Raw genomic sequence first — 72,089 nt, 5'->3', positions numbered from 1 at the left:
AACATAAAAGGTCCTTTTTCGATTGGATATATACCTGAACCGTTCAAAGTTTATCCATGTTCGTTTTGCATGATTAAGCGTCCAGACTTTATTAAAAGGACTTTTTATCAAGTTTTAGAAGTCTAGGGATAAAAATTAAAGTCCAGGGACATAAGTGCAAAATCAGTAAACGTTTACGGGGTTTTGTTGACGATTGTCAAAACTATAAGGTATACATTAGGGGTGGCAATTTCCGAAATGATACAAAACATAACATGAACTTGTCATGTAATTAAAGGGTTAGGTTGGGTTTAATGGAATGTTTGACTAAGTTTTTTGAAACAACTTATTGACTTATTGGCTTTTTGGAAAAGTCAGTATGGAGTGACTTATTGACTTACTGGCTTATAATTTTCGAGCCAGTAAGTCAATAAGTTGTTTCAAAAAGATTAGCCAAACACGCCCTAAATGGGCCGGGGTCGTGAACAATCGATCTACCTAATGCTTTTAATAAATGAGCTATGTTCGAGTTAGGTTGTAAATAAACGAGTGAACCCGCCAATCTGTTAAAAATATAAGTTTTAAAAATCATAAAAGTTTATGTTTCACCAACTGACCCGTTTAACCTGTTGACAAACCCGTGTACAAAACAACAACCTTGTTTAGCATGCTTAGATAGACGGATTACGAGGGTCGTGTCCAGGTTACGTGGGTTAAGCGTGTTTGAATTAGGGTTGAGTTTTTTTCATGATTCATGATTAGGTGTATCAACCTATCAACCCGAACCCAAACTATATTGTACTACATTTCTAGTGGAGAACACATCAAAACTAAATAAAAAAAGTCCATTTAAAAAGATAACATTACGGCTAAAACATAAAGCAGGATATCAAAGCAAGAGGTGGCAACTTTGACCCGTTAACCTAAGGTTGTGTTAAATCTTTAGTGCGTCAAAACATTAAAAAAATAGCTAAAAAGAATTATACCATAATGATAATGAAGTGAATACTAACGTATAACTCAACTATCTAAAAAGTATTGAGTGTAATTACCGTACTAATGCCGTACCGTGGTGAAGCGAACGGATACTGTCCAAACAACACTACAAGTTGTAAGCGCTAGGTTGTCGCGGTAACGCGCGACACGGGTAAACACTAATTTAAAAAAGTCATCAAATTCGCTAAAAGATATAGGTAACATGTGTCGAACCCTTGACCTATACATCATCAAAAGGAGAATTTACAACATCAAATAGTTCATTTCTCCTCTCAAAATCACTCTTATTAGATTTTAAACACATGTGTGAATTTTCTTTATTTACGAATTCACGTAAATTTAAATATGTAAATTTAATTTCTAACATTGTATTCGAATTATCATGATAAGTGCAAAAACAATTTTGAATTTAAATTGTTTTTTTACAAAGTTCTCGTGGTTTTTTCATTCGTTCTTACGGTTATCGTGATATTTAGCGTTTTCACCTAACATTTTTAGACATATCTCTTGGTCAAATGAGCTATTTTAAAAGAGATACGTCTAAAAACCATCGATTTCTCGAGAGATATACTCGTAAATATTTAGGTGATATTTTTAAAATAGATATGTCTAAAAACCATCGATTCTCGTGGTTTCGAAGTTAATGTTTCGTTTTTCAAAGCTTCCTTCAACAAGCAGGTTTGCGGAGACATTTTAACGTTTCTTCATGAGAAAGCAAATATACGCACACGGTATTTCATATTTTTTTTTATCTCGTCACTTCAAAAAAAAAAAAAAAGAAAAAAGAAAAAAGAAAAAAAAAACAAAACAAAATTTTCAAAAACAAATCTCGCCACTTTTATAAACATAATTTGAAATCAAATATTTACGAGTATATCTCTTGGTCAAATGAACTATTTTAAAAGAAATCGATCTTGGTTTATAACATAAAATCACATTGGAAAGAAAATTGGAGAAAGGAATCTATCTTTACTATAACTGAAGAGTCTTGCCCAGGCACATTGGACCATACCACAACTTCATCACGATAAACCTCTTTAAGGGAACCCTGCGCGGCTACGCACCAGTTCTAAAGAAGAAAACAATGGAGGCCAGTAATCATAACTGGTATTTTCGGACACTATCGTATTGATTACATGTTCATAGATCCGAGTAGTTCCATGGATATAATTTACGAGCACAATTCAAATACGCCGTGCGTTGTGACGATATGATTAAGGTTTTATCAGGAACAGAGGGTCTACCCAGAAGTTGGGAAAAATTGATGGCCGCTGCCAAGGTTTATGCTCAAACAGAGCGTAATCTAGAGAAAGTTAACGAAAGAGTAGTGTTTACTTACAGTAGTGTTGCCAATCATTCAACTTGAATTCCATGTTGAAATATTGGATCCGTGTATATCATTCATATGGGATTCTGGGTGTCTTGTTGTGTTGGGCTCATATTGTCATGTGTTATAATATATGGGCTTCTGGATTGTTAATGTTGGGCCCAGTCTTTTTGTTAAGTTGTTATAACTGTTGTTGCAAGTTGTTGTCAGGATGAAGGTACAAAGGGGCTATGTAGAAGTTTCCAGGGACTGCGATCATCTCTTGCAATACTTTTGGACCTAGATGTAACTTTTATTTGTGGAGGATATAAAAGGGTGTTGTCTGTTGTGCGAGTTCATTCTCACATACACATTCACCTCACTTGTTCTCTGTATTCGTTAGGGTTTGTTAGTTCTTATTGATTAGTCTGTTGAAGATCCTGTTGTATAATCTCATCTGTATTTTGTAGAGAGACTGATCTTCTATTGCATCTGGATTTCTTCTGTATTCTGTATTGTTGTTGATCTTACAATTTCTAAGATCTGATTGATATTTGGGGGAAAAATCTTTGGGTTGGTTTAATAAGATTTTGTCACCTTTTTTTGTCGTTATTTCTATGTTTTGTTTGGTGTTCGATCTTTATATCATGTTTGTTAACAACCCTCAAGTGGAGGGTGCCGCCACATAAATAATCTCTCTCTTCTGCAATGAAAGAACTCCAAAACATATCGAACAAATTTCGGGCCCCATGTTTCTGGCCTTTCCATAGCCTGCAGCTCCTCGCGCTATGTAACACTTTAAACATCCCCGAGGGCTTTGCCCTCGCATCAAACTCAAAATCCACACTTATCTCGTTGTTTGTTATTAGATCCAAAAAAAGCCCGAAAGACGGCTCCTTTTGTGGCGGGTCATGTTGACATGCCGCAAACACGTGAATTCCATGTTGACCCAGTTCAATCTTTTGTGAGTATACATCGCCTAATGGTAGCATGCTTCTACAACCCGTGTGTGGTATGTCAAGGTAAACAATACATCCATGCTGTGGCAGGTTGAACTTAAACACCTTGACAGGTCTATACTTATAGAACTGTTCAACGAACTTCGGATTAGCAGTGGAGGCGCATGAGCTATCACTTTTAAAGAACAGCGCATCCATAACTAGCGGCATGGTGACGTGTGGATCAAAGTCACTATTTAAAGAGAGCTTATTTAACGTCTCATCATGTAACGGAACCGAAGACGCGATGCAAGTTGGCTGACAACAGCACGCCGAACATGTCTTTGACTTTTGACTATACTTAGCCTTTGTCCATTTACACAGAAAGATGTAGACAACATCTTTTGTTCTAACCTCTAGAACATCACTGCTAATAATTGCCTCAATGATATTAAGGGGAAATCCAACAAGACTGCACTCAAATCTGCCATATTCAAAAAAAGAAATGGTACACATATTCACAATTCAAAAGAAAATCGTATAGTAGTTATGGGGAGTCTTACCTTTCCAAGTCTCTATTCTTGGAAATAAAGTAACCTTTCGTCTCAACTTGCAATGGTCGTGTTTGAATAGTTCCTATATACTCAATGACATAGTTCGTTAACGACTGAACATATTCTTCAGTTTGTAGATATGATTCGAGTTGCAGGATCCGTAATGCACGATCCTCTCTCATACCTCTCCTCAATTGGTCACAACTAAACTTCATACAATCTTTAACATCGTACTTATATGTCAGAGTTAGAAGACTAAACAATTGTTCAACTGTAAGAGCCATCAACATCATTTTACCGATCATGTGGTCCACCAGTAGCAAAAATGACCCGGCCTCTGTTGAAACCAAAATTAAAATACAAAAACAAGGGTTAATAAAAGGTAAATTTTTTTTTTGAAGAGTCGTCTATGTGGATGTGGAAAAGTTGATTGTGAGAACGGTGTTTTTGTTTTGTGGTGGGGAGGGAGAACATTTATTTACTCAAAAATAAGAATAGAAAAGCTTTTTTGGAAACCACTGAAAATAAAAGCTATGTTGGAAGTTAGAAGGACGAAAATCTGCAACATTTAAATATTTTTTAAACGGCCAATTAAAAGTATTCTATACAATCCAATAAGAGAAGCTAGCAGACTACTAGCATGCAACCAGTATGTGCAGCATCGGTGTAGGCAAGTAATGATAACTGTGGCGTTGGTCCTACAAGTAAACCAAGATCAGAGGTGCCCTGAATGTACCGTAAAATACTTTTTAGGGCGTTCCAATGATCAACCCGAGGGGAGTGCATGTGCATACAAATCTGTTGAACTGCATATGTAATGTCGGGACGCGTGAAAGTAAGATACTGTAGCGCACCCGCAAGACTCCTGTAGGAAGTCGGGTCGTCAAACATAGGACCTGAGGAGTCACTCAGCTATAGATTGGGTGTCAACGGGAGTGGGAACATGCTTGCAAGAATCCATGGTGGCGCGATGCATAATATCTTTAGCATAAGCTTCTTGAGATAAGAACATCTGATCACCTGTGCGAGTGACAGAAATACAGAGAAAGTAAGTCAAGGGACCCAAATCTTTCATTGCAAATTCACCAGCAAGAGAAGACATCAGGCGTTTGTGAAGATCATCAGACGAGGTGGTGAGGATAATGTCATCCACATGGATCAATAAATATGCTGTGTGTGATCCCTGGTGGTATATGAAAAGAGAGTTGTCAGACTTGCTCTGCACGAAAAAGAGTTGTCAATAAATTTCTTATTCATACCCTAATCATTCAACAATTTCATGGTAAACTTGCAACAACTCACCACCAATTTGAATTTCTGGACCAGGTTGAACTTCAGAATAATCACTATACGTAGAACGCGATCACACTCCTCAGCATCCATGATTAAACTCAATTCGTGCTTGAAACAACCAATTCGTATTTGAAACCCTTTTTCTTTCTTTCTTTAGCGTGTTTTGATTTGAGTGGAGTGTTTGATTTTGATGAACCATTGCCCTGGTTTTGTTTATTTACCAAACACCCCCTCAATAATTAAAAACCATTTGCATATTTTACAAACACCCCCCTCAATGACAAAAACAATTTCATTCGAAGGTCTATCTATTTGGACACAAGATCTAATTCAAAATCTCGTCTCCTATAGTATGAGGCGTATAGGGTTAACATTAAACACTAGAATTAACATTGTTTGTTCTAGGATGATGGTTGGTATTAACACATCATATAGGTGTTTTAATTTTTTATTTTTTTGTTCAATATTTACTTATTTTCAAAAGTAGATTTTATTTGTAAAGAAACAGGTTACAACATTTTGTACAAAACATATATGTTTTCATGAGTAAAATGCACGGATAGTCCCTGTGGTTTTGCAAAATAACATCTATAGTCCCCAACTTTTGAAAATTACAACGGTGCTCCCTGTGGTTTGGCAGTTTGTTACTCGGATAGTCCCTAGAGTGGATGACGGTTAGTTTTCTCCGTTAAATGGATGTGAAATGACAAATTTACCCTTCATCTCCTCCACTTTATAAAAACAAAACAACCCAAATCCGACCAACTTCCAGAGCCACCCAACTCCGGCGATCACAACGGTACGACGTCGTTTCCATATCTCAATCCCATCTTTCTCCCCTATTACAATCTTTAACAACACCCTTTTCAAATCATAAAACACCCACATCAGATCTCAAAAAATCTGATCATATTAAAGGCAAATGCACATTAGTCAACATTAGCAAACATAGAGAATCTAGATCCACAATTCCCTACACAATAATTCTAGTTTGAAATTTACAATCACGATCAGAAATTAAACAACAATGAAATGAAATAATGATTTACCAACGCCGTTTGAAGAACAAAACCCAAATTCTAGTTTCAAAACCCCATTTTGACTCTCTCAAGTTCTTCAAACAAAACCCAAATTCAACCTTCAAAACCCCATTTTGACTCTCTCAAATTCTTCAAACAAAACCCAAATTCAACCTTCAAACAGATTTACCATCTGCATCTCTAACTCAACTCACATGCTTATGTGCCTGATAAGAGTCAAAGAGAATGAGAACACCACCAAGTGTAGTTCCACTGAGCAATTGTAGTACCAGCTGCAGTACGAGTTGTTCTCTTGGTGTTGGTAGTGACGACGAACACCGGAGGAATTTCGATAACTCAGTCAGTGCGGTGTCGTTTGGACTCGCTGCTACTGCCATTCTCATTTGTATGTTTCTTGTCATGGCTCTTTTCGAAAGGTTTCTCCCTTATTAATACTCTATATTAGTTTTTTTATTTTTATAGGGAGGGATAAACTTGTCATTTCACATCCACTTAACAGAGAAAACTAACCGTCATCCACTTCAGGGACTATTCGAGAAATAAACTGTCAAACCACAGGGAGCACCGCTGTAATTTTCAAAAGTTGGGGACTATAAGTGTTATTTTGCAAAACCACAGGGACTATCCGTGCATTCTACTCATGTTTTCATATACAAAAAAAAAAAAGTGGCACTCAGATCACAACAAAGCTATATCATGGTCTATAATACTTGGAGGCAACTTTTTGAAATGTTGTTAAAATGATATAGACTCGGTGGCGGAACTAGAACATTAATTCAGGGGTATCCCAATTTTTTTTTTACCATACAATCAATGGCGGACCCAGGAATTTTTCCACGGGTGTGCGGAACATTTTTAAAAATTTTAGGCCCTAGGTATATAAGTAAAAAAATCGGTTCGTATCAGGTCAGGTCGGGTCATGTAAAACAAACGAACATCAAACTAAATTTATATAATCATCAAAAACATGTCAAACCTTGTTACAAACATAAATTAAACGCCGACGCCTACGGGTTTTCATTTTTTGAAATCTATCCAAAACATTATCTAAAACTAATTTCTTAAGCAATTCTTTCTCTATATAACATAAGTTCATCGCTCCATAACACAATGTTTCAATTTTAATTTTAATTTTCAACTATTCAAGCCCTAAAAATCATAACGTAAGTTGTAATCACCCTAAAAATCATCTAAACAATCGTAAACAACGTCAAAACACACAAAATTTCAAACCTATTTAACAACTTTATTATCCTTTTTTCTCCTATAATATCAACCAAAATCATCAAAATAACAAACAATCAAAGAATTTAACAGCTAAGTAACAACAACAATTTATTAAACCAACTAATAAAACTGAAACGATGAAAAAAAACTAATCAAACTAGAACATTAACTAATATTAATAAAACTAATCATTAATCAAAGTATAAAACTAATGAAAGTATTAATAAAACCTCGTGTTGGCCGATGAGAGGAGGCTGCCGATTGCCGAATGCGGAAGCCGGAATCTGTGATTTCTGTTAATCCAATAATCCTCCTGCGAATCTGCGATGTGCGATCATGTAATCCTCCTGGACCTCCTGCGATGTGCGATGCATCGAATCAACGATGTAATCCTCCTGTGATTTCTTCTGTTCGTGAGTTCGTGACTTCGATTGTAATCCTCCTAGACCTCTGCGAATTCTGTTCTGTTCGTGACCTTTGATTATCCTTGCCACTGTGTTCCCGAGTTAAATTAAGAAGAGAAAAGAAAGGATTCTCTCCTTTTCTTTTCTCTGTCTCTGTTTCTTTCCAAATTGGAAAGATTAATTTTAAGCAAAAAATCTCTCATTTTCTCTTCTTTTCTCTCTTTTAATGAAACTCTGGAACACAACTAAAAATTATTTCTTTTCAAATCTTTTCTTTTCTCTCATTTAATGAAACTCAGGAACACAGCCTGCATTCAATAATCTGCCGCCCAATGCACTGTTGGATTATTATTTTGTTATTTGGGCTAACTAGTATTGGGCTATCATTTGGTTATTTGGGCCAATATAATCAGTATTTTTTGGGCTTAATTTCAGTTTGTAAAATTTTTTTCAGGGGTGTCCTAGTTGTTGTTGAGGGGTGTCCTTAGTATAAAAATCGAAAAAAAAAAAATTTTTTACACTACCGGATAAAAGTTGAGCCGTAGCCCGGGCTACGCCTCGGACTACACTAGGTCCGCCCCTGTATAGACCTATTTTGAAATGTTGTTAAAACGATATACACCTAATATAGGTCTATGGAGGCATATAATACTTGGTCTCGTATATACTATACGCTTGTTTTAGTTGTATTCTATATAGTAAGAGATGATCTTTTTTTTTTTTACAGAAGTGCACACAGATCACAACAAATCTATATCATGGTATACTAGAAGTAGCTATTTTACAAGGCATTATAGTACTTAGCCATTCAAGAGCAACTCATGTAAACTTTACACCAATAATGTATAGGAAGGGATTATTTTTCGGTTTTATTTTAGCCTAATATTGTTTTCTTTTTACTTGATTAAGTTTCCTTATTTGAGGGCTTAATCTTAGGCTAGTATTTTGGCTTATACCTGTATATATGGTCGTATCCTTTGGTGAATGAAACATAAGATTGGAGATACCAAAATTCTATATGGTATCAGAGCGTGGTTTCCAATCCGCTCGACCAAAAACTCACGAACCCTAATTCTGCCGCCTCACTACCATGGCCGGCGACGACCAGAACAAAACCAACCCAAGTAACCCTGCTGCCGACCACACTTCTCCATACTATCTCCACCCGTCAGACTACCCGAGGCAGATGCACGTGAACGAAGCCTTGAACGACAACAACTATCTTGATTGGATACAAGAGATGGAGAATTTTCTGTTCGCCAAAAACAAAATAGGTTTCGTTGATGGAACCTTGAAGAAACCAGAAGAAAAAGACACTAATCATATGTCATGGTTACGCTGCGACGCCATGATTAAAGGATGGCTAACCACAGCCATGGAGAAAGAAATCAGGGTTAGCGTGAAGTATGCTAATTCTGCAAGAGAAATATGGACTGATTTACAAGAACGTTTCGGGAAAGAGAGTGCCCCTAGGGCGTATGAACTGAAGCAATTGCTGGTGACAACAAAACAAGAAGGGTCTTCTGTATCAGCATACTACACAAGACTGAGAACCTTATGGGATGAAATAGGTTCAGTTTTTTCTGTGCCAAAATGTTCCTGTACAGGTTGCACGTGTGGTATTAGCAAAAGGATGGTTGAATCAAAAGATAAAGAGAGGTTGTACGAGTTTCTGCTTGGACTCGACAGTGAATTCTTAACCATCAGAACCCAAATCCTCGCCATGAAACCCGTTCCTGTCTTAAGCGAAGCATACCATCTCGTTGCAGAAGATGAGCAACAAAGAGCGGTATCCACGGGAAAAAGGACAAACACCGATTCCGCTGCGTTTCAAGCTTCCATGAAGCGTGATGGTTCTGTTGCCACGCAAAACAGAAGCGGGCCAAAGACCAACAAGAAGCCCAACAACGACAAGTTGGAACATTGTGATTTTTGCGGAAAAGACGGGCACAATCGTGACGGATGTTTCAAACGCATTGGATATCCAGAATGGTGGCCTGGGAAGACGAAACTGGATAAAGGACGCGCAAAGGCCGCTTGTGTTGAAGCTAGTGACAACAAGGATGAATCGAGCCCGATTCCGGGATTAAATGGCGAACAATATAAGCAGTTTATCAACATGCTCACTGTGAAGGATTCTTCTAGTGTCGAAATAACCCAACCGCTGGCGAATATGGCAGGTAGATTGGACGATGGTAGTAAATGGATTGTAGACTCGGGTTGTACCGAGCATATAACCCCCATTCTTGATTCATTTCATGGCAACATCGAAACAACACGTGAACTACCCGTGACAATTCCTAACGGTGACTCTATACCCGTTAAAGGGAAAGGGTCGTGCACCTTGTCAAATGGGATTAAAATCAGTGATGTCTTATACATTCCTGAATTTACTTGCAATTTATTATCGGTCAGTCGTTTAACCCAAGACCTTCATTGCACAGTAACATTTTTTCCGGATTTTTTTATCATGCAGGACTTGAGTTCGAGGAAATTGATTGGAACGGGTAAATGTCAACAAGGTCTATACCGAATGAGGATGGTGGGACGAGAAAGGATGGCTATGGCGGTTGGAAATGACGTGTGGCATCGACATTTGGGGCATGCTTCACATAGTAAACTTTCGTTTCTTGATTTTGTTTCTTTTAAGACCAATGGTGATGTTTGTGATTCATGTGCGAAAGCAAAATTTACTAGATTGCCTTTTATTTCAAGTTCTATTAAGACAGGGGAATGTTTTGAACTTCTGCATTGTGATATATGGGGAAAATATCTCACACCCACTTTAACAGGGGCAAACTATTTTATTACTATAGTCGACGATTTTAGTCGATCTGTTTGGGTATACCTTTTAAAATGAAAGTCGGATGCAAGTGATTTCTTAATCGCCTTTCATAAAATGATCAAAACACAGTTTGCCAAAAGTGTGAAAAGGATATGGTGTGATAATGGAGGGGAATTCACATCAAACCGAATGGCAAATATTTACAGTGAGGAAGGTATCTTACTTGAAACCACATGTCCCCATACCCCGCAACAAAACGGTGTTGTCGAACGGAAACACCGACGCTTGCTCGAAACCGCAAGAGCCTTAAAATTTGAAGCAAGATTACCATCCACCTTTTGGGGCGAGTGTATTCTAACCGCAACCTACATAATAAATAGGCTCCCATCCAAAACAATAAATAATGTGACCCCTTATGAGCTCGTTTACAACCGAAAACCGAACTATGACCACATGAGAATATTTGGCTGTCTCGCCTACTACCGAAGTGTCGAGACGAGGGGCGACAAGTTCGTAGAAAGAGGGAGACCGGGAATATTCCTAGGTTACCCACATGGGACAAAGGGGTACAAGGTGTTCGACATTAAAAATAAAAAGTTGATGATATCAAGGGATGTGAAATTTGTTGAAACTTTGTTTCCACACGACAAAATGGAGGCACAACTAAATGAAGAACCTGAAATTTTTCAACTACCACCTTGGCTTCACTATACCCACCATGATCCAATTGCAAGAAATCATGAAGAAACTGTTGATGGTTCTAAAAATGATGGTTTGCATGTGCATGAACAAAATAATGCTACTGACCACGACTCAAATGAGCATGAATATGGGCCATTCAATGAAGATAGCCTACATGATCATGACAATGAGATTGGGCCAGAACAAGACAACGGCCCAAACGAAACCAGCCCACTTCAAGAAGAAACCGAAACAGTGCATGATCACTCACATGCACAACAACCGATCAGAGAAAGAAGGCAAAGATCTCGACCAGCCCATCTTAACGACTACATCGTCAACCTCCCGCCATCCATAGACCAAGGTTTACCCGTCTCCGATCAAGAATCCTCCACGGTACACTCAATTGCTAATTTTATTTCCTGTAAAAATTTTACCAATTCTCACAAAGCATTATTAGTGGCCATCAGATCCAACGATGAGCCCAAAACGTTTAATCAAGCTGTACAGGACTCTAATTGGAGAGATGCCATGAAGAAGGAGATTCATGCCCTCCAACAAAACGGCACATGGAGCCTTGAAGAATTGCCGAATGGTAAACATGCCATAGGGTCAAAATGGATATACAAAATAAAGTATAAGCCGAACGGAGAAATCGAGAGATACAAGGCAAGGTTGGTAGCAAAGGGGTTCACACAAATGGAAGGGATTGATTTTCATGACACGTTTGCTCCCGTTGCTAAACTCGTCACTATTAGAACTCTACTTGCTGTGGCGGTCAAAAGAAATTGGATAATCAACCAACTTGACGTCAACAACGCTTTCCTACACGGTGAGCTAGACGAAGAAGTTTATATGAAAATCCCACAAGGTTTTTGTAGGTCCCTCTTCGGAGGATGACGAACCTAAACCTTGTTATACAAACCCACTAGCGAGTGCGGAATCCAAGCTAGCAAGCAAACCGGGTTGAGACAAGCATAAACACAAACACACAAGGATTCACCGATTAACACCACTGTATTAATACGAATGAAGGTTCCGGTTACAAGCACAATGTTTACAAATCTAACTTGCAAACTCTCTAGTGTGTGTGTGTGTGTTTGGATAGAATGCTCTCAAGCTCTCTCTATGTGTGCATCTATCTTACAAGTCTCTCAAGTCTCTTTCTTCTCTCACTTAACACAACACACTACATGGGTATTTATACCCACACACAGCAGGTCTGGTCAAAGGATTAGACAGACTGTCCGAAGGACTATCTGTCGACCACAATTTCCATCGAAGGATCCATATATACTTCGAAGGATAGCATATCCTTCGAAGTCCATCAGTATCCTTCGTGGTTTATCTTTCGAGCCAATCGAAGGATAGACATAATCCTTCGATTGCTCATCCTTCGACTCAGACACTTCACATAATATATTTCTAACTGTTGAGCCAAGTCAAACCAGGAGGACGGTTGACTTGGTCAACTTACAGGACTGACAAAGACATCGTTTACATATAGACCGAATACAGACAAAGTACAGACACAAGTGCATCAACAAACTCCCCCTTGGCTGTAGCTTTGTCTTTATCTTCTATAGTTGTGAACTCATTTCGAACTTCGATGGTCTTTGGTCTTCGAGTTCTCGTTCCGTGAGTCGTGTCCACAAATATGTATCAACAAACTCCCCCTTGGACACTACTCACAAGATTAGCCTTTGATGTCTTCAATGTCGGAGGATCTTGAAAGTCTTCACATCTTGAGAGCAGAGAGTGTATCAACAAACTACCCGTATCATATAGGAAGTGTGTTGACAAATTCCCCCTTAACATAAGCTCCCCCTTGAGTTATGCTCGTGAAATACTTTATCTTTATGAAGTGAGATCCTTGTGGTGTTGATGATGGCCAGCGGCAACTCGATCATCTTCATCAGTTGAGTGCCTTCACGTCGTGTCTTCATTCCGAAGCTTGTCATCGACCATGTTCTCCTAGCCTTTAGAATCTGCACATGCAAGAAATCTAAACGCGTAATGAGAACAACTGCTTGGAATATAGTTAATCATAAACAAGTGACACACGGATGACCATGTCACAATCAAACACCGTCCGACAGTTTGAAAGTTTTTCAAATTTATCAATTTCAGATTTCAACTTTCAAAACATGCAAATTTCGACCGTTTATGAAGATTTAGTCATTTCGGTTTTCGTTCAGGTTTCAGGCAACGAAGACTCGAGTTCCAACATCGTACGATCGAAAATAAATTGAAATAAAATCTTTTTGGCTTTTATAAAGTTTATATTAAAACACACCTAAAATCTTTTTGGTATTTTTTTTTTTTTTTTTTTTTTTTTTTTTTTTTTTTTTTTTTTTTTTTTTGAAAGTAAAAGACAACAATTTAAAATCCTTTGAGTGTTATCAAACGACATCACCGCTAATGTCGTGCTGATATGCACCAAACGACGAAACTGTTTAAAAGAAAAACAATAAAAGTTAAGCAGTAAATAAATATATACAAACATTCTTTTTGCGAGTTTCGAGGGTAAGAGAATCATATCAGTGTACGGTCATGCCAAAACACTCTTGTTGTTCAGTTAGTTAACATTAAGATAAGCATCCTATAACAATTATCGGTATTGTTGTCCACTTAAGCTCAACTTATCAGATGTAATCATGTTTAGAGGATACGTTAATGTATGATTTATACTTACCGACCGGTGTTCATCCACATCACGACACATTCCCGTATCAAGGTATGCACGAGAGTTCATCTTACCGGTGAGTATACCGATTATCATCTGTTTGACCGTATAAATTGTGAGATACTCACTTATTTGAGTTTGAAAATAAGCCCTTTGTGATATAATCACTTATTTATGAGGAACTTGATTTTCATATGCATGAGGGCACAGGAGCAAGTCCGTGAACAGGTCAGTACTTTCGTACAGCAAAGAGACGAACTTGACTCCCGGATAAATGTGATATTTTATCACTTATTTGATTTGGACATGTGATTGTTTATCACTTATTGAGGTCGAATGCAGTATGTATTATGTACACGTATGTATAGTATCATGGAAGATCTTAGACTTAGTCTATTTATAGAAGCAACCATGATACCCAGATGATAAGCAGCATAAAGACCGAATATCTCAAAACCTCGGCAATCTGTCAAACGAAATTTCGGTACCAAGACCATATGCCAATGAATGGTTCCCACCCGGTCTTCAGTCGGTTTAAGATTTATATCACCCTGCACACTTTAAAATGATTGTGAGCCTACCGATACATCTTATATAGAGCTGCTTATCGTTTTTCATTTAAGGTTTAAAGAGGTTTGGATAGACCACTGATGTACTATCATTTTCTCTTTTGCTCGCCAGGAAACTCATTTTTGTTTTTCTATTGTTTTTGTGTTTTTGAAATTTTTCGATGTTTTTGGATTTTCTGATTTTTGGATTTACTCCCCCTAAAATCAATAAACTAAGACAAATTTAAAAACACAAAGTATTTACAAAAATGATTTTCCGATGTTGGTTTTACTCTTGCTTGACCTTAATGCCGGTTACCCAAATTAAGTTTTTATCAGAAAAAAATTTATCGAATTTTGGGAAAATCAGTTGGCACGTCGGTAAGCGGTGCGGACCATAACAACATTGACGAGTTTCATAGAGAAACAATCACGTGTGAGGTGATATGCGAGATCAACGTGTCAGGCCAAAGAGTGCTGTACGAGACGATATAATTCATAAAGCAGCTTAAATATCGACAAGCATAGGAGAGATTAGAAATTTAAAACCGTATCCTGCAACTGTTTCATGCATTGCAAGGAATCTGAGCGCTCTCCCAACTGGATATCCACCCGGTGTGGATTTCAAAGTCGAATCTGCAGCTACTGAGAAATCTCTTCACAGCAACATGATCAAAAACCTTTTGTTCCGGCTGGTCTTCCACATTGTACCAGCGAAGGTCTTTGTCTTTCTCTTTCAGAAGCGGTGTGCGAATGTTCAATCTACACCACGGCATCTGCACATCGTTCATTGTATTCTTTCCTGAGAACCCGATTAAAAACCATAGCAACCAAATTTTGGCGCGTTCTTCATTTGGTCGAATTTTGCAACTTCATTCAGCCACATTCTTTCATCAGACATTTTTGTCTTCTTTTCTTTTTCCTTTCCTCTCTCTCCATCAATGGCAACAACATTCTCCTAGACATGCCAATATTTCGGAGCCTTATGTCGCCAATCTTGTGCATGGACACTCCACTATCAACAATCCTGAAACTATTAATAGTTCCTCCTGGAACATCCTGCACACTCATTCAGAGATTAGTTGGAGAGGGGGACCCAAGCCTTCACAGACTTGGGTCGTCCGTCATCATCGAGAATTGTAACATCTATTTCCCGATGATTCGGAATTGATGTAGCTCCCCCTGAAACAGTCACCGGTTTTGGTATCCAAATTTGTTTCTGTTTTTCATGTTTAACATCCGATTTAACAGATTTTGTTTGGATGACCTCCGGTTTTAAAACTTTTTCAACTTCTTTTCTTTGTTTCTTTTTCTGTTTCTTTTCTCGTTGTTTAACAAAACGAGGGTCCTGTTTTGGTGAAACAGATCTTTTATGGTAACTGTTACCATGGGGGGCATCAACTTTTGACTTTCTCTTGGTGAGATATGGACAATTCTTAATGATGTGTCCATACTCGCAGCATTCAAAGCATGATCTCCGCTCAACAAACCTCGGAGTATCATAACTGTAATAGGTGGATGATGAACTTCGTGATCTTGAGGTACTTGGTCCTACATCACAACCGTTTGTGTGTTGTGTATAGTTGTTTTGACTGTTTCTTTTCAAAATTTTACTTTGTTTAACAAAATCCTTATTGGATTTGCCTTTGAAAGTATCAATTTTATCAGTCCCTCTTGATTTCACGAAGTTTATCTTCCGATCCTTTTTCTTGCTTTCGCCCTGTTTGCCTTTTCTATTCTCTTGGGCGACATGATTTTGTTCACGGGGATCATCAACCTTTGCTTTCAACTTATGAAGATATGGACAATTTCGAATTATATGTCCAATTGTACCACATTCAAAACACATTCTCCGCTCTACAAGCCTCGGAGAAACATGTTGATGACCAGACGGAGAACCAGACACTGAACTTTGTGATCTAGGTGTGCTTGGACCTAAGTCACATCCATTTGTGTGTTGGGTATAATTGTTCTGATCATTTCGTTTTAAAATTCTAACTTGTTTTACAAAATCAATGTTAGATTTATTTTGAAATGTTTCCAGTTTGTCCGTACCCTTTGATGCAACAAAGTTCACCTTCTGTTCTCCTTTCTTGACAGGAGCTCTTTTGTTTTGCACCCTTTGAACCTTAGGTTGCTCAACCTTAGATTGTGGAATTTTAGGTTGTGCAGCCTTAGGTTGAGTAGCCTTAGACTGTTCAATCTTAGGTTGTTGAACCTTTGGTTGTTCAGTTTTAAGCTGCTGAACCTTTGGTGCTTGGGCATTCTTGCTTTGAGCTCTCTTTTCCTGTACCTGCCCCTTACCCTTTCCAGAATTCACTTGTTGTTTTCGCTCAACTGACAGTTTTTGGTTTCCGTATTGTTTTCTAATTACTTCACACGGAACGGGTTCACATTGAGTAACAGTGATTTTGTTACCTTTGTTTCCCAAAAACTTGTCAGTTCTTCCTTCAAAAATTTTCTCAATTAACTCTTGATTTACGTTTTTGATTGGAAAATCCTTGTCAGAATAAATTTTACTGTCTCCCTTGAGCGTATACAACAAGTTATTCTTTTCAATGCTAGGTACATTGGGCTTCATTGCCTTTGGTGTTTCAATCTTACTTGGTTTCACCGGGGGATCACACAAGATGTGATTCTCAATTGGAATTTCAGGTGCAACCAAGTTAGATTGTGGTTTCTCATTTTCTTCAGATTCATCGTCTGAAGAATCAGCATCCTCAATGATCGGAGGACTCTGTTCCTTAACAGACGATGAAGTTTCCACCTTTTCAGACTCAGACTGCCCTGAGGATGATGCACCTGCTTTGAACCCAAGGCCTACTGCAAAATCATCGAGATTGAGTGGCACTGTAGGTTCAAACCGGGGCATCTCCTCGTAATCAGGCATCTTGGAGTAGTTATGATTCATTGGAGGAGGACATGATTTGAATCCTACCCCAGTGAATTTCTCATCCTTCTTCTTCTTTTGCACATCAATAATGTGATCTAAAACATAGCGGGAATTGGAATAACTTTCCAATTTCTGCTTGATTGTTTCACATTCACACTTTGCTGTGGCCAGCTCAACCATCTGTTTCTCAATTGTGTCAATTAAGTTGTTATTAGCATATTGTTTTCTTAAAACAGCCTTTTGAAGTTCAGAAACATCATGCTTAAGTGACTTAATTGTTTCTTTAAACTCTTTTTCATTTTTGGTTAAAAAGAAGTTAGCTTCAGATGCTTTAGCAAGATCAACAATCAATTGTTGATTGTGTTGCAGTGTAATTTCAAGCTTACTTTCCTTTTCTGCATAATCTAAGCATTTCGCACATTCAACAACAGCAGAAATAGAATCAGGTTTAGAATCACATACCTGACTGGAATCACTCTCAGGTGTTGACTTTTGTTGATACATATTTGTGGACACGACTCACGGAACGAGAACTCGAAGACCAAAGACCATCGAAGTTCGAAATGAGTTCACAACTATAGAAGATAAAGACAAAGCTACAGCCAAGGGGGAGTTTGTTGATGCACTTGTGTCTGTACTTTGTCTGTATTCGGTCTATATGTAAACGATGTCTTTGTCAGTCCTGTAAGTTGACCAAGTCAACCGTCCTCCTGGTTTGACTTGGCTCAACAGTTAGAAATATATTATGTGAAGTGTCTGAGTCGAAGGATGAGCAATCGAAGGATTATGTCTATCCTTCGATTGGCTCGAAAGATAAACCACGAAGGATACTGATGGACTTCGAAGGATATGCTATCCTTCGAAGTATATATGGATCCTTCGATGGAAATTGTGGTCGACAGATAGTCCTTCGGACAGTCTGTCTAATCCTTTGACCAGACCTGCTGTGTGTGGGTATAAATACCCATGTAGTGTGTTGTGTTAAGTGAGAGAAGAAAGAGACTTGAGAGACTTGTAAGATAGATGCACACATAGAGAGAGCTTGAGAGCATTCTATCCAAACACACACACACACACTAGAGAGTTTGCAAGTTAGATTTGTAAACATTGTGCTTGTAACCGGAACCTTCATTCGTATTAATACAGTGGTGTTAATCGGTGAATCCTTGTGTGTTTGTGTTTATGCTTGTCTCAACCCGGTTTGCTTGCTAGCTTGGATTCCGCACTCGCTAGTGGGTTTGTATAACAAGGTTTAGGTTCGTCATCCTCCGAAGAGGGACCTACAAGTGGTATCAGAGCCGTGGCTCTTTTCCTTGTTTAAAACCGGGTTTTTGTTCAAATTTTGGGTTGTTTTTTTCGTCAGATCTGGAAAACCCAGTCTCCGTGTTCTTGATGTGTTCATAAAGTTCTTGATATCTTCATATTTCGAAAGATATCTTCATATTTCGAAAGATATCTTCATATTTCGAAAGATCAGGCTGAAATTCGAAGGGTCACATTTTATTATTCGAAAGATCATCGAAACTGTCGAAAGATCAAACTAAATTCTCGAAAGGTCACTTTTGTCTTTCGAAAGATCAAGTTAAACAATCTCGAAGGGTCAACCAACTGTTGAAAGGTCACATCAATCATCTTTATTGAAAGATGTGTCATTGATTGTTGTGCACCGCCCAAATTGACCACCGATTATGGTGCACCGCCCAAGACAAGGCAATAAACATGTTGTTTGTGGGATCAAATAAATAAAAAAAAAAAGGAGTATTTGTTGTTTATTGGTCACCGCCCCAAGTGTCCAATTAGCTTGACTGTTTGTGTTGGTTCATAGCACAAGGCGCCGCCAACTGTCTAATAATCATCAACCAGCCCATTTTTAGATAAACATTCAAAAGTCACTGTGGTGTGCCGCCCCATTTGACCAATACTTTTGTTGTTTTGTTGTCTGGTTCTCGGCACATGGCACCCTCAAACAAGATCCTTTATGCCGCCAAACTTGTCCAATAAAATTGTTGTTTGTTTGTGTGTGATCACCGCCCTAGGCACCTCCTAAATTGACCAATTGTCATCAACCATTCCACCGCCCACTCTCAGATCAAAAACAAAAGGATGTTTTATTCATTAAAAGCACTGCCAAGAAAACAAATTAATTTAGTTGACTTTTGTTTGTGATCTTGTCCAAAGCACCGCCCTAATAAGCAAATAAATTATTGTTTTCGATAGATTATTTGTTTTGTCTAGAAAGATCACTTCTCAACAAAACTTCGAAAGATCAAATCTGTGAAAGATAGAAACTGATCTGTAAATCATCTTTCGACCGAAAGATCTGTGCTCGAACGTTGATCCTTCGACAGTGAAAATACACGTGTACAAATTTTACACGTGTACAAATTGTATTTCCATCAAGGGCCGAATCTCCCACACCATCTCGAATTACTGCAGAAATGGGAATAAACGGTCAATGGGATCCATCCGCATGGTCTTTGAATCCGTATTCATCTAATACGCAATCATCTACTTCTCAATCTGATCAAGATTTCAAGAATGCTTGGATGCAGGCTATTACCCCACGTTCAACTGCCATGATATCTGCAAATCAGTGGGCATCTGTTACCAATCAAAGGCAAAGTGAACCAAAAAGAACAACAGATTGGTTTGGCAATCCAATACAAGCTCCTGTAAAGCCGGCTCCAACCACAGACTTGTCTGGAAATCCATTACCCCCAGTTGGTTCACAACACCATCGTTCTACTGTAGAACTATCATCTCTTGATTCAAAGAGCAGTAGTCAGACAAAATCGGCGTTGTATGCAGAAATTGTCAAAGATGCAAGCAATGGTGAATCCTCGGGAAATGATGACAGTTCTGAACATGACGGAAGTTCAGATGAAGATGTTTCAACTTCAGTTGAGGGTGATACAACTTCAAGTTCAAGCGAGGATGGATCTAAATGTGAATCATCAAGGGAGGTTATTAATTCTGATGCAGAAAAGTTGTTGATGCAGATTTTGTGTCCGATGCTTGTCGAATAGATTAGTTTTATTTTATGCTGAATTTGTAATAGTTAGTGAAACGGTCAAACGAACGTGTATAGACCCGCTCGTTTGAAGTGGTCAAACGAGAGGGTTGTTGGTTTGACTGTGTGTGTGTGTTGCTAGACAAAGTTGCTGTGTTGTCATTGGTGTCGAAGGATAAGGCATCGAAGGATTATGAATATCCTTCGATGAGCTCGAAAGATACCCATCGAAGGATGGACCTCGAAGGATATCGAAGGATATCATTCGAGGTATGTGAGTATCTTTCGAAGACTGTCTGATCGAAGGATGATGTTTCGACCAGTCAGTCTGATCCTTCGACCTGCAGTGTTTGTTTTGGTATAAATACCAACACTTTGTCATTTGCAACACAAGAGTGAGAGCACAAGTGTGTGCTAGAGAGAGAATGGAGGTCTGAGACCTCACCGGGAGAAATCACCACTTGGTTTCTCCCCGGATGTATACTTCTTTGGTATTAGTTCGGTTGTTATGTAACCGGGCCGACTTGTAATGTTTACTACCGGATTAATACAAAGTTTGTTATGTTTATCCTCTCTTATCTCTTCCATCTTTGAACATGAACACGAAAATCACGGGTTGGATCCTGAAACCTGGACCTACAATTGGTATCAGAGCCATGGTGCCCGATTTAGTAAAACTAACCGTTTACTAAGTCACATGTGCTCTAGATCTGTGATTTTTGTGGGTTTTTGTTCAAGATGTAAAAAAGGTGAAAATGAGAAAAACCCAGATCTGGACCCGGATATCCAGATCTGTGCTAAACCGGGTGTTGGGTTTTATGTTTTTCTCTAAAATACTCAAGTTTTCTTCATCAAAACAACGTGTACAAGCATTTTCGTCAAATCTGCAGATCTCACCGTCACCGTGTTCTTGATGTTCTTGACAGCTTCAAATTTTCGAAAGATGCTGTTTGTCCTCGAAAGATTGAACAGTTTTTCGAAGGATGAAACAAAATTCAAATTTCAAATTTTCATGCTTCGAAATTTGCGAAAGTTGGTCACCTACCACATCAACTTTTCTGACACCTGTCGTACTTTCTGTCCTTGTGTCAGGACCATCGAAGGATAACTTTCGACCTCGAAAGATCATCCTTCGATCAAGGAGATTCGAAAGATGAACAGGAGTGCTCGAAAGATCATCAGTTCTTCGAAGGATCAAAAGGTTCTTCGAAGGATCAAAAAGACTTCGAAGGATCAAGTCTGAGGTGTACGAAGGATCAGCCATGTCCAACTTCGAAAGGTGTTCGAAAGATATGTGACATGTGCTCGAAAGATGCTCGAAAGATATGTGACATGTGCTCGAAAGACTTCGAAAGATCATCTTTCGAAGCTGTCTTGGTGTTTATCTTTCGTTTGATGCAGATGTTTCGAAGGATCCAGGTGTTGTGGAATTTTATGAACTCAGACAGTGTGTTGGGGTTAATCATTTAATTCACTTGGAGTCGGGTCGGGTGTTCGCAAGGATTATTCATACCGGGCTTCAAAGTTTCAACATCAAAATTCGTACGGGATTTGGGAACACGCGGGGTGATGCAGCATGATGAACACAAGAGATGATGAAGACTTGATGTTTGAAAATGTGGGGTAGTCACGGTTACCGATGCAATGACAAATATGGTAACGCGACTATTATGGGCCAAACACAACAGTTCCGCTTGGTGGAGGGAATTGGTGAATATTTGACGACAGTTTCTTTGAAGTGGAAAGAATCTGTTAAGGTTTAGAGATTTTGCCAAAGAAATGGGGGGATAAAAATTTTCATTTGTTGAATTTCTTCGGTAAAATTCTAAACGCAATCACAGGTGGTAGAGTTTATGATCTTCTGGTGATTCAAACGGTTCAGCGTGGAATGTTTTGCACAGACACTTGAAGATCAAGACTTGATGCAGTTGTTTAAGAATGGAACCTTTATCATATGCCGGTTGGAGTTTTGGAAGATCAGCGGAAGATCGGTCAATTGATCCTTTTGAGGAAATTGCACAACACTCAACACGGATACGCGTACTTTGAGGGGGAAATCTTATACAATGAGCATCAGGATGCTACTTACCTGGATCATCGGTCAAGGGGGAATTTGTCTACACAGAGAAGATGAATACTTGGCTGAAGATTGATTGCAATTGCATTTTCAGCATTCGACAGCAACGGACAAGGGGGAATTTGTTGATGCAGATTTTGTGTCCGATGCTTGTCGAATAGATTAGTTTTATTTTATGCTGAATTTGTAATAGTTAGTGAAACGGTCAAACGAACGTGTATAGACCCGCTCGTTTGAAGTGGTCAAACGAGAGGGTTGTTGGTTTGACTGTGTGTGTGTGTTGCTAGACAAAGTTGCTGTGTTGTCATTGGTGTCGAAGGATAAGGCATCGAAGGATTATGAATATCCTTCGATGAGCTCGAAAGATACCCATCGAAGGATGGACCTCGAAGGATATCGAAGGATATCATTCGAGGTATGTGAGTATCTTTCGAAGACTGTCTGATCGAAGGATGATGTTTCGACCAGTCAGTCTGATCCTTCGACCTGCAGTGTTTGTTTTGGTATAAATACCAACACTTTGTCATTTGCAACACAAGAGTGAGAGCACAAGTGTGTGCTAGAGAGAGAATGGAGGTCTGAGACCTCACCGGGAGAAATCACCACTTGGTTTCTCCCCGGATGTATACTTCTTTGGTATTAGTTCGGTTGTTATGTAACCGGGCCGACTTGTAATGTTTACTACCGGATTAATACAAAGTTTGTTATGTTTATCCTCTCTTATCTCTTCCATCTTTGAACATGAACACGAAAATCACGGGTTGGATCCTGAAACCTGGACCTACAGTTTTGAAAGGGAAAAGAAAATAAAGTGTGTCGAGAAATTGGTATAAAAAATTCACCACCTCCTTGCAACAAATCGGTTTCAAGCAATCTCTCGCCGATCATTCCTTACTTATATTCAAAACCGAAAAATCCTTCGTTGCCGCTCTCATTTATGTTGATGATGTTATTCTTGTGGGAAACGATGCTAACAAGATTAAAGAAACGAAGACTTTTCTTAACGAGAAGTTCAGTATCAAAGACCTTGGGCCATTGAAATATTTCTTGGGTATGGAAGTCACACGCACCCGAGAAGGAATAGTTTTGAATCAACGAAAATATATTCTCGATATTCTTGAGGATAGCGGCATGATGGGTTGCCGTCCAAGTGCCTTTCCCATGGAACAAAACACGAAACTTGCAAAGGATGATGAAGAGGTTTGGACCGATGCAAGCAAATATAGAAGACTCGTGGGGAGGCTGTTATACTTGCAAGCAACCAGACCAGACATAACTTACTCAGTTAATGTCTTAAGTCAATTCGTAGGTGACCCACGAGTAAACCACATGGAAGCAGCCATGAGAGTCCTAAGGTATTTGAAGGCTACTCCAGGCCAAGGTATTCTACTTCGAAAGGAAGGAGGAACAAATTTGGTGGGCTATACAGATTCCGATTGGCTTGGATGTCCTGACACGAGAAGGTCGAGGACCGGATACCTATTACTTCTAGGAGGAGCGCCAGTGTCATGGAAGTCAAAGAAGCAGTCGGTTGTATCTTGGTCCTCGGCGGAAGCAGAGTATCGTGCAATGGCTAGTACAGTAAGTGAAGTCCCTTGGTTTCGATGGTTGCTGAAGGAATTAGATGTCACTCAAAATGGTCCAACACAATTGTTATGTGACAACCTAGCTGTCAAACACATTGCAAATAACCCGGTATTTCATGAAAGAACTCGAGTCACAAGAAATAAAGCCGGTTCATGTTCACACCAAATCTCAAATCGCGGACCTTTTTACAAAGCCCTTGGGAGCCCGTCAACTACAACTGTTACTCGACAAGCTGGGCATTCGTAACCCTCATGCTCCAACTTGAGAGGGAGTATAGGAAGGGATTATTTTTCGGTTTTATTTTAGCCTAGTATTGTTTTCTTTTTACTTGATTAAGTTTCCTTATTTGAGGGCTTAATCTTAGGCTAGTATTTTGGCTTATACCTGTATATATGGTCGTATCCTTTGGTGAATGAAACATAAGATTGGAGATACCAAAATTCTATATAATGTATAAAAACAACCTCTAGATATAGAGTTCAAAATAAACTAAAATGGAGAGGAAAGAATGTTTTTTAATGAACCTTGGAAGAGTAATTTGAGATAATTAGCACAGATCCTCTCCAATTTTGAGGATTTTTCTTCTAACAATAAATACATAATAACATATATATTTACAACATAATAATAACAATAAGTTTACTTCTGTTTAATGGGTTCTGATTTGCATATGGGACACAAGTTCTTCATTGACAGCCATTTTTTTATGCATCCAACATGGAAATCATGTTTGCAACCTTTTAACATCCCTACATCATCCATATTTGCATACTCTTCCTGCAAAAAAAAAAAAAAAAAAAAAAAAAAAAAAAAAAAACCATTATTAAGCAAATCTACATTTAAAACACTCAAAAAGTAGAAAATTGCATATCAAATGTAGCACTTGAAATTGCCACAGAACCAAAAAGACGGAATCTCACCAAACAGATCACACATGTTCCTTCCTCTTGTAGCTGATCAGAAGAACAGTATATCGACTCTCTTAAACACTTTGAAATCTGATTCTCCGACAGACCAGTACTAACACTTCCGATCCTTTCCCCAAGTGCCAGAAGCTCCTGTTTTTTTTTTTTTTTTATTATGACAAATGGATAGAACATGTAAAAATGAAAATTTTGAAGAAACCCTATGAACTTTATTTTTGCATGATCAAATCCCGTAACTTTTAGAACTTAACGATAAAGTCCTGCATTTTACGATTAACATAAAAGGTCCTTTTTCCATAGGTTATATACCTGAACCTTTCAAAGTTTATCCATGTTCGTTTTGCATGATTAAGCGTCCAAACGTTACTAAAAGGACCTTTTGCTAAGTTTTAGAAGTTTAGGGATAAAAATTAAAGTCGAGGGACATAAGTGCAAAATCAGTAAAATTTTATGGGGTTTTGTTGACAATTGTCAAAACTACAAGGTTTAAATTAGGGGTGGCAATTTCCGAAACGATACAAAACATAACATGAACCAGTCATGCAATAAGACACTTAGATTGGGTCTCAATGGGTCTGCGTCGTAAACAATCGATCTACCTCACCCGTTTAATAGATAAGTTGTGTTCGGGTTGGGTTGCAGATAAATGAGTGAACCCGCCACCCTGTTTAAAATTTAAGTTTCAAAAATCATAGAAGTTTAAGTTTCACTAGCCGACCCATTTAACCCGTTGACTAACAAGGGCGTAGCTTAAGAGGGGCCGGGAGGGGCGCCCGACCCCCCGAACTTTTCGCTCAGTAGTGTTATTTTCGTATAGAATTTTTTGGGTATATACGTTTTCGACCCCCCCCCCCCCCCCCGTTTTCATGGTCAAGCTTCGCCACTGTTGACTAACCCGTGCAACCGGCAACCTTGTTTGGCATGCTTAGATAAACGGATAACAAGGGTTGTGTCCAGGTTACGTGGATTAAGTGTGTTTGAATTAGGGTTGAGTTTTTCTACACGATTAATAAAAAAAAAAAGCCGTGTTCGAATTAGGTGATGCCAAGCCGAACCCAACACGTATTGCCATTTGCCACCCTTAAATTCGAGGTATAAATGAATGGTTGAACCGTGCTAACCTCATAGCTCATATCATCTATGTCAAGCCTCATGTCCTGATGATGATCAAACGGATTTCTGGATCCAAAGGCTGACCGATCCACAATCATGAGACCCTACAATTACACGAATAAGTTCATATGAAATACAGCAGGTTCCAAAGGCATTTCTGACTTTTGAACATGGAAAACACTAAGATTGAATAATTTGTTAAAACTCACACAATAATATGGTCAAACGGGTTGAAAGTCTTTTTTTAATCAAGGTGTATTTTTACTGCATAAAGTCTCTTAAATCACTATGCAGTTAATGCGGTAAAATATCGGATATCGGTCAAAGACCGATATTTGAAATATAGGCTATCTCGGTGAGATATCGGTGGGATATCGGTAATTTTAATATAATGCATATTTATATATATAGCAATTTAACACCAATAATTCAGTGATATATCGGTTATATCGGTCAAATATCGGTGATATATCGGTTATATCGGTCAAATATCGGTGATATATCGGTTATATCAGTCAATATCGCCAATAATATCGGTACCGATATTTGACACTGATATTTTACCAAGGGACCGATATGACCGATATTACCCATATATTACCGATATTAACTGCATAGTTAAATCATTATATTATAATAAATATTATTAAAGAACAAGTTGGGTTACTGTGGCGTCCGTCACATCAATGCTACAATAACCTTTTTTTTGTCTTTTTTTGTACTTTAGCCCCTTAACTTTCAGTTTTTACACTTATACCCCTTAACTTTCTAAAAACTTTATGAAATGTTATTTTGACCCCCTCGAGTTTTAAGTGCTTATTTATATAGAGGCCGGTTATTGTACAAAATGCCTTAGCGTACGCTGCGTACGAGATTCAGTATCAACATGCGATTTTTGGTTTATAACATGTGACTTTCATTTTTTTTTTCCACATGCGATTTCAGTTTTCTTCTGTACATGCGATTTGAATTTTTATGGAACATGCGATTTACCTTATTCTTTATGTACATGCAATTTTCATGGTTTTTGACACATGCGATTTTCATTTTTGGTAACATAACGTGCGATTTTACCATCGCGTACGTAGCGTACGTTAAGGCATACTGTACAATATACTTTTTCTATATTTATATATATGTACATGTTGGTATATATTCAGATTGGTTTACGTTTCGACCTAATTTTTTTTCCGGAAATGAGTCGGGTCAAATATAATACGTTTTCATTAGACGGTATAAATTTGAGTTACATTACGTTTCGACGCTGCCACGCAGTACCATCCAACTTTAAAAAAAACCACTATTTTCTTACATCTCGTAGTAATTTTTTAAAGGAAATAAGTCGGGTCAAATATAAAACGTTTTCATGATTATTTTTATGTACGTTTTCAGTTGGTCTGCGTTCTGACGTAAATTTTGTTCGGAAACGAGTCGGATCAAATATTATACGACAGTATAAATTCGTGTTACTTTACGTTTCGACACCGCCGCAACGCGTGGGAAAAATTTACTATTTTTGTTTAAAAGAGCAAAATGACCTATTAACCAACCCGTCCGGCCGGCCCATTTCGCAACCGCTAGCAAAAATTAACAAGAATGTGTGAACATACCTCAGGCACGAGTTGATCATGGAAATTCGCCTCCTCGGAAAATGATTGATATCTCCCAATTGTAATCCTTGCTCGTGCATTTCGATCGTTGGATCGCCAAGCTATGGCGGGCCTTACACGCGGAGAAAAATAACTTTCAGTGGCCAACTGCAATCCTTCATCTGAATGGCCCAATTGCAAGTTGCTAGATCTTTGAATGTAATAGCTCCGGGTTCCTCTATCGGATTGCACGTGGGTACTCTGAGCATGATTGCTTCGGGTTATGATACCGTTCTCACTAGCACTACTGCCTCCAACGAGGAAGGGATTTAACTCGTGACCTGAAAATGCGGAATTTAAATAGTAATAATGGGTACTTATATTACGTAAAATGAAAAAAAAAATCCATTTTTATCTTTACATGAAATGACAAAAAGGCGAAAGTGAGTTACATTTTAGCGTAATTAACCTTAGGTCTGTAAATGAACCAAACGTTCATGAACTGTTGGGCAGAAATTTTGTTTTTGTTCAAATAAACGAACAAACATGAACACATGCTTTGTTTGTTCATTTATGTTCGTGAACTTCCGTTTACGTTCGTTTGTTTATGTTCGTTTAAATTTTAAAAATACATAAGTTGTTATATTCATATATATATATATAAACATTAAACAGGATTTTTAACTACTCATATAAAAATAACTTACTAGTAATTGAGCTTTCCAGTAATAAAAATGGGCTTTTGAATTGAAGTAATCGTAATTAATCAAGAATTCATATAAAAATACTTTATTTTCGTTTATGTTTGATCAATTATGTTCATTTCATAGTTGTTAATGGCGAATAGCGACAAATAGCGATAAGGTACCTATATGCTACATAGCGAATAGCGACAAATAACGGGTGGCTATTTTATAAATAGCGATACACTAGAAAAAAAATTTAAAAATTTTATATGTATATAATATTAAAATACCCTGGTAATATATGCTATTTTACATGTATATTTATCAAAAACCTAAAATCCAGCTATTTATAGCTATATTTAATTGCTATATATATTAAAAAAAATAATAAAAAAATAAAGTGTCGCTATTCTCGCTATCCATCGTTGCAACCCTAATAGCGACACTAGACCTATACGCTACGTAGCGCGCTATAGCGATCGCTACGATCGCTACTGACAACTATGGTTCATTTGTGTTCGTTATGTTTATTATATTACATTCGTATAAGTTTGTTTGTTTATGTTCATTTACGTTCTTGAACTGTTCGTTTAGGTTTTAAACGAACGAGCATAATCGAACACGAACATGCTCATTTTCTTAACGAAAGAACATGAACAAAAGACTCTGTTCAATTATATGTTCGTGTTCGTGTTCGGTTAAAGTTAATGAACGGACACGAACATACCCGCGTTCGTATTCGTTCGGTTCACTTACAGGCCTAATTAACCTTTCTGAAATTGCGCAGAAATCTTACTCTGAAGAGAAGAAGACACATGAGTTGAGTTCCATTCCCTCATTGATCCACCGGACGAAACATCCATAAAACGACTAGTTGAGTAATAATCATTTGACGGTGCAACCCTGCTTCTCACATTCCTAACAGAACTTTCACCTTCATGACCGCGCTTCACGTTAGGGTAACCCCAAGGGGTACGAATAATACGCATATTTTGCGCTTCCTCCCATGGGTCGGTTGGGATACAGATTTCCGATGAGCTTCCATCGTTACTACTATTATTGTTGTTGTTATTATCGGTACTACTACTAGTACTACTATTATTATATCTGTTTGTAACCGTATCAGCAGGGCTTTTACGTTTATATTGCCATCTTCCATTATCATCATCGTTATTGGCGTGTCCATTGTAGTTGGACGAAGACGCAATGTTTTCATAATTTTCATGGCCCGTAGGAAGGTCCGACGGGCCCGAAGTGTCTTGCTGATAATTTAGGTTTTGCGCGTTGTGAGCTAATGAAGAATACGCATTTGACACAGGAGCAGGGTTACTACATTGTTCCCCGTCACTCGACATGTTATTTTCTGGATATGCAAGAGAACTGCTTTCGGCAGCACCACTCTCTGCTGCAAAGTAAATTTAAGCCGAAATCGTCAATGAAATTTGACCAAAAGTCATCAAGTCAAACGATCCGCGATCTTACAAAATAGAGTAAAGTACACGGATGGTCCCTGTGGTTTACCAAAATTTAGGATTTAGTCCCTAGCTTTCCAAAAGTACACAGATGGTCCCTGTGGTTTGCACTTTGTAACGCACTTAGTCCCCAGCTTTTTTCAAAAGTACATGGATGGTCCCTGCGGTTTGCACTTTGTAACGCATTTAATCCCTAACTTAGACATGCTAAACTAAGCTTAAAACCTTTAAATTTGTTGGTTGAGGACTAAATACGTTACAAAATGCAAACCACAGGGACCATCCATGTACTTTTGAAAAATACAAAATATAATTCAACAAAATATATGAAATGTGTGAGTTACATTTTTAGGAAATGGGTGCGTGTCAGAACGGGTGTATTTTAGTGGGGATCAAAACAGGTCGGATTTAGGTTGACATAAAAACAAACACTTTATGCGAGTTTCGACCCATTTGAGAGATTTTCTTGTTCGTTTTCGTTTGTTTAATAAACGAACGAACACAAACGAACTTCCCGCCGAACGGTTCACGAACTGTTCGCTGAACGTTTGGTTCGTTTGCAGCCCTACTTAGACCTTTAATATGTTACGGATAGATACTAGCAATAAATAATTCAACAAAATATATGAATGTGAAAGTTGGAAGCAACTAAATTTAACATACCCGTAACCGCACAGGGACGTTCTATCAAGTTCCATCTCTGATCATTATCAGTCTCTAACATATAAGATGGGCTTAAAACATGCCGATGCCCCATCGTTATGGGGAACGAAAAAAAAATCAGATTAATTTATTATTCCCCACTGCAAACACCAAAATTATGAAAATGTTAAAATACGTATTATGAAAAACTGAGACAAAAAAATAAGGGAAATTGGATTTTAATAATCATAACTTTGACCTATTGGCCGGGATTAATCCCAACTCAGAAAATGTTTACAGACAGTCCTAACTTTTAGCATATTTTTCTTCAGCGATCTTGTACTCTATGAAAGTTAAACCAAATAGTTTTTGCTGACTTGGACTGCTTACGTGGCAAAAAAGTCAAAGTTCTAATGACATGGACGACTTATGTGGCAAAAAAGCTATGCAGTTAATGCAGTAAAATATCGGATATCGGTCAAGGACCGATATTTGAAATATAGGTTATCTCGGTGAGATATTGGTGGAATATCGGTAATTTTAATATAATGCAGAATTTATATATATAGCAATTTAACACCAATAATTCAGTGATATATCAGTGATATATCGGTTATATCGGTCAAATATCGGTGATATATATCGGTCAATATTGCCGATAATATCGGTACCGATATTTTACTAAGGGACCGATATGACCGATATAACCGATATATCACCGATATTAACTGCATAGCAAAAAAGTCAAAGTTTTGATGACATGGACGGCTTATGTGGCAAATAAGTCAAAAGTTTTGCTGATGTGGGCTGCTTACATGGCAAAGTTTTGATGACGTGGACTTCTTATGTGGCAATCCACGTCAGAAAAAAAAACTGATTTGGTAAACTTTTAGTTAGTATGGGATCGCTGAAGGAAAATATGTTCAAAGTTGGGACTGTCCGGCCAATAGGTCAGCTTTGGGATTATTAAAATCCAATTTCCCAAAAAATAAAAAGAAGAGTAAACTGCCATTTTGGTCCCTGAGGTTTGGTCACTTTTGCCACTTTAGTCCAAAACTCAAACCTTTTGCATCTGGGTCCCTGTGGTTTCAGTTTTATTGCCATTTTGGTCCAAAAATGAAATCAGGTCATATTTGTCTTATAAAATCCTGCAATTCTGTCATTTTCCACAGGGGCAAATCATGTCATATTTGTCTTATAAAATATGGTATTTATTTATAAAAAAGAAATGATCATTTTGCCCCTGCGGAAAAGGACAAAATAGCAGGATTTTATAAGACAAATATGACCTGATTTCATTTTTGGACCAAAATGGCAATAAAACTGAAACCACAGGGACCCAGATGCAAAAAGTTTGAGTTTTGGACTAAAGTGGCAAAAGTGACCAAACCACAGGGACCAAAATGGCAGTTTACTCTAAAAAGAAAAACAACATATGTATTTGATTCAATTGTACATTCATGAACCCAATACAAGCAATTCATAATTCACAATATTTGTTCATAAACAAACCCAATTAACAGCATAGAGAACAATAATCAACATAATAATAATAATAATCTTGCATTAATATATATACCTAGATCAAACTTATTGACAGATAAAGCATGGAAACAACATAAAGCATCAAACTTTGCAAGATAATTTTGATATAATGATGGTTTTAAATTGTGTAAATTAACAATCTTTATAGTTTATATAGAAATCAGCAACAAGAATTGTGAAAGGTGGATGATTTGGGGAAAAGGGTGTACCTAATTTTTGCTGCAGATTGAAGGAATGATTGGGCTTGTATGAAAAATGGAAAGAATATATGGATGGAAGCACGTGTATGTGCGTGTATCAGGTGGCCCAACTCGATTGATTTAGCACCACATTTTGCCGTTTATATACGTATTGGCACCAATTCTTGACACGATCTAAGGGTATGTTTGGCAAAAGTAGCCGGTGGCTAGTAGCTAATAGCTGTAGTTTTTTAGATATATTTTGGGAAAAATTACAAGTTTTGTCCTTTATCTTTATATCACTTTTCAGGCGGTGTCATTTTTAACGAATGTTGACAGGCGGTGTCTTTTACTAGGTATTTTGTTGCAAGTTTAGTCCTTTACACCCAACCCAGTTAAAAAACTTTGTCAATTGTTGACAGGCGGTGTCCTTTACTAGGTATTTTGTTGCAAGTTTAGTCATTTACCTAGGTATTTTGACGCAAGTTTAGTCCTTTACACCCAACAATTAACAGGGTTTTTTTAACCGAGTTGGGTGTAAAGAACTAAACTTGCAACAAAATACCCTAGTAAAAGGCACCGCCTGTCAACATTCGTTAAAAAGGACATCGTCTGAAAAGTGGTATAAAGATAAAGGACAAAACTTGTAATTTTTCCTATATTTGGGGTATGTTTGACATGAAGCTTTTAGGAGCTTCTAGCTTTAAACTTTTAAAAAAGGCTCATACTAGGAGCTTAAAGCTTTTGGTTGAACGTTTCTACTAGTAGCGTTTAGAAGGAGCTACAAGCTTTTAGAGAAAAAATGACTATTTTAACCTCTAAAGATAATAAACTTTTTAATGCACAAACTTTTTAAATTTTTAGTTATGTACATTTTGGTCATTTTATACATTTTATTAAAAGCTCTAGTTACTCTGCCAAACACCAAATATATCTACAAAGCTACAGCTACTAGCTACCAACTACCAGCTTTCAGCTACCAGCCACCAGCTACTTTTGCCAAACATGCCCTTGGTGTTTGGCAGAGTAGCTGGAGTTTTTAATAAAATGTATAAAATGACCAAAATGGACATAACTAAAAATTTAAAAAGTTTGTGCATTAAAAAATTCATTATCTTTAGAGGTTAAAATAATCATTTTTCCCTAAAAGCTTGTAGCTCCTCCTAAACGCTAGTAGTAGGAGCGTTCAACCAAAAGTTTCAAGCTTCTAACCTAAAAGCTTCAAGCTCATACAACCAAACAAGACTTTTTTATTGAGTATAAGTTTTTTCTTAAAAGCTTAAAGCTAGAAGCTTCTAAAAGCTCCTAAAAGCTCCATGCCAAACATACCCTAAATCCAATTCAAACCCGACAAGAAAAAATAGGTTTTGGGTAAACTAACATGACTCGTATAGAAAACAGGTCGGGTTTGGGTTGACCCTTATTAAAACAGGTCGGGTTCGGATTGACCTGTTAACCCGTTTATGTATTAAAAAAAAGAAAGTTTTATATATATATTTTTTTGTTTTTTCCATTTTTCATTTTATATGGTTAATCATAATAATGTTAGTTTTGGTATACTATATTATCTACTTATCCCACTTATACTCATTGTTAAAAACGTTACTGATTACCCACTTACAACCCAACAACCCGGTTATAAATCGTAAACATGTATGACTATTTTTTTTTTAAATGGGTTAAATGGGTTGTGTTAGGGATGACCTGAATATATGTGTGTGTGGGTTAGGGTTAACTCTTTGACACGAATAATAATATAGGTTGGGTTCAGGTTACATATTTTAACCCGTCAACCTGACACAATTGACATCTTGTATAAGGTATGGCTTATGAGGTGGGCACTTTTGGTAATAATTAAGACTAGGTGGCAATTGTTAAATAGGATGTGAAAACAATATGGAAATAATTAGATTTTGGGTTGTTATATTTAAGGTGTTAAACAAATGGATTGTGTTTGAGTTGACATATTTAACTAAATGGGTTATATTTAGGTTGACTTGTTTAATTGAACAAGTTGGCATGCTAATATGTTTAATTAAACATGGTGATGTGTTTAACCCAACTTTACAACCACCAACCTGATTAAGGGGTTGTTTGGCAACTTCTGAATGGTTAAGTGCTGAACCAGTAAGAGGTTTGAACCATTAAGTGTTGAACCATTAAGAGATTTGAACCATTAAGAGGCAGTATAATGCTTAACCATTTAGAGGCAAATGTCTGACCAATTCAGATTAGATGTCTTAACCATTCAGACTTATTATAATGTTTAACCATTCAGAGACAAATGTCTGAACCATTTAGACATGTGCTCGCGAAACAAATAATCTGAACCATTAAGTGTTAAACTAGTAAGAGGTCTAAACCATTAAGAGCCCATTAAGAGGTAAACAAACAGCCCCTAACATTCTTACAGCTTGATTACTACTTGACAACCCGTCGACTCGTTTGACATGTTAAGATAATTGGGCTAAAAAGAGTTGTGTTCAGGTTACACTATTTTATAAGTGCGAGTTAGGGTCGATGTTTTTTACAAGAATAAATATTCCGGTCACAAGGGTTGACACTTCAATCCACAAACCCAAACCTGTTAGATACCCTTAACTAGGGTAGGGATAGTGTACATTAATTCAGAAGTGTGAGAAGTGTATTATAACACTATATATAACACTATATAACATCATATAAACACCGTATAACACTATGTAATACCATATAACACCATATAACACTATGTAACACTATATGATATTATATAACACTATACATCTATCATAGACATGCTATCAGACAACCTAATGTTTATATTTGTTATATAGTGTTACATAATGTTATATGGTGTTATATGGTGTTACGTATTGTTATACGGTGTTTATATGGTGTTATATAGAGTTATATATATAGTGTTATAATACACTTCTCACACTTCTGGATTAATGTACAGGATCCTCTACCCCTAACTAATTTAAGCTATGAGAGTTTCGAAATGTAATGAGACTGAGAAAAGTATAACAATTTTTGCTTTTGGTTTTTTAATCTCTATATAATATTGAATTTGGCTAAGATTTCGTAACAGCTTAGGGGGTGATGTATATATTTAAGTTTATGATCATTTCTAACAAATTGGATTTAAATAATTCTAACTTTCTCAATTTGGTCGATAATAATCCAACTTAGTTATTTGCCGATAATAATCCAAAAGGGTCCATTTTTGGCCGATAACAGTCTGCGTTAATAATATAACGTAGTTATGTTTTTTTCCGAATTACAAACCGATGTTTTAAGGCTTTTGATTAGAACGAGGATACGAGTTGAGTGATGCAAAATTTACCTCGAAATACTGCCCCAAACAATGAAAACGGTGTTTCAATTCGGGTGTTTAAACTTCCAATTAACAAAAATCAAGCCATTTGGAGCACCGTTTCGAGTTTCGAGATAAGTTTTACATAAATCGACTCGTATCCTCGTTCCGATCAAAATCCCTAAAACATCGGTTTGTAATTAAAAAAAAATAAAAAAATTAACTCCGTTAAGCTATTTTTAATGGCGGACTATTATCGGCCAAAAGTAGACCAGTTCGGATTATTATCGACAAATAACTGAGTTGGAATTATTATCGACCAAATTAAGAGATTATTTAAATCCAATTTGCCTTTTTTAGAACTCTTTGCTTATGATTAAGGTAGCCTGTTTAATACAAGAGCTTGTCTTCACTAAAACCGTCCCTCTAACTTGCTACATATTAGTCACCAAGAGAGCAATCCAAAGCGCAAGCAAACGACGTAACGCACCAAAAAAAACATTATGATCCAGAAAGTATAATACTACTAGAAACCATCAGTTAAAACAAACCACAACGTATAAACAACGAACCAAAATAAAAACTGCACAATGTGTTAAACCACGAGTTAAAAGTGTCGACGCTAAGAAACCATGCCATCTTTCTGTACATTTTCTTCTTCGACATGAACCAACTACTGCCTATGCCTGTCTTAGCTTAGCAGGTATTCGACACGCTCATCCGTCATCACTATCACCGCTACCACCATAACCACCATCCACAACTGCCACGTGTCGTATCCTCTGTACCACCACTGCCTAATCTGATAATTACATATTCACAGCTTATATACCTGTTTCGTGCAACCACCACGCACTTAAGAAAGATGAAACGACCCTTGCCCTTCTGTTATCGCGTATAAGAGCTTTTCCTTCATCGTTTCCTGCAAAAATTACAACTTGTTATGCAAATTATCAACATGATTCTTTTGATCACCGTCATGATTCTATGGTGATTGTAATTTTTTTTGAACGGCATATTTCGTTTATTCCTGTTGTCTGTGGGACTTGAACCCAAGACCACCACCCCATTGGCCCAGTTAAAAAATGGTCACAAAAGTGTTTGCAGGTCAACTCAACTCAAACCGTTTTGACCCGTTTCAACTTGAACCAATTTTGACCATTTACCGAATCCTACTAATGATTACGGGTGCAAACGAGCCTACTCGTGAGCTACTCGAGCTCGGCTCGAAATAAAGCTCGAATGAGCCGAGCTTAAACGAGCTTGAGCTCGAGCCCGAGCCTAAACAAGCTCGTTTAGTAAATGAGCCCGAGCTTCGCTTATCGAGCTCGAGTTGGCTCGCGAGCCTTATCGAGATAAGGCTTTCTTTTTACATATTTTTAATTAATATATTGAACATATATTTAAATACTAATATTTACCTTTATATAAATATAAAAAATAACTAAATTATATGTATAAAAATAATTATAATTAATAAAAACTAATTAATAAATACTAAACGAGTCGAGCCCGAGCCGAGCTCTAGCTAGAAAAATTACCTTCGAGCCGAGCTCGAGCTTTAGAAATAAAGCTCAAATCGAGCCGAGCTCGAGCTCGAGCTTTCATACGTTAAACGAGCTCGATCTCGAGCCTGGTCGAGCTCGGGCTCGGCTCGGCTCGTTTGCACCCAGTAATGATCTTGAAAAGAGGAAAAGAGTTGACCATTTTACACAAGTAGCACTTAGATCACAGCAAGGCTATCATGGTTTACCATTAAATTATTCGTTATAAATTTATAGCAAACTTGCAGTCATTCAAGAGACATTAATGTAAGTTTTAAGCCAGTAGTGTAGAAAAAATTCTCAAGATATAGTAGGGTTGCAAACGAACCGAACGAACACGAACAAGACCTTGTTCGTGTTCGTTTGTTAAGTATATGTGTTCATGAACACTTACCAAACGAACCGATATGTTTGTGTTCGTTCGTTAAGGAAATGAGCATGTTCGTGTTCGTTTGTTAATTTCAGGCAATGAACGCAAGCGAACGTTCATGAACACATATGGAAACAAACAAACCAACACAAACAAGCGTTCTTGAACAAAATATATAGAGAATATATAGTACATTGATACTTGTTAAATATTTTATTTTTCTAAATTTTGAAGTAAAATAAAATACAAAAACTAAAAACACCAATGAACTATCGAACACAAACGAACACAGACGAACACGTCACCGAACGTTCACGGCAATAATGAACGAATGTGGCCGCTCATTTAACTAAACGAACGAGATTGATCGTTTGTGTTCGTTTATTTATTAAACAAACGAACACAAACGAACTTTCCGCCAAATGGTTCACGAACTGTTCGCTAAACGTTCGGTTCATTTGCAGCCCTAGCCCTACTCATAATAAAATAAGCCGGAAAGAAACGGATGGTTTTATTAACCTTGGAAGAGTAAGGAGGCAGTTTGAGATAATTAGCGCATGTCATCACACTCGGAAGGTCAGCATCCACCACTTTATCGCAATGCTGTCGAGAAACAGAGACCCATTTGAGATAAAAAGATTCTAGACACAATACACACACATATATACATATATATTCTGAAAAAAAAGAGTAAAGTACACGGATCGTCCCTGTGGTTTACCAAAATTTTGGATTTGGTCCCTAGCTTTCCAAAAGTACACAGATGGTCCCTGTGATTTGCACTTTGTAACGCAGTTAGTCTCCATCTTTTCCAAAAGTACATGGATGGTCCCTATGGTTTGCACTTAGTAACGTTTTAGTCCCTAACTTGGACATGCGGACTAAATGCGTTACAAAGTGCAAACCACATGGACCATCTGTGTACTTTTGAAAAGCAAGGGACCAAGGGACCAAATCCAAAATTTTGGTAAATCACAGCGACCATCCCCGTGTACTCGAAAAAAAAATTACAATACTGACCTTGCGTACGATTGTGAGTTTTGGGTTTAGTGATGCCAAACCACCAAGTGGAAGCCGTGGGGAACCGGTAACAAACTTCACAAACGCTTTTTGCTGCTCGTAATCAAACTCTTGTATGATCTCTAGAAACTGCATTTTTTTACGAAAAAAGAGGACAAGTAATTGGTTTCTACAAAACTAAACCGGTAGATAATAAATAATTCATAAATCAAGTTTTTTTTTTTTTTTTTTTGAAATTCATAAATCAAGGTTAAATACTTAAATGGACTTGAGGAACAAAAAATAAATACTGACGTGTAAAATCGGAGGACTGCTAGCAGTATATCCATGATCAAACTTGATGAGATCCGAAAGTTGAGTTGACTGCCGAAAGAATAACCATATTAGCATCCGGAGATAGTAATCTAAGTTTGACCAATTAAGTTGACTAAAAAGTAAAAACATACGTTCCAAGTTTCGCTTTCTCCACATAAGAGACGTTCTAGTTCCTTGTCGGTGAATATCTGAAGATTGTCTATGGGGAAAACCTAAATAAACAAGAATCAAATTGTTCAGCAAATTCTTACAATTAATCGAACGACCTTAATATAACAACCTTTTAGTAGGGTAAAATATCTAATAGGTCACATAGCGCTCGCTATAGCGTTTAACGAGGCGAGGTGTCGATAGGTCACCGATATGATTTTGGCGCCTCCATGGCGTGAAAATAGCGAGATTACAGGTTTTTTTTAATATAAAGAGCGATAATATATGCCTATAAAATAGCAGGGTTTTCGTTTTTTTTAATATGCATGCGGAAACAACGTATATTGATAAAATACACATATAAATATTTCTAAAATTATCTTCTGGTGTATCACTAAACATAAACAGCGCCTGCTATTTCATCGCTATCGCTACGTAGGGGTAGTTTGTCGCTATCGTCCGCTATTCGCTATTAACAACTATGGTATAAACAGTTAAACATTACATTACAACACAAAAGCAGAAAAAAAAAAAACCTGATTAAATCCCGATCTAAAAGCATCCATTTGTCTAGAAATTCCAGAATTTATGGTCGCATCGACCACAAGTTCGATGTATTCCTCCAAATTTGCAGAATTCACCTGGAAAATTAAAGAATTCATCATTTTTAGCGTAAATGTTAAAACTGGAAAATAACGATACTTATAGAGTAAATTACAAAAATCGTCCTTTATGTATGTCACTTATTGCAAACTGTGTCCTTTGTCTTCAATAATTACAGAAAACGTACTCGATGTTTGCAAACCCTTGCAAGTTATGTCCTTTAGCCCTAACTCAGTTAATTTTTGTGGTTAAATCTGACCAAATGGACCCCACATGAGAGTAAAATGACCAAAATACCTTCATGTGGGATCCATTTGATCAGACTTAACTACAAAAAATTAACTGAGTTAGGGCTAAAGGACATAACTTGCAAGGGTTTGCAAACATCGAGTACGTTTTCTGTAATTATTGAAGACAAAGGACACAATTTGCAATAAGTGACATACATAAAGGACGATTTTTGTAATTTACTCATTATATAATAATATAGCAACAGTAATAATATATCCCACACCATTTCTTTATCGGGCCCGGAAGCAAGGATGTAATCAGGATAGCCCGGAAGAGTAAAATCGAGGTGCAGGTCGTTGATTTTCGTATCATGGAAGCACAGGTTAAGATCATCGGCTGATATTTTTCCAACTGATTCTAAATATTTTCTCCGTTCAATGAGAGCCTGAAACTCGATAAGGGTCTTGCCTAGAACCGGGTCAAATAACTGTATGTCGTACAAATTGAGTTCCTGCAATACCACCAATTTCATGAATTCCAAAAAGAACAATGCGTAAAATCAACATTAAGTTATATTCACATATCGTTCATCGGGATGAGACCGAACTGGACCAGGCTGGACCGAACCAGGCCGAACCCAAAAGTTAATAATACCAATGTAGAACCGGTTCGTATTACGGACTGGACCAGACCAATAACAGGTTTTGCGGAAACTTTAAAACTGGGAACATGACCAAATATATAGTCGATCCGCTCCCGACCTGGTTCTTCAGGTTTATCAGCCCGGACTGGCTCGAAATTAGAACCGATTTTTAGGCCTGTAAACGAACCGAACGTTTATGAACTGTTTGTGAACTTGTTTGGCGGGAAGTTCATTTACTTAATCAACGAACAAACATGAACACAATTTTCTAGTAATAAAAATAGGTTTTCCAATGGAATTTATCAAAATTAATCACTAATTTAAATAAAAATTACTTTATATTCGTTTATGTTCAATCAATTATGTTCATTTGTGCGGTTTATTGTTTGTTAAATTATGTTCGTTTAAGTTTGTTTATGTTCGTGAACTGTTCGTTTAGGTTCTAACCGAACGAACATAAACGAACACGAACATGCCCGTTTTCTTAATAAACGAACATGAACAAAAAAATCTGGATTATATGTTCGTGTTCGTGTTCGTGTTCGTGTTCGTGTTCGTGTTCGTGTTCGTGTTCGTGTTCGTGTTCGTGTTCGTGTTCGTGTTCGTGTTCGTGTTCGTGTTCGTGTTCGTTCGGTTCATTTACAGGCCTACAGCTTTTTAAAAATTATACCCAGCCAAGAAATGTTTTTTTAAACAACCGGACTGAATATAAGCGGTTTTGTCAGCACCGGCCTATTTTTGCAAACCCTATTCAAGTAAAAACTGACCTGTCCAAGTATTAGCTTATAGAAAGCTTTGGAAAACGGAAGATCCAAAACCCGCCCATCGTGAAGGGCCTTCGCAACAATCTGGCCCAAGAGGAGAAACTTTCTTTTCACTTCCGAAAACTCTATATCATTCGAGACGCTGACGGTAGGAGCCCACGGGCCTGGAAAGAGCCCAAACGGAGATCCAACAAGCCCGGAATCCAAGAAACTGTCTCCTCTCCACATCCCGAGACCCGTTTTTTGAAACTCGTTACTCACGAGTGTAAAGAACTCCAATGTCGGGCCAAGACCAGTACCAACTTCTTCGTCGTATTTCACTTCAAGAACAACTTTTTGACCCGCGTGAAGATCCATCATCTTGGTAGCGGATTCGAGAATCTGATGTCGATATACGAGAAACTTTTTTCTCGGCATTGTTGAATCGTTTTGAATAGTCGAACTCGACCCCGATGAAACCCGAGTTTGACTTTGTGGCTTACCGAATGCGGTCAACCGGAAGTACTTACATCTAGCTTCGAAACTAAACAAGAACGCGCACGACGCCATTAGTTGCGAACACCATGATGGCATCCCACCCGTAGAGATCGCTAACGGGTCCCGCATCTGCTGCTCTAGCTTTTCCGTTAACCTACTATTTACAAACTCGTTTGAAATACCGAAAACGCCCTCGCCCGTTACTCTTGCACCGTCAAAGTCAGTAATTCTACCTTGCGCAAAAGCATGGATTTTTTCGTACGACGTGATATGATACCGAAACCGGTTCACCGCTTCCAATATTCTCAACAGAAATAATATATTGTAACATGGAGTTGACTTTTCCACAGCTGCCCCGATTTCCGAAAAAAGGGGTTTTTTCAAGGCGGATGACCAACGAGCATGACATCGAAAATATTGGGAACTGACTTCCTCCGATTTCAACGCTTTCTTGTACGTTACTTTGTGCGTTTGATTCCATAACGCTGCATGGGTGACGGTGTCGTATTGTGCTTTGTGGTGACGGATAACCGCTTGATATAATGTTGACCTCCGGTCAATTAGCTTTCCTTCGAGGAAAAACGACAGATGACCATCGTTTTGACTGGATTGAGGATGTTCGGTGCTCATACTACTATCCTTTTCTGTAGCATTTTGATCATGATCCATAGAATCCTGAAATAAAAATATAACAATTTGATATCGAAATACCATTTTCATGGAAAAATATGTATGATATTATAATGTGATAATAAATAATCAAAACTAGAACTTTGACCCGTGCCGCACGCTGCAGCGGCAAAGTCGTGTTTGTGACTTTGTTACACGTGTAACGAACATGACATTACTCGTTTTTTGCTTTGCTACACACGTTACGTTCATGACATTAACGTCATTAGACATAGATAAAAAAGAGTATGTCTCGGATGTTGTGGAGTAAAGTCGTAAAAGTAATTTAGACAGTGGTGTAAAGTCGTAAAAGTAATCTAGACACTACCGTGGTCAGATGTAGATAAAATTAGTATAACAATGTATCACGTTGCGGAGTAAAGTCGTTAAAGTAATTTAAACAAAAGGAGGTGTCAAGTTATTAAGTAGAAAATGTTGGACAGTCAAAGCTGTCAATTACCAAAAGTTAGAAGTGAAGAGGGTCGTAAAAGTTACTTAAACAAAAGGACGTGTCAAGTTTTTAATTAGAAAAGGTTGAAGGGTCAAAGTTGTCAATAACCAAAAAGTTAGAAGTGAATGTGTAACTTACTTAAAGATGAAGGTTATAGTGTTTCATGTCAAAAGTTTGAGGGTTAACAGTGAATGTTGTCAAAAGTTTGAGGGTTGATGAATGTTGTCAAGAGTTGAGGGTTAATGAATGTTGTCAAGAGTTGAGGGTTAATATGTGAATGTTGTCAAAAGTTGAGGGTTAAAATAGAAAGGTTGTCAAAAGTTGGAGGGATAATATGTGAATGTGTCAAAAGTTGAGGGTTAAAATAGAAAGGTTGTCAAAAGTTGGAGGGATAATATGTGAACGTGTCAAAAGTTGAGGGTTAAAAGAGAAAGGTCCACCGACGCTTAAAAACCTATGTAGCCTATTTACTCGACGCTTAAAACTGTAACGATACTAATGTAGCCAAAACTAGTAGATTAAACGCGAAAGGAAGAACTTACATATGCAAATTCATTTCGGCGTGATGATTCACCAGAAGTCGGTTCGACGTTGTTCGGACTTGTAACCGACCCATTTTCATCATCTTTATTACTCTCTAAACAAACTTTAGGCCATAAAAACTTTTCAATTGCATCAAAATCCGAAAGTGGGTCAACACTTTGAACATCTGACGAATAGTCAACTAAAGTCAACTCTCCATCTTCCTTTCCAAACAGAACTTTCATACACGGGTATGTAGTGCAATGCCTATACGGAACCGTAGCATACGAATTTCTGTGTTTGGATACGTTGTTCACTACAACGGGAAAATCTTCGACAGACGATAACCCACTCTGTAATTTAGAAATAAATTCCGATAATGAAAAGTTTGACCAAAAAAGTCTCGCGAAAGTCTTCAGTCTTCTCTCGGCAACACAGTCTTGACTGTTTGACCCGTTACCGTCAGAAATTCGTCTAGAACATTCACCGCTAGATAGATAATTAAACAACGCATCGGTAATTCCACTTTCGACAAATTCAAAAGTGGAAATAATATCGGGTCCGTTAAGATGCGACATGATTTGATGCAACACATGATCATACCCTTCTTCAGGGATACTATGAGTAATCATAGACGCCAATCCGGTAGATAAAGATTTCAACTTTTCGAGGATATCGGTTGTTCCGTTTGCTGACGTGGACGCGTTTTTGTTGAAGTAATCCGTTCGTATGCTCTTCGCAAGCGTTTGAAGAGAATCGTTATCCATCTTACAATTCAGTGATTCTGACGCTGATGAAGACTTACAGTTGTCGAACGAATAGCATAAGCATTGTTTTCGACTTGACTCGTTCGATAACTGAATATCGTTGAACATCGTAAACATGAAATTTGAACCCTTTTCCGGGACTATAAGTGCATCGATGGCGAAAAGGACTCCTTCCTTTACAAAAGGGTCCACAAACGCATCGTTGCTTTTTCGAAGGATAGTGTCGGAAATAGTTAGGGCTAGCATTATTACGTGCCGATCCTTTCGAGTGAACACTCCGGCCAAAAACCTTGAAATGTTGGCTTGTTTAAGCAAATCCAAAAGTGTATCAGCGTTGATGTAATAAATTAGCTTGTCGATAACGCATAGACATCCGTAACAAATGTATAAATCAACGCCTGAATCAACAACCTGTTTGGGGATTATAAGATGAAAAGAATAATAATAATAAGCGCATAATGCCAATTATATATATATAGAGAAAGGTTAACGTACATTACGGCTTAACGTACATCACGTATGACAGGTAATTACGCACGTTCATTTTAAAATCACGCACGTTATAACTCAAAAATCCAAAATCACGCATGTTGAAACACAATAATCACGCATATTGAAAACATTAATCACGCATGTTATAGAACAAATCACTCACGTTGTCGTACGTGAAGTACGTTAAGCCGTAATGTACGATACACTTTTTCTATATATATAATACTACATAAGCCTTGCAACATGATTTACAACTAGGATTGCAAACGAACCAACGAATTGTTAAGGAATTATGTTCACGAATGGTTCATGAACACTTATTGAACGAGATTTTATGTTCGTGTTCGTTTGTTAAGGAAATGAACGTGTTCGTGTTCAACGAACACAAACAGACGTTCATGAACACAAATGAACACAAACTAATGTTCATGAACACAAATGGAAACAAACGAACACAAACAAGCATTCATGAACATAATATATAATACACTGATACTTATTATATATATTATTTGTCGGAATTTTGAAGTACTTAAATAAAATATAAAACTAAAAACACTAATGAACTATCAAACACAAACGAACATAAGCGAACACGTTACCGAACGTTCACGAACATAAATGAACGAACGTAGCCTCTGTTCATGTTCGTTCATTTAATTAAACGAACGAAATTTCTTGTTCGTTTTCGTTCACAAACTGTTCATTGAACATTCGGTTCGTTTGCAGCCCTAACACTTAATTACAACCAACCTGGATCAAGACATGCAATAAATCATTCCCGAACTTCTGCAGAAAATTAGGATTATTCTCCAAAAAAGTTGCCTTTTCTTCTGCCAATGGGACCTCGTGATTTCTATCTACAACGGGCAGCAGCTGTATCAACAACTTCAAAACTTCATGTGCCTGAGAAAAAAAATATATATGTAAATTATATTTAATTTTCAAGCATCAATGAAATATATAGGTAAATTATTTTGAACACGTGTGTCGTTTGACTTTGACCTGATCGTTTTGACCAACTGCCCGAGGGGAAGGCACTCCATGTGAAAGATCATAAGTTGACAAAATATCCTTCAATATGCTACTTATATTTAGATCAAAAAGCGTCCTAACGGCTATCATAGAACCAGAAGCGAGTTTAACAAGTAGTCCGATCAGACCCTAAATATAAATTCACAAAAGTTAGAAACTGATGATAAAAGTGTGTGTGTGTGGGGGGGGGGGGGATTCATTTCATGTGAGAACTCCTCCGAATTGAGAGAACCGCGAGAACTACTTCCCGTGTGAGTTTTTCAACCAAACCTTGCACACACGTAGATTAAACTCTAACTAAGACATCTGTGGAAAAAAAAAAAGTTGACGAGTCGGCATTTATTCGACACGTAAGTTTGATTTACGGTGGTGTAAATGGCTGATGACGCCATCAGCTTCAGAACGTTACGGCAGTGTAAATTTGTTTTACACAGCCGTAAGAAGTCGTAAACGATATTTTTTTTCGTAAAAAAATCGTCAGTTTTAACTTTTATTTCAAGAAGTTCTCAAGTTCTTATTTTAATGTGAACACAACAAAATAAACCCACCCACCACCACCCAAAACCTAAACACCTACCCCCACCCCACCACAACCCAAAAACCTAAACAACCCCCCCCCCCCCCCACCCACCCCCCCACCCCCCACCCAAGCTAAATGTTAAAAACTAAACCATAAAGTTAAACCCCACAACTAAATGCTAAAAAACTTTTTTATATTTTTATTAAAAATCGCTAAATTTCATCACTAAAAAAATGAACAGCACCGATGCACATGTGCAACGGTACTTTTTGTTCAATTTTTTTTACATAAAAGAACGCTAAATTCCGTCACTAAAAAACAAAAAAGAACAACAGTACCGCTGCACATGTGCATGCTGTGCAGTGATACTGTTCCCTTTTTTAGTGACGAAATGTAGAGTTTTTTTATTAAAAAATAAAAGAAAAAATATTTTTGTGTGTTTTTAATTTTTTTTAGGTATTTTTGGTTGTGTTCACATTGGTTCTCGCGGTTCTCGCAATAAAGGGTGGTTCCTAACGGATCCTTATCCTATATATATATATATATGATAAAAAGAATAAGATCTACATACGGTATCAACAGAATGAGATAAAGTGGTCTTGCTGTTCAAATCAATGAGATGTGCGACTTGATGAATCAAACCATTCTTCGAAAGTTCATCGAGCATCTCAGGGGATTGGTGTACTCTTTCGGCTATTTTGATTAGGCATGTAGCAACGTGTTCGACAAGCTAAAAATTAAAAAAGAAATACGTCAATACATTCTTTAAAAGATATGATTAAACACGATAAGTTATAATTAAATTAAAAAAATGAAGAAACCTTATTGTCCTCATACTGAAGAAGTTGGCACAATATTGGAACGGCATCCATAAAAGGCGAAAAACCTTCGGATGGAAGCTTCTCACAAATGTTCACCACAGTCGAAAGCGCAACCCTCTTTTTTGATTTCACAAATAAAAAAAAAATTTAATGCATTTTAAATTAATTTATCAATGTCAACTAAACGCAAACAAATATCAGTTCAAAGGGTCAAGTTATTCTATAAAGGCTTCTAATTGTAAGAAGTGTAAGAAGGATTTATAGAGTGACAAGTGTCCAATAACCTAAAACTAAACCCACTACATCACCACCAAAAACCTAAACACCCACCCCCACCCCACCACCACCCAAAAACCTAACCCCCCCCCCCCCCCCGGGCAAAAAAAACAAAAAAAAAAAAAACTATACCTCACCAAAAAAAACCCCAAAAAACCTAAACCCCCCCCCCCACCCCCACCCCCACCCCCCAAAAACCTAAAAAAAACCTAAACCCCCACCCCCCAAAAACCTAAAAAAATCTAAAAAAAACTAAACACCCACCCCCCAAAAAAACCTAAACCCCCACCCCCCATCCCTCACCCCCTCGGCAAAAAAAAAAAAAAAAAAAAAAAAAAAAATTAGGGTGGGGGGGGGGGTGTTTAGGTTTTTGGTACATGTTTAAGGTTTTTTTTTTTTTTTTTGTAGTGGGGTTTTTTTGTGTAGTGGGTTTCTTTAGGTTATTGGACACTTGTCACTCTATAAATCCTTCTTACACTTCTTACAATTAGAAGCCTTTGTATTTGATCCTAATCCTCAGTTCAAATAAACAGTTATTTTATTTATTGCCGCAGTCTTAGTGTCTTACCTGGATACTAGTAGAAAAGAAATCAATATAAGTAAGAACCGCCATTATCGCACCAGACTGTAGACACGCAAGCGGTTGCTCACGCGATATTTTCTGTAGCGCTTGCAAACACTATACCGTAAAAAGAAAAGCCGCATATCAGAGTCGATAAAATGAAGGTGATAACTATGCTATGCAGTTAATGCGGTAAAAAATCGGATATCGCTATAATTCCGAAAAGCTTACCTGTTCAGCAACATCGACATACTCAATGGCCAACAATCGCTGACAAAGTACCGGAATGCCGTTATATCTAACGATAAAACTCGAAGATCGAGAATGAGTGTCGCATAAATAAGTTAAAGCCCTAATAGATAAAAGCATAATCTCCGGGTTGCTTTCATGTCCAGCCAACTTTATAAGAACAGGGGATAACGAATTCGCCATTAAACTCGACAAAGAACTATCCGTACAGAACGACAGTATTTCACAAAGCTCTCTAAGCGCATTTTCTTGAGCGGGTTCCTCGGTTTCTCCGCTTAAAACCGATAACACCCTCTTGAACTTCACTTGATCGTCGGATAACCTCTGCCTTTGGTATTCGAGCATTGCGTTTCGGTTTCTCCTGTGTTCTGTATCGCCCATTTCGTCTGAATCGCATGACCCGTATGCTGAATCTTTATCTTCGTCTGTTCGGGCTGAGCCCGACCCGGATGCAGATGAAGATGTTTCCATTTCGTGATCATGGGTCTGGTTTGTGGAGGTACTTGCGGTCGTTTCCATCGGTGATACTGATGAACTTGCTCTGAACTCCAATGAACTACAAGTTCTTTTATCCGCTGGAAATTCGTCGATTGCATCCGCTCGTTTCTGTCCCCGATTTCCCATCAAAATTTCACTAAAAAAAAAAAAAAAAAAAAATTGTTAGCACCATCAACAAGTTAACCAATTTCTACAAACATCTTGATCTCAAATCATACAGAAAATACCAAATTTAACCACAAAAATTAGAACAAATCACACTTAAATACCAAAACCTGATTACCAAACAAGATAAAGGAAAATTATCAAAATCAATTATAAATTACAAAAAAAAAAAAAAAAAAAAAAAAACATGATCTTTAATCATCATACAAAAAATATCAATAATTACCACTAAAATGAGAACAAAACATACTTCTGCAACAAAAACAACTTGCAGAGCAAGATATACAAAAAAAAAAAAAAAAAAAAAAAAAAAAAAAAAAATTCAAAACCAATCAGTACAATGATCAAAAGTTGGAACAAATCACACTCTCACACCAGAAAAAATAAATGGAAAAAAAATGTCAAAATCAACAACAATAATAATCAACAAAAACTTACCAATCAGCATAAAACAAATAAAACAAAGAACTAAATAACTTAAAACAAACCCTTGATCAATTAATTATTTGGTCACCCATATGAAGCTTAAAACCGACATAAAATAAATAATAAAAAAATAAATAAAGATAAAATAAACATGATTGATGATGCGTGTGGTTGAAGAAAGATCAAATCTTTAAAACCTTTTTTTATGAAATAAGTAATAATAAGATGTTTATGAGTGGAAAAAGATTACCTTTTGTGTGTTATTACGAAGTGGGTATGTGAATAATTGTAAGAGTTGCAGAAATGGATATTGAAATCCCTAATTTTTAGTGGAAATTTAAAGAGGGTTTTACCCTAATTTACAGAGGAGGAGGAGGATGATGATGATGATGATGATGATGATGATGGTGAAATGGTGATGATGATGGAGAAGAAATAGGATGGTATTTTGAGTGTTTATGTTTTAGATTGATATTGATATACTACGTTAAATAGATGAATAAATAAAATAATAAAATTATAATTTTATTTTATATAATAATATTAATTAATAAATAAATAATAATGATTATATTAATTAAAAATCTTGTCTACTTTTATCAATATCAACTATTGTTAGAAATTTCCGGTGTGTAGTTATGAATATAACAATTCAAAGAAAAGTGAGATATGATGATTCCATTAAAGATTCAAAGTTATTATCTTTATCAATTATATTTCAAATAAATGATTTTAAATAATTTATTTTAATGTGATATTTGAGAGGTATGTGAAATGAAATTTATTTTAATGTGGAGAAAAATGCCCGGATAGTCCCTGTGGTTTCACCTTTTTTCACCTATAGTCCGCAACTTTCTAAAATTACCTGAATAGTCCCCAAGTTTTCAACTTTCGTTCCCGGATAGTCCCTAGACCTAACATCAGTTAGTTTTTACAGTTAAGTGAGTGTAAAATGACAAAACTACCCTTCATTAAAAAAAGTAAAACATTAATAGATCATTTATAAATATAAGTGGGTCCCACCACTATAACTCTTACCTACTTTAACTTCCACACACACCACCACCATCATCATCCCCACCCACACTGCCCCCACTACCACGACACCTCTCTCTCTCCCTCTCTCCCTCTCTCACCATTGCCTCCATCCAAAAACGAAGATCGAGACGGTTCTGATTCAGACAACCACAAGCAGCGGCTAGGGTTCGGTAGCGTGCAACTGTGTTAGACGGTGGCTACCGTGTTCCATGGCGACGACGGGGATGTTGACTGAGGGTTAGGGTTCAGGCACTTGGCGGCGATGTAGGGTGCTTCGATGACGGAGAAGAGAGTTCAACAGTGAATAGACGACGGTTGGAGTCATAGCTGCGATTCCTACCAGTTGGGGTTCCAGTCCACCGCCGGAGAAGACGCAAGACGACACTGGTGCTAACGGGTCCCGATGAAGTATCTGTTGATTCCGACCAAAAGACGTCTCTGGTGACTCAATCTAGGGTTCCGACCAAGAGACGCAGGTTCCGATGGGCATGCAGGTTCTCGACACCTTACGATTGTTTAGTGAAGCAGAGGTGACGAGATAGTGTTAGAGCAACATATTAGTCTCTGGTGTTGATTAAGTGTATCGTAAAATTTCGTTTTTCCGGTAAAGCATTTTTTAAAACTTTTTGTGACCGGTGATGAAATACGGAGGACTTGCAGGTTGAAAAAGAATTGATGTTTGTTACTGATATCGTTGAATATTACTGTTGTTGTTTGTATAAAACAAGAGAAAGTAGGATTGAAAAGTTGATTTGCAGGTTATTAGATCTTAGACTGAAATTGTTAGGCTGATTGATATTGGGTATGTGTGAGTGTTGTTGAGGTAATTGTGAGTAATAGAAGCTGAGTGTTTGTGATTTGTTTCAGAAACGAAGAAAGAAGTAAGGTATCATTGAATTGGTTAGTTGCTGGTTGTATCGTAGATATTGTTGTTTGCGACAATAGTGTTAGAATTGAGAGTTGCAACTGAATTTTATTGAAAAAGAAGTAAAAGTGTTAAGTTGCAGAGTATAAGCAACGGTGGTGGTGGTGGTGGTGGTGTGGTGGTGGTGGTGGTGGTGTGGTGGTGGTGGTGGTGGGTCCCACATAAATTGTAAAATATTAATTATATTTCTTTTAATTTTTTAGTTATTAATTTGGCAGTAAGGGTAGTTTTGTCATTTTACACTCACTTAGCTGTAAAAACTAACTGATGTTAGGTCTAGGGACTATCCGGGAACGAAAGTTGAAAACTTGGGGACTATTCAGGTAATTTTAGAAAGTTAGGGACTATAGGTGAAAAAGGCGAAACCACAGGGACTATCCGGGCATTTTTCTCTTTAATGTGTTATTATTTGTGAGGTAAAGTTTATAAAGGATGATATACGGTTATGCGGTACGGGGTTCGTCCCTGTCGCGTCCCGGTACGGCGCCGTCCCCCTCTCCATTTCATGCTCTTCGTCGTCGGTCCAGCTTCGTTGCCAACGCCGGGATCTCGACGTTTAGGACGGTCCTCCCCCTCTCTCACACACCAATAACCCCCAAATCCAAAATCAAACCTCCAAATCCAAAATCAAACCCTCATTTCAACACAAACCATGGACGAAAATGGCGGAGACGCAATGGAAACCGATACCAACAACAACAACGGCACCGTCGGAAAGTGTCTGAGCAGCTTCGTAGACGACGGCACCGTTGAGAGCCACCGCAACTACCTCTCACGCAGAACCCTCTTAGAAATGCTCAGAGACAGAGACAGAGTCTACGATGTCTTCATTTCTGAAATTGATCTCACTCTTCGTCAGTTTCGTGACCTCCATGGTAAAGATATCGACGTTGACCGTATTCGAATCAGTGCTTCTCATGTTTCCGATCCTGAAAATAAGGTATTTAGTTCGATTTGATTTGTTTTTTACACTTTTTAATAAACCCCCAAATCCAAAATCAAATCCTCCTTAATCGAGATGGAGGGTGGTGGGTTTTTGTCTGAAGCTGATAAGCACAGTTCTTGCATTTTGTGTTGTTGTTTGGTAATTGAAAGTGAATGTGTGATCAGATGAACTGTATTTTGTGGGTGTTGATTAAGAACCAAAATTGGGGCTTTTTGTGATGGTTGATCAGATGCAAAGCATCAATCTTGTTGTTGATTTGTGGGGTAGGATAAATTAAAAAGTAGATAAATTAAAAAAAAATTAAGATGGTGGGGTATGATCATCCTCCCATTTCCAGTGTTTTACCATGGCGGATCATCCTCTAAGAGACTATGATGTGGCGCCTACGTGACGGATCATCCTCCAAAAGAGAACCATCACCATAACGCATAGTCTAATAGTGAATAGGGTTGCATTCATTGTGTATTTAATAGGGTTAGATAGGGGCTCTATTTATGAATAGTATATTACATTACACTTAAATATATTTAGTATGATAATTATATAACTAGTCTAGTAAGCTCAGGGCGGTAATGAAATGTAGCTTGGATTGTAAAGAGTTTTTTTTTTTTAATAATTTTTCCCTGAGATACTATCACGATTGTAGTGGATATTGGTTGAAACAGTGGCATTGACAAGGCTTTCGCAGAGCAAGTTGTTTCCTCTAAGGTTTGATGCGGATGTTAATGACATGAGGTGACAACTAGGATTTCGCAAAGCATGTTATTTCTATTTAAGGATGGCAATGGGATTGGTTTAAGTAATACCAGTCTCATACCCAATTATAAAAGTTTACCTATCTAGTAATTACTCACCAAGTATATCATGTAGCTTATTAAAAATTACCCGTCAGGTAGCCCATAAGCACATAGCATAAATTCGGGCACTAGTGGATGATAAGCCATCCATTTTTTTATCTCATTGTAAGTTGTAAACATACATCTATGTAGTTTTATGGGGGCTGATAATGGATATTTGAAATTTTATACTCCAACTTAGGTCTCCTACATTCACTCATATACAATTACATCATTTTTTGAAGATATATGCGACTACTAGTTGACCCGTATAATTTTATTTTTAACGGTTAAGAGAGTTGTTAAGCTTCATATGCAAGAAAGGATAAATATGGCAAAATTATTTTGTGTGTATATATTCGCATTGGACTAATCTGCTTTTAAGGCTATAGAGTGTGGTTATGATATTTATGACTTTCTATATCAGTCTCATGTCACCCATCTCTAATTCATTATCCAAATCACTCCTCTAAGACTGGTGGATGTGGTTTAAAGCCCCTATGGGCTTTATAGTGCCACGTTATAGCCATGTATACACCACATAAGCGAGGGATAAAGCACATTGGTTGAAAAGCCCCTCTCAAGCCTCCTTTTGAAACAAAATACAAAAAAATAAGAGGAAAAACTCTGATTGGTTGAAAACATTGGGGCCCACCTGCACATGCCAATGGCGCTCGTTACTGGGATGGAGCCCCCTCCATAGCGCCCCCTCACCCTTTAGCGCCTAGGAAATGGAGGAGGGGCACTATGGAGCGCCATTGAAGTTGATGTGGCGGGTGGTGGTATACCACACCCCCTGGTCTAAGGCTATGGTCATGACCTAAACCACTATCTCCTTATTTATTTTTTTCTAAAGAAAAATGGAAATGAAATCTTGGAAAATGGAAAAGAGGACCAAGATTGTCATGGTTTAATCCATGCAAACCATGGTGGCTCAGGCAAGGGGGTGGTGTAGCCTTCCATTCATGTTCCTACGTGGCGAATCATGTCCCAACCATGACCCCTACACCCTTCAGCCTAAGAATAAATCAATTACCCAGTCCTATACCTAATTACCCGACCTCATACCCGTCCCAAATGTTTCAGGTTCAGGTTCAATTGCCATCTTAATTCTATTAGGTATTCCAAAGACTATTGGGAGTGGTTGTTGTGAAACTTTGGTAGTCTGTTCGCTCAAAATTGCCTGCCAAAGTCATAACCTATTTTGCAATAAGCGATTGCCCAAGTCGGAAATAAGCTTTGGGTTATGAACCGACTTTGATTTGCAAGAATCGATTTAACAATGGATTTGATTTGGGGAATGTTTGATAAATACGAAATGATTTGATTTTTGGAAAAAGATTGTAGTATCAGGGAATCGATTTAAACGAGTCGATCAGAAGAGTTCTTGACCAAATCAGAGGCGGAATTCAGTGATTTGATCTTCATTCAGCTTGATATGCACTTAGAAGTAGATTAACTGTCTCTTGTATTGATTTGACAACTTTACACGGGCTGGAGACATTTCGGCAGAGATTCGCTACCGGAATCTAAAGTTACAAATGAGAAACTCAAGACACCTATTTACAGGAAAGCCACTTCGCACGAACCAGCATATGCCAGTTCGCACGAACTGGCCACTTCGTGTGAACCTGCTGGTTCCGCTCAGTTTCCCGTTTTTCTCGAACTACGCGTCTTGGTTTATCTAATCTATTACATGATTCAATACAAGATGAAGTCAACAGACATATGCACCAACAAACTCCCCCTTGGATGTTGACGAGTCTTTAGTGTATTGAGTCTTCAGTCTTGATCAGTCTTCTCGCTCTCTCCAAAGTATCTGTCTCTGTAAGCATCCTTCAATCTCTCTCCTCTTCTTATCTGAATCTCATCCTGGCTCTATCCTCTCTTTAATTCTCTTGATCAGGTCTCTTGATTCCTTAAGCTTATCAGCATCTCAGCTTCTATCTCGAACGCTGTTCCAGGATCTGTACCTGGATCTTACGTCTTCAGACTCCCCCTTCGCTAACAAACTCCCCCTTAAGTGCAACTGGGATCGCAGTCTGGAATTCACTATATACAGGCTCTGGATCGAAAACCTGGCTTTACAGATTTCACATATTCAGGAACGTCTCCTGGCTCTCCGTAGCAACAAAATCAGAAATCTGGCTCTAATCTGCATACGAAAATCCTCAGGAGTAGAAACCTTGCTCTTTCACAGCTTTTACCTGCACATACTCTACCCAAAAGTAAGGTTTTTTTATTTATGACAATTTTAATCTCTGCTTAACCATTTGTATGAAAGTTAAATCAAGTTCAACTTAATGACCTTGATTAACCATTTGTATTCGTAACACTTAAATTTGGTATCAAGTTAATGAACCATTTAATCATTTCAAAATCAAACAAACTCTCCCAACCCTGTTGTTCATCATGTTTAGCACTCGGAATTTTGAAAATCAGCTTTTCAACATCAGTTGTCGAAAATAAGATGAAATAAAATCTTTTTGAGTTTTCAAAATTTTATGCTAAAACACACTAATGAAAAACATTTTGGATTTTTTCTTTACTGAAAAGCAGTAAGTAAATATTTAGAGACAATATTTTTGTGAGTTTGTGTAAGAGGATCATATCAGTTTTTGAGACAAATCACTAACACCGTTGACCTTTTTAGACTTTAAGTTCTAAACGATTCACTTAGATTGTCAGTATATTGATCCACTTAAATTTTCACACAAACTTCAATTGTTTCGAGATACGAGAATTAGTGTTTTAAGCACTTAACTTATCCGTGTATCCCACCTCAGAATATACTCCCGTATCAAGATTCCTATATTCAATCTTACAGGTGAATGTACACTAATGATATCTGTAAACGGGTAATGCGAGACCATGAGAGCTCAGGTTAGAACTTCCGTTTAGACAAAGAGATGATGGCTCGTCTTTAGGAGTGTCCCGTTTGGGGATCTTTTCTTCAACAGCACATGATTAGCATTTTTCAATGTTTCATCATTTTTTATGCTGAGGGTGGGCTTTATGATTAAAGCTGTGCAGAGTATTATACGAGGACTAGGCTATTGCTCCCGCAAAATCAGAAGTCCTGGTATAATACCCCAGATATCATCACGTACAAAGACCTAGTATGTCAGAAATAAGTAATCTCTCAAACAAGATTTCGGGGGTTACCCATTATCCGAGAGATGGTCCCCTCGAGATAAGTAAGTATTCATATTTAGGTTTATATCTCGAAAACAATCTACTAAGCGTGTAAAAATTTACTAGCATATCATCAGTGAGACCGTTTATCACATTTGACTTTCCATTTCTTTAGCGTGTTGTGATAGTCCACTGATGTTCTATCATTTCCTCTTTTTCACAACAAAACTCATTTTTGATTTTTCGATGTTTTTGGATTTTTAGATTTTATCATGTTTTTGGATTTTTCAAATTTTATCATGTTTTTGAATTTTTCAAATTTTCAAAATTTCTAAATTTTTACTCCCCTTAAAATCAAAAATATGTTTCAATTTTTTATTTTCCGGGAAAATTTGAAAATAAAACGCAATAAACTGTACAAATAATGACAAACTGATGTGAATTGCTTCAATTCTCCATTCACTTGACTTAAACAATCAGAACTCCCCTTGACAACAAACTATTTTCCCATTATGATTTTAAAACACTTAAGTTTGTTTTAATCAAAATGGTTTTTTCTAGAAAATTAGTTTTGTTGATTTCACTTTGTAGAATCGGGGATTCATTCATCACTTTGTTCTTTCAAAAATACCACTTGTAAGTTCACTTTTCCTTTTCTTTTAACCACTTGTAAGATATGACACTTTTAGGTTTTCCACAAAAACATTTTTCATTTGACACCACTTGTAAAAATTATCATTTGACATTTTTCAAAACAATTTTCAAGAACGATGCCGATTCATGCTCCACGATTACCAACTTGGGAGCTCCGGCAATACCAGTCGTAAATCGAAATATCACAGTTGTGAATTTCTCAAGAAAGATGCCGATTCCTACTCCCCAATTACCAACCTGGGAGTTCCGGCAAGTCAGGATTTTCAAGCATGGAATACAGACACCCAAGCCTGACCAGCTTTGGGTGCATCCGAGTCATCAACACTCGGTTTCTTTCCTTTCTTCTTCTTATTCTTTTCATAGAATTCCTTTACCCCTTTGACCTTTCCGTCAACCATTTTTCCAAAAATTTAGAACTTTGGGGTTAAAGGTTTTTTCGACATCAAATTCTTTCTTTTCGGAATAAAATTGATTCAAAATCTCTACTTTTCCAACTTTTTGTTTAAAATTTTCAGTCCGCAATGGTGGAAAGTTTGCGTCATCCAATGGCGGAACTGAATTTTAACTTTTTAGCTCAATTAGTGGCTCCTCTGACTTTGACGAGTCAGATTCATCGCCAGAACTAACATCTGATTTCTTAACAACCCACTTTTGGTTGTTAAGCTTCATTTTTCTTTTGTAAAAACTTTTTGAACTCTCACCAACCTCAAATTTTGAATTTTTAAACACTATGAATTGTTTGGTTGGTGGTTCATTATCAACCATCTTTTCTTTCAGTTTTTCAGAGACTCCCTGTTTTGTTTGGGTTGCCTTTGGACAGTTCAAAAGAATGTGCCCAACTTTTTGACATTTATAACAGGTTCTTGTCTCCTTTTTCTGATTAGCTTCATTCTTCATTCCTTCTTGCTTCTTAGCAAGGAATTCTTTGTTCGTCTGCTTCTAGAATGAGCTCTTTTCTTCTTCTGATGATGTTGCTCCTGAAACAAATTTAGTTTTTGGTTTATAAATTTTCTCATTTTTATGATTTTCTGGTGGAATAAAACCTAATCCCTTCTTTTTGAAATTACTGTTATGGTTTGGTTTCTTTCGATAACCAAAACCAGAACTGTAACCCTTTTTCTTGTTTAATCTTTGTTGAACTCTTGAAGTGTGTTGTTTAGGTTGTTCAGAAAGATTTACATCTTTTATTTCAGAAAATATTAATTTCTGTTAATTTGAAAACCTTTTTAATCATTTCAGTTTTAACACCTCTTATTGGAAATTCTTCATCAGAATATAATTTGTCAGAATCCTTCAAAGTGCTACTTTGAATGTTTCATCATTCAAATTGTTTTGTGACATCAGAAAATATTTATTGTAAACCCTTTTGCCCTTTTTGACTGTTGGACTTGACGTATCAGACTTTGACTCCTCGGTTTCATCTTTATCCAACACCTGATGACCACTTTCTTAATCAATACAGACTCATGATCAGTGTCAGATGCAGTGAATGTGATGTCAATATTATCTGGCAATCCATCTGAAGGTTCAGATTCCCACTTTAGATTGGTTGCCTTTTTGACTCTTTCTGAATTAGGATTTCGTGGAGAATATCCTTCTTCAAACGGAGGTGGACACTTGTTATAATTGACACTTTGTTTCTTACCAGTATTCTTTACTTCAGGTTTCTCCTCTTCAAATGCTTTCATGCCTTCTACTGTAGGATAAATCCTGTCAATCACGTAAGAAGCACATGAATAACTTTTTAATAACCTGTTTACCCTTTCAGTTTCAATCCTCTGAGTTTCCAACTTTTGTTCAAGTTCAACACATTTCTCAATGTACTGATTGATGATTTTCTGCTTCATCATGAACGCTCCATTGAGTGTCTTCATAGCTATCGCTTGTTCATTGCTTGACTTGTTATATTGATTCATAGCTTTGTTTAACACATCATAAGATTCTTTCAGTCTGTTCATGTTATGAATCAATTTGTTGTTGTGCCTTTTTACAGTATCACATTTTTCACACTTCTCAGGCATCTTTTCAGTATCAGCTTCCTTTTCAACCTTGATAGGTGGACTTTCTTTAACCTGCTTCTTTATCACTCGAACATTTTCATCATCACTGTCATCTTTTTCTTTAACAGTTGCTGCCTTATGGTTCTTCTTTTTCGCAGCTTGTCTTTCTTTGATCTCTTCCATTTTACCTGCAAAATACAAATTATATCTTTCAGGTGAAAATTCTCTTTTATAAAATTTAAGTTTTCGAATTTCTCCACTGTCATCATCACTCTCTTCATCTGATGAATGATCAAAGATTGGAGCCTTTTCTGAAGCCTTTTTTGTTGAAACTGGTTCTTCTTCTTGCTTTGTAGGACTGAATTGCTGAGATTCATAATAAACATATGCCATTTCTTCTTCAGCAGTTGAATCTTCAAAGATTTGAGCAACAAATGCTTTAGAAACCGAAGGTCTATTAGGATCATAAGCATCCCAATGAAACCTTCTGGAATTCTTTCATCTTCTTGATCTATCAGACCATAACAAGCTCTCTTTGATGGCTCTTCGATTTCCTTCCTAGCATGTGAAGTTTGTGGTTGTTGAGCAATTTGATGATAAATCGCTTTTCGATGATAATCATTGTTGCCGAATGGATTTTGAGCTCCACTTGCTTCTCGATCTGTGCACTCTCGCTTGAAATGCCCTTTCTCCCTGCAACAAAAACAAGTAGCTTTAGATTTATCAAAACCCAAAGGTGAAGTTCCAGCATCACGGAAATCATCTCTTCCAGTGATCTGTTTAAACTTCTCAGCTCTTCTCAACACACTAGCCATACACCACTTTATATCCATAAGTTCCATTTCTTCTGCATCAATCTGATCATAATCCTCTTTGGTCAACATTGGATTACCGATCCTTCCTGCAACCAAACTCTCATATGATTCTAACACAGTCACCAATAAAGACATATGACCTTTGGCAACCTCTTCCGAGAAATTTTGATCATCCTGAAGATTTAATGCAATGTTGCATTGTAGAACTTTGCCATTACTGGTTGCTGAAAATTTTGGATCAAATGATGAGAATCTATTATTGTTGTTTGATCCTTGAGATGACCCTCCAGAAGAACTGTTTTCGTTAAATGCAGTTTCGATCTTTGGTGCAATGTTGGTCTTATCAACCATACTTCCTTTGTAATATAGACCAATGTCTTGTTCACCATTAAAGTCCTTCATTTTCTCCATCTTCCGTTGTTCCATCTCTTGAACTTCGAGTTTTTCAATAAACTTGCTCAACGATAGATTTGAAAATTCATGTGTATTCGTCAACATCATAAGATACGTGCCCCAAACATCTTGTGGCAAAGCATCGGCCAACTTTTCAACCCATTCTTCTCTATCTTTCTTGATGCTCAATCGCTTCATGTTAACCACCAAATTACAATATCTTTCTATAATATGCTTGGTGTTTTCAGTTTTCAATCCACGAAATAGATCAAATTCTTTCTTCAAAAGCGATTTTTTGTTTTTGATCATACCTGCACTTCCAACAAACTTTGTTTTTAGTGCTTTCCATATTGAGTGTGCACTTCCGTTGTGTTGCAATAAAATCAAGATATCTTCCTTAATAGCTTGTTGCAATATACTGATCATCATTTTTTCACTTGTGTATTTTTTTTTCTCATCATCATCTAAATCTTTAATAGCAACATTCTCTCCGTATTCATCAATTGGTCTAACATATCGTTGTTTAACACATTCCCACGCACCCAAATGATTCGCTTGAACCCAATTTTCAAAACGTTCCTCCCAACTGTTATACTCCTCGATATTCATGAGCTTAGGCGGTTTTTGCATGGTGCCCATTTCATTTTCTAAGTTCACATTCTGAGCCATAGTGATCGGAGTAGCAAACGCGTTGTAGAATTCAGAATCCATGTTTTGGTTTTAAAATTCACAATGTGCAAACTGTTCAAACGAGCTGAGTTGATTTACAAGCGACCAGGTATGTTCCAAACGACCTGGAGATGGTGCGATCTGGATTTGGTGTGAACTGGAACACCCCGTGCGACCTGAACAATTTTTCAAACGACTTGACCCAAACCAAACGACCCGAGTTGATGCGATCTGGTCCAAATCCAAACGACCTGGTAATGTTTCAAGCGACCTGGATAACAACTTTGAGCGAACTGAACTTAAACCTCAAACCGTGCAAACTGGTTAACTTCCAAACGACCTGGACAAATTCCACACGACCTGAGTATGTTTCAAACGAACTGGATCTAATTCTACCAATCCGTGCGAACTGACTAATCTTCAAACGAGCTGAAGCACAATCTCACACGACCTGATGATATATTCACCACTTCGCACGACCTGACAACAAAGTTTCACACGATCTGAAGTAAACCGTGCGACCTGGGAGTGATTTCACACGAACTGGACCTTTTCACACGAACTGAAAGATTCTCGAACGATCTGAACAGAATTTCACGCGATCTGGTCCATTTTATCAAGTTTTAGGTTGATTTTAGGTCTGATTTTTTCAAGGATTGATTAAAACTCAGTTTTACGTGTTATATGACAAAATCAGATCATTTGGACCGTAAATTCGTTGAAATTTTGAAGAAAAAGTGTAGAAATTGAGTAGAAATGAGATGATTTTGAAGAAAACAAGCTGAAATGGTAAGAACTCTTCCTCCTAAGCTCTGATACCACTTGTAGGATTGGGGAATCGATCTAAATGAGTCGATCAGAAGAGTTCTTGACCAAATCAGAGGTAGAATTCAGTGATTTGATCTTCATTCAGCTTGATATGCACTTAGAAGTAGATTAACTGTCTCTTGTATTGATTTTACAACTTTACACGGGCTGGAGACACTTCGGCAGAGCTTCGCTACCGGAATCCAAAGTTACAAATGAGAAACTCAAGACACCTATTTATAGGAAAGCCACTTCGCACGAACCAGCATATGCCAGTTCGCACGAACTGGTCAGTTCGCACGAACTGGCCACTTCGTGTGAACCTGCTGGTTCTGCTCAGTTTCCCGTTTTTCTCGAACTATACGTCTTGGTTTATCTAATCTATTACATGACTCGATACAAGACGAAGTCAACAGACATATGCACCAACAAAGATAGAATTGATCTAGGGGGTGTTTGGGATTTGCTTATTTAACTCAAAAAAACTTTTTGCCAAAATGATTTATTGACTTATGACTTATCCAAAATGAGTTTTTAAAAAAAGTGTTTGGATGAGTTTATGAGGTGGGAAAAGTTAATAAGTCAATAAGTTATTTTAAAAAAGTGTTTGGATGAGCTTATAAGGTTGGATAATGTAATATTTCATGAAAAGTTAAAAGGAGTTTCAAAAAGAGAAGTTAAAAGGAGTTTCAAAAAGACTATGGGGTATGGGGCTTGGGTTAGGGCGTGATGTAACACCCCGTGTTTTCGAATGTCAAAGTCAAAGTCAAAGTCCAAGTCAATTTTGACTTTCTTTGACTGTAGATAGTCGATTTTGTGTTATAGTTGTATTATGTGGAGTAAGTGTTGTAATCAGCAAGAATCGAAGTAATCGAATATGTTTTAATGCGAACCAATCTACGACTGGGAATGATAGGAAGTAACAATGCGATAAAGTTAATCTAATCAGTAATCAGACCGATCTAACAATCAATCGAACTCGAGACTCGAATCATGCGAATTGTGGTATTGTTATACGTGTGTGTGTGCCTTATGTGTTACTTGTGCATGCTTACTCTATGTTTGGAATGGTATTCAAGCAAATCAATCGAAAATTGAATCGAAACTCGAAAGGCAATCGAACTCAATCGAAACTGACAACGAAACGTGACTAATAGAAGATTATATGTTAGATATAGTGGTTGGGATTAAAAGTAATTTGACTAGGAACTCTATCGTATTCGTATCATCGTCCATCGAAATCGAAACGTCAAAAATCGTCGCAAAAATGCTCAAAGTGCGTGGCGGATCGGACAGGAAGCATCCTGATCGAACAGGTCAGCCGATCGGCTAGCACCTTGCCAGCCGATCGGGCAGCCCACTCGATCGGATCTCCCAGCCGATCAGCTGACACTTTCCTCTTTTGGAAGCCTATAAATAGGGTTGTCATTATCATACTTTCCACTTTTGGAAAGCTCTGACCGAACCAGCTATCTTCTCCACCATTTCTCAGATTTCTCTCAACTCCGGTAAGTTTTCACTCTAAATCTTGTACGTTTTTAATCATTGCTAGATTCTACACCTTTCTATCTTTCAAGACTTGAATTCTAACCGTGAAATCACCAAGATCTAAGTGTTCTTGGGTGATGTCATCATGGCGTTCTTGATGAACGTCAAACTTTGACATCATCCAACCATGAATAGCTTAGATCTGACCGATTTCCACATAAACAAGTTAGGATCCTTCATAGATCTAAACATTTTTAAGTTGTGAAGGATTGAAAGAAGGAATCTCAACTTTCTTTCAACTCTTTTACACTCAATGCTTTCAAACCGGTAGGAACGGAGCTTGAACTGGCTAACTAATCATTCAAATGGTTTAGAAGGTTCAAGATTCGGGTTCTATGTACAAGGTTCACCGATATCGGTCAAACTCTAAACCAACATTCCAAACCGTTCAACCAGCCGGACTTGGGTGATTCCTGTTCGAGCCAAGGGAACAGGTGGGAACGAAGGTTATCATAGTTCAACACGTTATCAAAATACCTTGAAAGAATAACAAATAAACAAGCCACCAAGTGTTAGACGAAAGGCCGACCAGGTCAGAAATGCTGGCCGAACGGCTAGGCTGTCGAACAGCCCAGCCGATCGGATATGCCAGCCGATCGGCTAGCACATGGTCCCACATTCCCAAACCTTGAAGAATAGTATTGACGAAGTAATGATCAATCGAATGGGTCACTCGATGAGTAAACATTACTGCTCGGATCATGAGATACTATGCTTCAACACTTAATCGTTTTCACAACTTGTTCGTAGTAGAGAATGTCAGCCGATCGCACAGACTGTCCGATCGAGTGACATTTAGTTGGGGACTAACATGAAGCTCCTAGCCGATCGAGTGAGCTAGCCGATCGAACGAACCGTTCGATCAAACGACTTGAAAAGGCAGGAACACTTCAGTGTTCTCAAGGACTGCAACAAAAACTTCCAAAGTTCAAATCCTCTAACACAAACACACCAGAGGAAGAAACAATCCACTCGAATGGTCCAGCCGATCGAGCCAGCCGGCCGATCGAATAGGACTGTCCAATCGGATATACCAGCCGATCGAACAGGCCGTTCGATCGAACCTGCCGTTCGATCGACCAGCCCATTCGATCCATCCATACTTGTTTACCTTTCCGCGTTACTTATTGTTATGCTATCGAACTATTCAGGCCAATCTTACTCTCAGCGCTCCCTTCAATCCACAATCAATCACTGTGAGTATACTTGAGCCCTTTTTGCTTTAGCACTTTTGGGTGTTACATACGTTACCTATCAAAATCACAAACGAACACACTATACAAACTATTTGAACGCTAACCGATTGCATGTATTACATGATTAAATGTATGCTTGTTATTATGTTTACACGTGGAAAGCTGTCTACCTGCCTTAGCAACGTAGTACTATAGTTTGGACTCAGCACCCGCTCACACGGGGGTTGTTAAGGTCAATCTACTTGCATGATTTACGGTGGTGATCATGTATTGCGAACTTTCTCGGACAGTCAACCCGCAGTCACTGGTATTGATAGGCCCATGTCGATAATTTACATGCATCATTGCTATCTGTGTACGTGCTGGTTATGCGTAAACTATTCGAAACTCTATATGCTATTATCAAACTTGTATGCTCACCTTTACATTTTATGTATTGACTTTATTTTAACGTATGTGATAGGTGCTTAAGTGGCTAGGATGCTTAGACGTGTGATGATGAAATCGAGGCTAGGAAGAGTCTAGAAACCAAGACAATTTATATTTATATGTTAAATCTGAGTTGTCGGAATATGTTTTGTTTGAAGAATATCTATGCCTGTAATAACTAGATTTATCTTATGGGTCACGGTATGGGACGTGATATTTAAAACTATTTGGTAATAATAGTTGTTATGGAATTTCTTTGAACAATCTGTTTCGCTCAGTGCCGCGCCCTGATGATTCCGCCATCGGTTGGGGTGTGACAGATTGGTATCAGAGCCATAACTATAGGGAATTAGGCAGACACGACCTAGTCCGGGTCGCTGTCTTAGAGACCTAGACTATAGTTAGGAACCATCAGACCCAGTTTATGTGCTTATTCTGCAATCCTTCCCCGTCACTGCACTCGAATTTTCAAATAAAAGTCGGTAGGTTTAGTTGGGAATAGGTGTGAAAGCCGCAAACTCCTGACCAAACTGCCTGACTTATGCTGATTTTATTCGTTTATTCATGCTTATCTCATTGTTTTCACCAACAAACCAAGGAGGTTATGCCAAATCAGGAGTGAAATCCATATTTTGACGAGTAACCTCCTTTATTTATTTAAAAACAAGGAAGAAATTGCCAAGCCAAGGGGTGAAACCCTGACCTTGGCAGTTTGTTCTGGATTTCATTTACCTCACCAAGGCTTCGATGGACTCCAACGACCTGAACTCACAAGTATGACCTAGGGAACGCGCGTGGAATGCCCAAGAATCGAGGCAGAGACACGGCCACTAGAGTCGAAAGTGACGACAAGTCTACTGTGAATAGTCGAGTTGCCTTGGGTAGTCGATGTCTAGTAGCCGCAGACAATCTATCTCTCGATTTTATGTAATTCGATTCTGAGAACCGTAACTGTATACTCTGATGACTTGTTGACTTTTATGTGTTTATGTGTGCTTTCTTGTTTTATGCGTATGTTTTGGATATTACTCGATTTCTGCTATCAACACACACGACTCGCAATTGCTGTTCTATCTCAATTCGACATCCAGCTATCGCAACTCTAGAACGATCTTATACTATGCTATGCTGTGCGACTAAGGTGCTACTCGATATAATATTCGAACGACACGCGAACTTTGAGGGATAGGTTTCTGTTTTCTGACTACCTCAGTGACTAATGCCTAGGTAATTTACGAGTGTCTGTGTTTTGTGCTCCTGTGCTTCTGTGTTCTAGGTGCTTCTGTGCTTATGTGTATCTGTGGTTATGTGCTTATGTGCTTATATGTTTATATGATACGTGTCTCGACGTGATTCTAAGCTTTAGTAGTCTAGACGTGTGAGGTGAGATTCGATTTCGTTGTGTTGAATCCTGTGACGATGTCTGTTGCAGACCATGTCGTCGTCTGGATCACGTTAACGTCTGACCCGCCAAGAAAAGAGAGACCGACGTCTCGCTGCTATCATCTCCAAAACCGTGGCGAAAGCTGTGAGTGAGGTGTATGAAAACGCTAGCAAGTCGTCAGAAGAATCCCGAACTGAGATCTCCAAGGATTCAAGAAAGGCTGCTTTCAGCTTCAAGCAGTTCCAAGCATGCGGACCAAAAGAGTTTACTGGCGAAGATGGTCCGACAGCCATGTTTCACTGGTTCGACTCGGTCGAAGTCACTCTGCGCCAGAGTGGATGTCCTAAACATCTCCGTACTCTCAATGCTACAGGCGTCTTCCAGTCCCGTGCTCTAGACTGGTGGACGGCCGAACGAAACAAGCGCGGAAATGATGCAGCTTACGAGCTATCATGGAAGGAGTCGAAAGCGATCATGATCGAAGAATTCTGCCCTCCTCATGAACGCCAAAAGCTGGAGGACGAGTTCTGGGAAATCAAGCAGAAGGACGGAGACAACGCTGCTCTCACTGCTCGCTTCAAGCAGCTTAGTATCATCTGTCCTGATCAAGTCAAGACCTCAGATCAAGCCATCAAGAAGTACATCCGAGCTCTACCCGACTGTGTAGACAACTTCGTTCATGCCGCCAAGCCAGCAACAATCGAGGAAACCTACCTACTCGCCGCTGAGATCAACGATAAGCGAGTCAAGTCAGGTTTCTGGGATAAGCAAACCAAGTCTCTGCATCAAGTCACTGCAACACCCACCGACTCATCTGCTCAATCCTCCAAGTCCTCAAGAAGGAAGAAGAAGAACCACAATAACAATTCCGGCAACAAGAGCTGTGCTGCCGCAACTAACGCTGCTCCTCTGCAATCTGTACCAGCTCAACAGTAGCAGCACCAGCGTTCAGCTCCAGTGATCAATGCACCGCCAGCAAAGCGTGCATACACAGGCCCTCACCCACTCTGCCCGACATGTTCGTATCATCATCCAGTGGGTCTAGCTTGTCGTTTTTGCGCCCACTGCAACCTCTACGGTCATTTCACTGCGAACTGCCGTTATGGCCCTCGTCAAGCCCCAGCTCAAGCTACTGTCAACCAAGCTCTACTCCCTGCTCAAGGCCAACCAGCAGCTCCAGCACCAGCAGTCAATGCTAGAGTTTGCTTTGCATGTGGTGACCCTAACCACTTTGCCAACAGATGCCCGAACAAGCAAGAGCCCCAACAGCAGCAACAACAGCAACAACAGCAGCAATAGCAGCCTCAGCAGCAGCAGCAAGCAGCCCATGCCCGAACTTTCAACATCAACGCCCGCCAGGCCCAGGCGGATAACAACGTGGTTAATGGTACGTTCCTTGTGAATGGTATTTATGCATCATGTTTGTTTGATACTGGAGCCGATAACTGCTTTGTGTCATTTGAATTCGAGAAGCTCCTTAGTCGTAAGCGCTCTTATCTATCCTCGTCATTCGAAGTCGAAGTTGCTACAGGAAAAACTATTGCCGTTAACTCAGTACTCCGTGATTGTACCCTCGAACTCAACAATCACATCTTTCCGATCGACCTTATGCCGATGCAACTCGAAAGTTTTTGATGTCATAATAGGAGGTTCAGTTTCTGGGTCACATAGTGAATAGTCGGGGTATCCATGTCGATCCTGCGAAGATTGAAGCTGTCAAAAGCTGGATTACGCCTAAGAACCCGTCAGAAGTTCGTTCTTTTCTCGGACTAGCGGGCTATTATCGACGATTCATCGAAGGATTCTCCAAGATCGCTATGCCGCTTACTGCTCTTACCCATAAGGACAAGCCTTTTGTGTGGGGAAACGCACAAGAGACTGCCTTTCAAACCCTTAAGCATATGCTGTGCAACGCACCGATTCTTACACTGCCCGACGGAAGCGACAACTTCATCGTCTACTGTGATGCTTCTAACCTTGGTCTCGGCTGTGTTCTCATGCAGCGAGACAAGGTCATAGCCTACGCATCACGTCAGCTCAAGATCCACGAGAAGAACTATACAACCCATGACCTCGAGCTAGGCGCGGTTGTCTTTGCATTAAAGATTTGGCGACACTACCTGTATGGCACTAAGTGTACAATCTACACTGACCACAGGAGTTTACAACACATTTTTAATCAGAGAGAGCTTAATATGCGTCAACGCCGATGGGTAGAACTCCTCAATGATTACGACTGTGAGATTCGTTATCACCCAGGCAAGGCGAACGTGGTTGCCGACGCTCTCAGCAGAAAGAGTTATGTGCTCAGTACTCGAAATATCCAAGCACAGCACAACCTCGAAACCCTCATCCGAGAAGCTCAACATGCTTTCTTTAACGAGTGTACATTGAAGAGAGAGATGATCTACCACGATGGAGCTCAGTTAGTAAGCAAACCCGATGGGATATTCTATTATCTGGACCGAATCTGGATCCCTAGGCGGACCGATTTGCGAAAGATTATCATGAACGAAGCCCACAAATCCCGGTATTCTATTCATCCCGGTGCAGATAAGATGTACCAGGACCTGCGTTATAAGTACTGGTGGCCGGGTATGAAGAGGGATATCGCACTGTACGTTGGAAGCTGTTTAACGTGCGCAAGAGTCAAGGCTGAACATCAAAGACCTTCTGGCTTACTCGAACAACCGCCGATACCCATATGGAAGTGGGAGAGTATAGCTATGGATTTTATAACGAAACTCCCGCCCACGCCATCAGGTCACGACAGTATTTGGGTCATAGTTGATCGTCTGACGAAATCAGCCCACTTTTTGCCAATACGAGAAGACTACAAGGTGGAACGACTAGCCCAAATCTACACCGACGAGATCATTCGCAATCATGGTACGCCTCGTGACATTATTTCAGATCGAGACGCTCGGTTCACTTCGCAATTGTGGGAAACGTTTCAAGCGGCCCTTGGTACGACGCTTAATCTGAGTACTGCATTCCACCCTCAAACCGACGGACAAACTGAAAGAACGATCCGTACTCTTGAAGACATGCTCCGAGCGTGTGTTATAGATTTTGGTGGAAGTTGGAACAAACACCTGCCATTGGTGGAATTCTCGTACAATAACAGCTATCATGCCAGCATCCAAATGGCACCTTTTGAGGCTTTGTATGGTAGAAGATGTCGATCGCCTATTGTGTGGCACGAGATTGGTCACTCGCAACTAACCGGTCCCGAGATTCTACAAGAAACGACTGACAAAATCCACCAGATAAGAGAAAACCTGGTAAAAGCTCGGAACAGACAGAAAAGTTACGCCGATAAAAGACGCAAGCCCCTTGAATTTGAAGTTGGTGACTACGTACTCCTAAAGGTATCACCTTGGAAGGGTGTAGTCCGATTCGGCAAGAAAGGGAAACTCGCGCCTCGATATTTTGGACCTTTTAGGATTCTGGAAAGAATCGGAAAAGTCGCCTACAGACTCGAATTACCGGAGGAACTCAGTAACGTCCATCCGACTTTCCATGTCTCTAACCTCCGAAAATGCCTAGCTGATCATGATCTAATCGTACCACTCGACGATCTTCAGCTCAACGAAACGTTACACTTCGTGGAAAAGCCTGTCGAAATCATGGATCGGCAAACCAAGCAACTCAGGCGCTCTCGCATCCCAATCGTGAAAGTCCGGTAGGAAGGCAAACGAGGCGCGGAGTTCACTTGGGAACTCGAAAGCGACATGAAGGCCAAGTACCCGCAGTTGTTTAAATAAATAGATCTGAAGCATCAAATTGGTAAATCACGGTGTTGTGTAGCCTTCGAGCCTAATTTCGGGACGAAATTCCCTAAACAAGGGGAGGCTGTAACACCCCGTGTTTTCGAATGTCAAAGTCAAAGTCAAAGTCCAAGTCAATTTTGACTTTCTTTGACTGTAGATAGTCGATTTTGTGTTTTAGTTGTATTATGTGGAGTAAGTGTTGTAATCAGCAAGAATCGAAGTAATCGAATATGTTTTAATGCGAACCGATCTACGACTGGGAATGATAGGAAGTAACAATGCGATAAAGTTAATCTAATCAGTAATCAGACCGATCTAACAATCAATCGAACTCGAGACTCGAATCATGCGAATTGTGGTATTGTTATACGTGTGTGTGTGCCTTATGTGTTACTTGTGCGTGCTTACTCTATGTTTGGAATGGTATTCAAGCAAATCAATCGAAAATTGAATCGAAACTCGAAAGGCAATCGAACTCAATCGAAACTGACAACGAAATGTGACTAATAGAAGATTGTATGTTGGATATAGTGGTTGGGATTAAAAGTAATTTGACTAGGGACTCTATCGTATTCGTATCATCGTCCATCGAAATCGAAACGTAAAAAATCATCACAAAAATGCTCAAAGTGCGTGGCGGATCGGACAGGAAGCATCCTGATCGAACAGGTCAGCCGATCGGCTCGCACCTTGCCAGCCGATCGGGCAGCCCACTCGATCGGATCTCCCAGCCAATCAGCTGACACTTTCCTCTTTTGGAAGCCTATAAATAGGGCTGTCATTATCATACTTTCCACTTTTGGAAAGCTCTGACCGAACCAGCTATCTTCTCCACCTTTTCTCAGATTTCTCTCAACTCCGGTAAGTTTTCACTCTAAATCTTGTACGTTTTTAATCATTGCTAGATTCTACCCCTTTCTATCTTTCAAGACTTGAATTCTAACCGTGAAATCACCAAGATCTAAGTGTTCTTGGGTGATGTCATCATGGTGTTCTTGATGAACTTCAAACTTTGACATCATCCAACCATGAATAGCTTAGATCTGACCGATTTCCACATAAACAAGTTAGGATCCTTCATAGATCTAAACATTTTTAAGTTGTGAAGGATTGAAAGAAGGAATCTCAACTTTCTTTCAACTCTTTTACACTCAATGCTTTCAAACCGGTAGGAACGGAGCTTGAACTCGCTAACCAATCATTCAAATGGTTTAGAAGGTTCAAGATTCGGGTTCTATGTACAAGGTTCACCGATATCGGTCAAACTCTAAACCAACATTCCAAACCGTTCAACCAGGCGGACTTGGGTGATTCCTGTTCGAGCCAAGGGAACAGGTGGGAACGAAGGTTATCATAGTTCAAAACATTGTCAAAATACCTTGAAAGAATAACAAATAAACAAGCCACCAAGTGTTAGACGAAAGGCCGACCAGGTCAGAAATGCTGGCCGAACGGCTAGGCTGTCGAACAGCCCAGCCGATCGGATATGCCAGCCGATCGACCGGGCAGCCGATCGGCTAGCACATGGTCCCACATTCCCAAACCTTGAAGAATAGTATTGACGAAGTAATGATCAATCGAATGGGTCACTCGATGAGTAAACATTACTGCTCGGATCATGAGATACTATGCTTCAACACTTAATCGTTTTCACAACTTGTTCGTAGTAGAGAATGTCAGCCGATCGCACAGACTGTCCGATCGAGTGACATTTAGTTGGGGACTAACATGAAGCTCCTAGCCGATCGAGTGAGCTAGCCGATCGAGTGAGCTAGCCGATCGAACGAACCGTTCGATCAAACGACTTGAAAAGGCAGGAACACTTCAGTGTTCTCAAGTACTGCAACAAAAACTTCCAAAGTTCAAATCCTCTAACACAAACACACCAGAGGAAGAAACAATCCACTCGAATGGTCCAGCCGATCGAGCCAGTCGGCCGATCGAATAGGACTGTCCAATCGGATATACCAGCCGATCGATCGAACCTGCCGTTCGATCGACCAGCCCATTCGATCCATCCATACTTGTTTACCTTTCCGCGTTACTTATTGTTATGCTATCGAACTATTCAGGCTAATCTTACTCTCAGCGCTCCCTTCAATCCACAATCAATCACTGTGAGTATACTTGAGCCCTTTTTGCTTTAGCACTTTTGGGTGTTACATACGTTACCTATCAAAATCACAAACGAACACACTATACAAACTATTTGAACGCTAACCGATTGCATGTATTACATGATTAAATGTATGCTTGTTATTATGTTTACACGTGGAAAGCTGTCTACCTGCCTTAGCAACGTAGTACTATAGTTTGGACTCAGCACCCGCTCACACGGGGGTTGTTAAGGTCAATCTACTTGCATGATTTACGGTGGTGATCATGTATTGCGAACTGTCTCGGACAGTCAACCCGCAGTCACTGGTATTGATAGGCCCATGTCGATAATTTACATGCATCATTGCTATCTGTGTACGTGCTGGTTATGCGTAAACTATTCGAAACTCTATATGCTAT

General features: G+C 38.4%; 4 protein-coding genes across 7 annotated transcripts; 1 reads left to right on the top strand and 3 right to left on the bottom strand.

Annotated features, from left to right (window-relative positions):
• Nucleotides 1–2,874: 2,874 nt before the first annotated feature.
• LOC118484196 (BTB/POZ domain-containing protein POB1-like) lies at nt 2,875–5,156 on the bottom strand. Its single transcript, XM_035980186.1, has 5 exons — nt 5,076–5,156; nt 4,794–4,992; nt 3,958–4,110; nt 3,783–3,855; nt 2,875–3,703 (listed from the first exon to the last, which is right to left on the bottom strand). Exons 1-5 carry the CDS (start codon nt 5,154–5,156, stop codon nt 2,875–2,877), a joined length of 1,335 nt encoding a protein of 444 aa, XP_035836079.1.
• Nucleotides 5,157–24,513: 19,357 nt separating this feature from the next.
• On the bottom strand, nt 24,514–32,309 carry LOC110891247 (probable cyclin-dependent serine/threonine-protein kinase DDB_G0292550). 2 transcript variants are annotated; one of them, XM_022138938.2, is made up of 7 exons: nt 32,187–32,309; nt 30,454–30,593; nt 29,115–29,723; nt 27,654–27,973; nt 26,052–26,147; nt 24,925–25,062; nt 24,514–24,781 (listed from the first exon to the last, which is right to left on the bottom strand). In XM_022138938.2, the coding sequence occupies exons 2-7, from the start codon at nt 30,545–30,547 to the stop codon at nt 24,644–24,646; spliced, it is 1,395 nt and encodes a 464-aa protein (XP_021994630.1). In that variant the 5' UTR covers nt 30,548–30,593; nt 32,187–32,309; the 3' UTR covers nt 24,514–24,643. The 2 variants fall into 2 exon arrangements, with proteins under 2 accessions (XP_021994630.1, XP_035836219.1); XM_035980326.1 differs by having other exon boundaries at nt 29,115–29,828; nt 32,187–32,283.
• A 3,627-nt stretch (nt 32,310–35,936) lies between these two features.
• Nucleotides 35,937–49,505, bottom strand: LOC110891246 (E3 ubiquitin-protein ligase UPL4). 3 transcript variants are annotated; one of them, XM_022138936.2, is made up of 16 exons: nt 49,275–49,505; nt 47,918–48,569; nt 47,693–47,803; nt 46,849–46,965; nt 46,599–46,757; nt 45,478–45,636; nt 45,226–45,378; nt 43,234–44,391; nt 41,098–42,246; nt 39,971–40,198; nt 39,390–39,494; nt 38,835–38,915; nt 38,683–38,751; nt 38,389–38,517; nt 37,888–37,971; nt 35,937–36,376 (listed from the first exon to the last, which is right to left on the bottom strand). In XM_022138936.2, exons 2-16 carry the CDS (start codon nt 48,557–48,559, stop codon nt 36,311–36,313), a joined length of 4,410 nt encoding a protein of 1,469 aa, XP_021994628.1. In that variant the 5' UTR covers nt 48,560–48,569; nt 49,275–49,505; the 3' UTR covers nt 35,937–36,310. The 3 variants fall into 3 exon arrangements, with proteins under 3 accessions (XP_021994628.1, XP_021994629.1, XP_035836218.1); XM_022138937.2 differs by having other exon boundaries at nt 35,950–36,376; nt 49,378–49,476; XM_035980325.1 differs by lacking the exon at nt 49,275–49,505 and adding an exon at nt 48,825–48,919 and having other exon boundaries at nt 35,950–36,376.
• A 2,134-nt stretch (nt 49,506–51,639) lies between these two features.
• Nucleotides 51,640–52,672, top strand: LOC110888891 (DNA-directed RNA polymerase V subunit 5A-like). The gene is made up of 2 exons (XM_022136389.1): nt 51,640–51,927; nt 52,580–52,672. The coding sequence occupies exons 1-2, from the start codon at nt 51,640–51,642 to the stop codon at nt 52,670–52,672; spliced, it is 381 nt and encodes a 126-aa protein (XP_021992081.1).
• Nucleotides 52,673–72,089: the final 19,417 nt, after the last annotated feature.

This window comes from Helianthus annuus, chromosome 11 (assembly GCF_002127325.2).
Source record: "Helianthus annuus cultivar XRQ/B chromosome 11, HanXRQr2.0-SUNRISE, whole genome shotgun sequence".
NCBI lineage: Eukaryota > Viridiplantae > Streptophyta > Magnoliopsida > Asterales > Asteraceae > Helianthus > Helianthus annuus.
This window is presented reverse-complemented; position numbering and strand designations above follow the sequence as displayed.

What these genes read in the sequence shown, in the direction of transcription:
- LOC118484196 (XM_035980186.1), bottom strand. Translation starts at nt 5,156, where the DNA reads ATGGATGCTGAGGAGTGTGATCGCGTTCTACGTATAGTGATTATTCTG. An exon ending in TCCAGAAATTCAAATTGGTG is followed by an intron (nt 4,993 to 5,075) that starts GTGAGTTGTTGC and finishes TTTTTCGTGCAG; the next exon opens with AGCAAGTCTGACAACTCTCT. An exon ending in AAGAATAGAGACTTGGAAAG is followed by an intron (nt 3,704 to 3,782) that starts GTAAGACTCCCC and finishes TGAATATGGCAG; the next exon opens with ATTTGAGTGCAGTCTTGTTG.
- LOC110891247 (XM_022138938.2), bottom strand. Translation starts at nt 30,547, where the DNA reads ATGGGGCATCGGCATGTTTTAAGCCCATCTTATATGTTAGAGACTGAT. An exon ending in TAGATGATATGAGCTATGAG is followed by an intron (nt 25,063 to 26,051) that starts GTTAGCACGGTT and finishes AAAAAAAAACAG; the next exon opens with GAGCTTCTGGCACTTGGGGA. An exon ending in GAACATGTGTGATCTGTTTG is followed by an intron (nt 24,782 to 24,924) that starts GTGAGATTCCGT and finishes TTTTTTTTGCAG; the next exon opens with GAAGAGTATGCAAATATGGA.
- LOC110891246 (XM_022138936.2), bottom strand. Translation starts at nt 48,559, where the DNA reads ATGGGAAATCGGGGACAGAAACGAGCGGATGCAATCGACGAATTTCCA. An exon ending in TTCAGTATGAGGACAATAAG is followed by an intron (nt 46,758 to 46,848) that starts GTTTCTTCATTT and finishes TTTAATTTTTAG; the next exon opens with CTTGTCGAACACGTTGCTAC. An exon ending in CCGGGCCCGATAAAGAAATG is followed by an intron (nt 39,495 to 39,970) that starts GTGTGGGATATA and finishes TTAATTTTCCAG; the next exon opens with GTGAATTCTGCAAATTTGGA.
- LOC110888891 (XM_022136389.1), top strand. Translation starts at nt 51,640, where the DNA reads ATGGACGAAAATGGCGGAGACGCAATGGAAACCGATACCAACAACAAC. An exon ending in TTTCCGATCCTGAAAATAAG is followed by an intron (nt 51,928 to 52,579) that starts GTATTTAGTTCG and finishes TCACGATTGTAG; the next exon opens with TGGATATTGGTTGAAACAGT.